General features: G+C 31.9%; 1 protein-coding gene across 1 annotated transcript; it reads left to right on the top strand.

The window, feature by feature from the left end:
- Positions 1-40,235: 40,235 nt before the first annotated feature.
- Positions 40,236-70,882, top strand: LOC121125611 (uncharacterized). Its single transcript, XM_040720797.2, has 3 exons — positions 40,236-40,581; positions 69,789-70,419; positions 70,476-70,882. Exons 1-3 carry the CDS (start codon positions 40,503-40,505, stop codon positions 70,525-70,527), a joined length of 762 nt encoding a protein of 253 aa, XP_040576731.1. The 5' UTR covers positions 40,236-40,502; the 3' UTR covers positions 70,528-70,882.
- The last annotated feature ends 1,207 nt before the right edge of the window (positions 70,883-72,089 follow it).

The raw sequence follows: 72,089 nt of genomic DNA, 5'->3' as shown, positions 1-72,089 counted from the left end.
AACAGCATCTTCTTTTAAGAGAAGCTTCGAGGCTTTCTCATCTGGGATTTTCTTTATTTGTCCACTAGGATTCCTATCCAAAAGCTCATAAGTGAAATCACCGGGGGGCGGAAATGAAGCGAGCATACTTATAATTATTTTTGATCTTCTTGACACGTTGAAACGTGAGGCGGGATTTCTTCCCCGGTTAACCCACAACACAACCAGGTACAACACAGGCGTTTGGTATTCTCAATTAATCACCTTAATGATTAAATAATGTATTTTTCAAAGAATCCAAATGAATGCCCCTTGAATTTAAATAAAACTCACGTTATAGTCAACTTTTGAAGAGAAGTACGAATATTTCCTCTACTCGTACCGCACTGGAAGAGTAGAAGAAAAAAGGAAAAATAGTGACTATTCCAGTTATATCCAGATATTAATATTTGCAACAAAATTCAGGCATTAGAACGCTGCCCGGCTAAAAATGACATAAATTATTATTATTGAACAATAAAATGACAATTAAAATGTTCAATTGCAGTCCTTCAAGCCTCATTTTTTAAATCATATTTTTAGAGTTTAATTTAGATTCAGAAACTATACTTTGAAATGAAATAGCTTTAAATATAAAAAACATTCCAGGGTTCAAAATATAAATTATATAATAAGTTATCTTGAATACAGCTCCTACAATATGTGTCTAATCATAATCATACAAAAATCCATTGAAATGAAGGACCATATATGGAAGCTAATATTTTCAATTGCTTTATACTTTAGCTCAAAACTAAATAATAAATCTTATATAACCCCTTCAAAAGATTTCATTTACAAAAAGTTCGATTTTATATATTTTTTTCTCTTTCTTTCTGTAAAAGAACACGAGTCACAGGGTTCACTCGATATAGTGTTCCACAATATATATCATAAATATATTTTCATATAAGAAATAACAGTATAGTTGTATTAATGAAATATTTCAGGCGTGTGTATATAGCATCCAACGTGTATACAGGGTGCACTGTCTAGAGTATATTTGATATATGAAAATACAAACAATTAGTTACAAAACAAAAACAAATCTGAGCTCTCTAGCTTATGTACAAGTCAAGAAAATGACGCTAAAATGTGATCTGCGAATTTCTATTCACACAGTCCAAGCATTTGAGCGTCCCCTGGACCACCGTCTAAATTGTAGGAAAGTCCAAAAAGATGGAGAGGAAGAAGGAATTTGTCACAAAAGATCAAACTGGAAGAGTCAAACAAAACAGCCGAGGCCGATCTCCTGAAGTCCATGATGGCCTATACAAGAGATCTCTGGGTCTCACAAAAGACTGTTCCCAGAGCTGCCCGTTATCCACACACTAAGGCCCTCAAAGTCACTTTCAGGCAGGACTGGGATGCCATGACAGATGAGAATATCAGCAGCAAGTGTCAGGCCTTCCACCGGCCATAATTGCCTCTGAGGACATTTAATAATAAGAGAGTTTAGACCCACATCCATTTATAGTATTCATTTTGTTTAAAATATTTCGTTAATAAATAAATTATATCTCTTTGAAGTTTACAATTCAAAGCGTTTGACTTTCAAGAATCTCTCGCTATATGTTTAGATTTGAATTAAATATAAAAACTGATACTGTAGTGTCCTTTTCTATTCAATCTAATTGCAATTATTTAAAAGGCTACTAGACAGTTACTTATATTTTTTAAAAGGATATCTAGTAACAAATGCCAAGAAGTATTTTATCTTTGGATATAAATTACAGATGGAGACTATTAACAATATGATGTGTATTAGGTACTTACCTTGGATTTAGTAGTTCATATAGGTCTATAGTGAGAGGATTTTTTTGTAGTTGTGCGATGCATTGTATATTATAATACACATTTTTTAGAGGTAATATTGTGATTTCCTTAATATGGACATGAACTCAAGTATTTATAATGTTTGGGTTTAGCACTGGCTTACTTATTACATACGAAATCATTCCCGATCATATTTATCATGTTTCGATCAATTATTATTTAATTTAATTTTTCATCTTTATTGTTATTTTATTTCAAAATATGGCTCCAAATCCAAACTATACTCTAATAATGTGATTAAAAAAAGACTCTAAATGCCAAAACATCCGCACATGAAAATTTTAAAGATTATTTTTGTGTTCTACGGCTTAAATAACAATAGCTAAATTTTATTGCATAGTTCTACAAACTAGATAATGTTGTCAATTATATAATCCATTATTTCACATTCGTTCAATAAGAAGTCGCTTTTGATCACTTCTCCATGAATCACTTTTATATCTTTCATAGCACGGATGATTCGAAATTGAATACCAGAATAGGAGTTTCTGCTTCAAAATATTAAGAATTTTTCTATATTAATCCTGATTAAAAAAAGATCAGTAAAAAAAAATAAAGAATATTCCAGGAATTTCGTGATGAATTATAATTAAGCTCTAGGATCATTCCTAAATAAGCCGTATTTTTATAAAAATTATAAATATTTAGTAAATTGATATTTATTTAAAAAAAAGATTGGATATGCATCTTTACACAACAAATCATGAAACATCATAAATTGTCAAATTTTGTAGACTCTTCTTCGAAATGGATGTCTAGGGTAGTAAATCCTAAGGATATTTTAGTATTTTATTTTCTTAAGATGTTATCATTCTTGAGAAGTGTAACCCCGAGTGTGTTTTTGCTCATGAGGGATGGAGTGTAATACTGATGATTTGTTGCAGAGTTATAAGTGGAAGTCCTTGTTGGACTCGGAGTATAATTAAGGAACGACATCCCTCTAATTCCCACGTATTTTATAATTTGTGTGTATTTCCTTAATCTCACAGCTTTTCGCAGCTGATTAAATAAAAATTCATGGCAGCTAATCTGCAAACTCCCAATGATAATTCTAATTGTCAGGGTTACCAAATTATTATAATTTTTTTTTAGATAACGAAAATGTTAATGATTTACAACATTATATATGGGGCATATCACAATTGAGAGTCATAGGCATGCACATTATAAACAAAGTGATGTTATCTTGGTGATATATTCCCAAATTCAACACTTGTTAAAAAACAAGCTCATTTTCAAGATCAATCTAAATCAGAGGAAGAAAATAAACACAAATCCCACTCTTGTTCCAAGAATGATATTGGAAGGAATTCTCAACTCTGCTCTCACAGGGACTTACTCTTATAATATCCCTACAGCTCCTCAGTGTTATTCTTCATCATGCATATGTACACACACTTGTGGGTGCACTTTATACTTTATAGATGTTCTCTCCTTAAGAATGAAATCATGATGAAAACAGTTTTTCGGACGCTACAAAACCCTAGTTATATTGTACATAAATATGTATTATCCTCAACGTCTTTCTCTCTTTAACTCTCCCAGTGTTGGATTAGAGGAGGATTTGCTCGCTCTAGGCCTGAGCTCAAAAGCCCACTGTTGAAACTTTATTTCACCAAGGCCAAACAGCCCGTAGCAATAACCTTCCAGGCTGATGTTTATTTCGAATATAAAATGATTCCTTTACAACTAAGTGGCTAAACACAAATATGAATGATAACATTTATATTTGTCTTGCAGAAATGACGAATAATTATAAAGTCATAAAACGCTACAGTGTTTTTCCTTTTTAAATTAAATCAGGGCGTTGCTAGCTTTTTTTTTTTTGGGGGAGGGGGTTCCAAAGCCCCTTCCAAAGTTTTTATTATATTTTAAATCTCTCTTTTAAAGTCTATGTCTGTAGTTATCAGACATAGAATCCATAATGGTCCTACAAATCAGTCTGAAATTTAGCAAGTAGACGTATACAATAACCAAGCATGTTCCTATGTTACTTTTTTGGGCCTCCGAGGTCATTAAGATTCTATTTGTGACCATGTAAAAACTTATTTTCCTTCTCTCTTCCTCTATCTATATTTGTCTCTTTTTTCTTCTACCTTCATTTTTTGTTTATATCCCCCTTATTCAGCCCTGCAACGTGGGAATCCTCTGCAAGTCTATAAATACAAAATAAACCTACTTGTGTAAGTAATTATGTAAGGGTGTTGATAATTTTTGGGGCGAAGCCCCCAAATGATGAAAGCTAGCAACGCCCCTGAATTATAGTAAGATAGATCTGGAGTACTCTTATTATCTCCGGGACTACACAAATTATCAAGAAATTTCATGTAATGATAAATATTTTGGAGAATTATATTAAAATGGATGGATACTCATCATCGTCAAAACGTTTCTTTTCATATCTATATAACTTTTTTGAGAAATGGGAACTGCAAGAATCAATGAAAATGTGATATGTAGAATGTGTTGCAAGGAATATCACATCGAAAATGGAAAAACGTTCACACTTTGGAGACATGACAAGAAAGAACATACGTAATAACTAAAGAGTTATTAAATAATATTTAAAATAAAGTCAACCTATCCTGAAAGATCCATTAAACAATAACAAATGTAATGAGTATTCATTTATTTAGGATTTCCTTTATTATATAGATTATCATATTTTGGCAGAAAGCCTGTGGGCTGGCCGAAACCCAACACCTTGTAGCTCAAAAAATTTTGTATTCGGATCCACCTCTAGTTTGTATTGCAAGTCAATAATGTGTCCAGTTGACTAATCGAGACATAACATTTGGCTATCAGTTCGATGGGATCATTGTAACACTTAATATTTGGATGTTTTTTCCTCAAGAATGAAAGAATAATGAAAGTTTTAAAAAAATACTGATCAGGTTCCCATTTCAAAAAGCTACAATTTTACTATTCAGTTCAGTGGATATAAAATAGTATTTGTAGTTTTTTGGTGAGTGACATTTGTATTAAACTGTATCACTTTCATTTAAATATTTCCTTTTGTTAGAACGGCTTGTCTGCTAAAAATTTGAAAAGGCTTTCAACGTGAAAAATTTATCAATTAAAAAATCACGTAACATTTAATTTCAATAGAGTAAACAGTTTTATTGGTAATTATTTAGATAATTAAAAGATTATCAAATAAATTCGTCATCATTGCAACGCAATTCTAAATTTATTTTACTACAAATCAATAGGGCACATAAAATAATTTAGATATAAATAGCTACGTCCTGATCTCATCTTCTAATAATTTAGAAGCTAAGAAGGTGAAGATTAAGCTTGACAAGAAGAAAAAATTTATTGTTAAATATTTAGATGAGACAAAAAAAGATGCAAAATAAATTGATATAATTAAAAGCAGTTATAAATAAACACGTCAGTCAAAGTAACTAATATTTATAATTAAATAGCATTCATACCTAGTCTGATATAAGTAAAATAAAATTAAAATATGACTATTTTCCCAATTTTATTTCACTAGGATTATTGTCAGTTTCCAAAATGTCTAATCTTTCATAGGGCTGATTTTACCGTGCTTATGGCAAATATATATGCACGGTACCCTTATTGTTTTTTTTGTAAATTATAAAAAAATTGAATCTCTCTTTTAAGCTTTCGTTAGTGAACTGGGATATTAAAGATCCATAGATATAAAATATCAAAAAGGTTCTTATTTCTTTGAATCTACATTTGATTACCCATAATTTTCAGTATTTCAGTATGTTCAGTATGTCTCAGTAAGTTTAAAGTTCGAGATTCTAATTATTTGTAGTTAAAATTCAACACTTCTATATTTTATGGTGTGTGATAATATGAAGATATTTCCTCTCTGTTTGGTTATATTAAAACAAAATTCCAATATTCGAGTTTAATAGGAGTTTTGAAATTAGTATTTTATTTATTTGCTGGATTTTTTATCATATTAATTGCAAAATAATCGCTCTCGTATAATATGAACCAAATAATTTACAAGTTCATATTATCCGACATTGTTTTAAATTGAATAAAATAGCAAATATCTCATTAAATATCCAAATAGATAGCTAGATACTGAAGAGAAAATCATTCAAATAGCTGTTGATCAGAAAGATGAAAAAGAGGAAGAGACGTACGGTACATTCAACTCCCTCACGCGTCACATCAATCATATTAATAATTAATAAAAGGGATCACGTTTATATCCGTGCATCCAACTTCGTCTCGGGAAGGAATATAACAGATCCAGTTTGGCAAGATAATGTCATTTATTCCAATACATATTTGATTGAAGGTTAAATCTCTCTCCGAATTAGAACTATCTAAGTATAGTATGGAGTCTCTCAGAGTTCGAGTCGCTTCACTCCAACACATCACCTTGGGAAATTATCAAAATTTAGTTACAAGCATAAATAAGTGTTATGTGTCCCCTAATAGGTGCTCATACCAACATTAAGCTTAACTGGATTAACGCGACTATTCCCCTTGAAGCATATTCAAGAGTTGAATCTTAAACTCATTTGGATGAATACCTTTTCTTCAGGGAAAGATATGAAGGAGCAGAAGGTTCTCTATCAAATATTATGTTCCACTTTTCCCAATCGTTTATTACCCAAGCAGGTTGATATATTCGAACTAATTAATCAATTAATAACTCAAATTAATTCCTTTATGAACGTTATATTATAATATAAATTGATTAATAAAACAATAAATTAGACAAAATGAAAACAATCTTTAATCATTGAATCGATGAGAAACTGAATTTAGCAATAATGGAGTGGCAATTGAAAATCCCCTTCGAACATGAAGAGGGCCAACCTGAAATAAAGAAATATTCACATTCAGTTATTTGTATTTATTCAAATAATGAATCCTATATATTGAACTAATATACCAATCAGAGAAGCTATTCAAAACTATCCTTTAACATCATAAGATAACAAATATGACACTGAATATCTGACACTCTTATTTTTCAGGGAAGATTATGAAATTCTCCTTGAGCTCTGCGGTTTTGGAAGATGGATCGAATTCAGACACTTCTCCTTCGGATACCACGTCTGGAAATGATATGTTTTGTCAAAAGATGCATACCCACCTATCTCAATCCGTGTTCCATCTAGAAAAGAGTTGATTATATCCTAATAGTTTCTTGATGTCAAACATGATGATAAGTGATACCAATTGATGTCAAAAAAGAAAATGAATAGAATAAGTTAGGCATCGTCAGATACATCGAAGAGGTGTTTAAGTTCATATACTTTATATAGATATCGTGCGTTATATTTGAGATTTTTAATAAATTTGTTAGTAAAAAGTTTTGTATCAAAATATTTTCATGAAAATATCGAATAAATAGGTGATTAAAGATTTAAAAATACTACGAAAAAATGTCTAAAATTCATGAATTCGGACAAGGATCAAATAAAAAATTTAACTTTGGACGTAATTCGAATCATGTTTCTTAATTTCAGACACCATGAAATCAAAAAAATATATGAGATAAATAGGAGTGCAAATGCTATTTGAATATTTATCTCTTGGATGGATAAAATTCAAAATACAGCCTTCCTACTCTTGTACAAAGGGGAATCCTTGATTATTTGTCAATGTTTGAGATGAAGGATCTCATATTAATTTATGAGAACGAATAGAGGGAGGAACACACAGACGGTACATAAATTTAAAGAATAAATTAGAAAAAGAAGAATCATCGCTCTTTTTGCCGTATTAATAATTAATATAATTTTCTATAGGATCATGCCTGTGCATCCAATGCTTTGTCAAAGTTTCAGACAATAGTGGCGAAAAAGGTATCCCTGGGATGCCATATCTTATGAAAAGTGGTCTAGGTAGCGGTGGGACCTAAGCAACAATTTCACGCTGATATAACGTTGTATTAATGTCAGCCTGAACTTGTCTGAACGTCGTGTAAATGTTAATTTTGGTTGTTCCATGGTTAATACATGGATCTGCAGGAAAGTTGTCTAAGCGTTGTATTAACGTTATGTAATAGTTAAAAATAACTTTCAAATAACGTTGAGTGAACGTTATCTCATAGTTGTTTGGTGGTTAAAGACAACTTTCAAATAACGTTGATCTAATGTTATCGTTTAGCTGTTTAATGGTTGTGCTCAATTCCTTAATAACCCTATTGTAATGAAAATGCTTTCTAATTCACAGAATATTACATACCGCAATATTATATTTTATTAAATTAAAAATATTGACATCATATACAAGTACATATAACACATAATAACTTATGTATTCATAAAAGAATAGCATATAAAAAATATAGAAGAATATAATATAAATAAGAAGTAACAAAAAGATCATAAAGTGCCGAGTGTTTAATATGGTGTTTCAAAGCCCAGCGTTGCAAAAAGTTATGCACTTCACTATTCTCAACGGTAGAGTCATTACAGAACTCAATAGTATGTAGTTTCATATCTTCAATAATCTCAGGACAAGCACTTTTACTTAATGGTATTCCAATGGTCATCCTTTTCTCAGGTTCAGTATCTGACGATAACAATAAGGCATCCTCATGGTTAGAGGCCCGAAATCTGATAGGTCCTTGTTGTGTCGGTTCAAGCTGTTCAACATTGGGTAAATTGTTCTCTTGTACAAATTCTTCTATCAATCCATTTCGCACAGATTACATCTCCTGACGAACCCTCTTCCACTTCTTGCTGTAGGCTTGTCTGGCTAACCGCTCCTGACTCATTGCTGAAAAATTTGTAGAAAAAAATTAATTTGTAAATAACAGCGACACAAACCACTCAAACGACAACGGGCTAAATGCTGAAGGGAGTAGGGGGTGGACAAAAAAAAGCAAGCTGAACAACCGTAGGTTATTTCTTGTGGAAAAAAAGCGTCCTCCATTTTACATTTATTTCCAGATATCTCTAGACTTTTATGAATTTTGAATTATGAATGATCCAACTAAAGAATAACTTCAAAGCTACAAATAAATAGTAAGTGCTTTAGGTGGTACAAGTACCCATTGAATTTTTGTGTACCAAATACATTTGTTCGTCTATTTGTAAGTGTGTTTTAATCAAAGAAAATATATACTTAGGTAACAGCATGTTTGCCTGGAATGAGGTTGAACCCGTTTAAGCTATCCTGCACAAACACTAGTATATATTTGTCACAGTAGAGATTAAAATCCAGTAGAATCGTTGATTCTCGTAGTAGAGATTACAATCCTACTCTCTCCTAGGACAAATTACAACTTTACTGAGGGAGATAGTAGCATTGCATATTTTGAAGAGGTTGTGTGTCTTTGGAAAGTATGACACCAGGCCATACCCTCTATGGCGTATCTATTCATTTTAGCAATATTTATTTCAGCGAGGGTCATCTTAGCAACATTCATTTGAACAAGCTTCATTTCAGCGTAGTTCCAATGAGTTATAATACTATCTCGAGCAGCACAAGTTCCAATCGCGCAATTCTGGCAAAAGACATCACTTTTGATCATGAATTCGACTTGGTATTTCATATGAACTTTGGATAATTATAAAGCTTTCATATTTGTCGGAGTCGTAATTTTCTCTCAACTTCACGTGGTATTTTAAGGAACTATTCCATCTTAGGATAATATTTGAAATCCCAAAAATTTGTTCTTTAACAAAAAATAATATATAGCTTGACTGAATGTATTCAGTTCAAAATTAAAGTAGATTTATATTAAAAGTTGTCTAACGTAAATGTTCCAAGTATTACCAAACTAATTATTTGAACTAATGAATTTTTACTTCAGAAATAAATTAACAACTTCAGTTTGGGTTTGTACAAGATCGTTATGTAGTAAGTTTCATTTAAATAATTAATTAATATGATTGATCTATGGATACTAATGTGATTAATTCATAAAATCTATAGTCGAGTGTATTTGTACAATGAGTAAAATGAATTTGAAGTTGTTTAATTCAAATGGTTGAATTTAGAGACAAAATCACGAAATATTATTCCAATCTATAAATTAACAATAATTGATTCTTAGATGAGTGTAGTTTTAATGAAATTGTTTAAGTTTATTCATTATTTTAGGGACTGATAATTTGAATTTAATTACGAGAGTATGATTCGAATAGTTTTTGAGGTTGGATCTATAATATTTAGAAATCCTTGCGCCGAATCTGTAGCTATTTTAAAATTTGTGACTCCAAATCATCGATCAATATACATATTCTCTGTGTTCAAAACCGACTCCAAGATAAAAAAACAAATGTGACTCTTCTGACTCCCGACTCTCTCATCAGCCATAATTCTTACTTCATGCGAATATTTGTACAAAAACAAAAAGAAAACATTTTCCAAAAATATTTAAATAATGGATATAAATGCACAGAAAACGTAAAGCATAAAATTAGAGTAAATATAATCTTCCAGTTTTCCCATCGAATTTTACAAGAAGTTTGATACGGAAATGCACCTCTCCTTGAGGATTCTCTTTGTGACATTTGGACTTTGGGTATTGGGCCCAATTTCATGAGTGAAGGAATCCTGTCCTTAATCTTGCAAAAGATCACAGATAGACTTGATATATTAAATTAGTGACCTATATCACTATGCTGAATACTTCTAATAAAGTTTAAAGAGGACTACATAACAAATAAATACTTGGAGTTATTCCACTCCTAATTTTAAATTTACAAAAGGGGTTCATGAAGACGTTCTGGACCTAGCCAGCAGCAACAACTAAGAGTTTGCTACCGTCCTCATCGATTTCCAAATAGTCTTCGATTGCATACACTACAAATATATTTTTTCGGGATTACGCAAGTACGGCTTTTCTATGGGTTTTATCAATATAGTTGCTACTATTCTCAGAAGTTTATCCTGCAAAATAGACTCCACGTATTATTATGACAAATATGAGATTTGAAGGGATGCCAATAGGGAGACCCTATTTTTCCAACCCTTCTTTTAATAGCAGTCAATGGTCTTAACCCTCTACTCAATGTAAATTATACATCAAAAGCTCATCAACTAATTCTCATATAGGCAGACGATTTGATAGTGTAAATTATAGCCTCGATTTCAAAGGTTGTTATTTGGGCATCGAATATGGAGCACTCTTGACAGAATTCTATTATTGAAAATTTTGTTATTCCGTGCATCTTCTTAGATTTGTCCGTACTCAGACACGTGAAAGATAAACTCCAGTCAACTCAAATTTAATTTTCATTGTAAAAAAAAAAAATATTAATATAACAAAGTATCATTTCTTTACACCTTCGTCGGGTTTGGGAGTTGGTTTGTAGAATATTCAAGCTATCCGGAACACATTAAACTTGATTTAGCTACAGAGGCTGAGTCTAAGCAACGACTCCTGGGCATCAAAATTAAAAAATAGTTTTGGACGATTCAATGGACAAAAATTTAACAAAAGACTGTCTATGGGACTACAAGAAATGTTTAAGACCACTGTTTAGTGTTTGAACTTTTGGAGGAAGGTGACTTGCTCATGGAATTTTTGTATTGTATTAATCTTCCCTTTCTGGGCTTGTGATGAATCGCTGAACCATAATCCCAGATTTTAAACAAAGGAGGTCCTATTTACCAACCTTCTGCTTATTACTGTAGGCCAATTGCATAAAGAGTCGTTGAAGAGGTGTTTGTGACCTTTCTACAAGTTAACATAATTATTAAGATTATAAAATTATGTACTCATTAATTTTTTGTCCTCCAACTCCCTTTTATATTGCTTTGAAGACCGTGTCGTTAAAGCAAGTTTTTAATTATATCAATGGAAGGCTTATAAAGGAAGCTCCATCAAACTTAGTCAAGAGGAGGGTCTAACTTCTGGGATCTTTTGCTAATGATAATTTTGTGGAGGGGTGGAAAAAACTCTTCGGAAACCCCTTCATAAGTCATAAGGACAAATGGTTCCTCTTCTGGATTGTGACCTCTCCATTTTTACCAATAAATCTTTGAAAGAGAAAGAGTTGGAAAATTGCTTCTTCTCTGACTTGGGGGAGTAAACTTCTTTTCATATATTGTAAGAATGTGTGAAAGTAAGTTACGTGATATGCATGTCTGCGAGGCTCTTGGAGGCTTCGTTTCAAACATCGATCTCGAAGACTGATTGGTTGGTGATGTCAACCGAACAAGTCATTTCAAAAGGCCTTTTTATTATCTTCCCAGCACGTTCAAATAAGACCATGATTCCTATATTTATAAATTCTGTAATTTTATAATATTTGTGTTGAAAACATAAATATTAAATAACACTCTACACCATTTTTTTAATAAATTACACAACACATTCAACAAATGAATATGTATTTAAATCCAAAGCATTTCCTTATAATATTTCTTTATATCCAATATTTTATTCTTAGAAAATCACAAGCAAATGTCACATTATCATAAAATATATGAAAGTTTCGACAATCTAATATCCCAATCGATTGAAATTGCTTTCATCCAACTTTATTGATATTATAACATGTGAAACGATTTATAATGCAATGTTGAGATAAATAATAAAGATAATTGACCTTTAAAATAGGTACTTAATAAAAATATACTTTTCCCACTAGTAGAGAGGAGTGACTCAATCTTTGCTAGCGATTTTAACTTTCGTCTCAAGAAAGAAGACTCAGCAGCAGAAGTTAAAGGTAACTAAAAAGGCGTCCGTGGCACTCAGGGGTAAGATGTTGAAAAAGAAGATGATCGACTGAGCAGATTTTCTTAATAACAAGAATCCTACTTTCTCTACAAAGACAAGTAAAAATGAAATTGTGACATCAAGGCTGAGCATGTGCCTCTTTAGAAGCATTGGGGGATGCTAAACATCGAAAATGGATATACAGGGTGTCCACGATAAATTGGAACTACTTTAAACTTCATCCAGATCCATAATGTAGATATTCGGGGTTAAATCATACTAATATAAAAGGTTGCATGAACAATACACTATAACTTCCACCACAATTGTTTTCACAACAAACATTAGTCATCATGGAACAAGCAAGGAGAGACGCCATCCTCGAATTGGCTCGCGCGGGACACAATCCCTCTGCTATCTACAAGCTTCTTAACTACCTCAAGACCACGGTGTACCGGGTCTTCAATGCCTGGGAGGTTGAGGGGAAGGTCTGCCTCAAGGAAGGCCTCCGGAAGTCCATCAAGGCTTAGCCGTGACTTCCTTGTCTAGGTTGGCCAAGAACCGTGGAGTGAACAAGCAGCTGGTATCCAAGGCTGTGAATAAGGACCTCCAGTACAGGTCATACCGAATGGACAAACGACACATTCTCACGGCATCCATGAAGGCCACCAGGCTCACCAACGGTAAGTGTCTCCTCAATGACCTGAAGAGCCATGGAGGAAGAATCATCATTTTCTCCGACGAGAAGAACTGGACTGTCGACAGAAGCTACAACGTCCAGAATGACAGGTGGCTTGTCAAGGAGAGATAAGAGGTCCCTGCGTCTTCACCACAAAGTTCCCGGCCTCCGTGATGACCCTAGGTGTCATCTGCAGCACCGGTGAGTTGATGCCTCCTTTCTTCTTCAATCCCAAGGAAAGGGTTAACGCGATAAGGTACTGCAAAGTCATGGAGAAGTTCGTAATCCCCTGGATGAAGGATACGGCCGCTGGGAGGGAGTTCATATTCCAACAAGACTCCGCGCCCGCACACATCCTCATGAGGACCACTAACCTCTTCAACTCCCACGACATCACTTTCTGGGATCGCAACACCTGGCCTCCAACTCACCCGACCTCAATCCGTGTGATTACTACTGGTAGGGGAAGTTGAAGAGGGAGGTGTGCAAGGTCAGCCACAAGAGCATCGCGGCCCTGAAGGGCTCCATTACGAGGGAGTGGAATGCTGTCGATTCTGCAGAAGTCATCAGGGCATGCAAATCCTTTAGGGGCAGGATGGAGAAGATGGTGGCTGCTGAGGGAGGACATGTTGAATAAATTTATTGTTTAATATCATGTCTAACTTTTTCATATTACCAAATACACTCCAAATTCCATTTTTATCAAGCAATTTTAAGATAGTTCCAATTTATTGTGGACACCCTGTATTTCCGAACTTATCTCTGATCATATGGAATTTGCAACTACGTATGAGATAAGACACAAACAATCAAAGATGGATTCTGCATAGTACAATTCTGAAAGACATACTATGCAAAGAAAACTACATTATGCAATTGTTAACACTAAGATTCGGATTATAATAATAATGAACTATAAGAATGTAACTCAGATGTTAACACTATTATTACCGACAACTATGAAAGGCTCTATTCATGCAGAGACTACTCATGGGGAAATAAATGTAAAAAATGCTTATTGAACAGTGTAGATTTTGTAACTACTGATACTCTGCCTTATTTTCCTAATTCAGTATTGATGACCGAAAAATAGATTATTTATGCAATCGAAAACTGTTGCAAAAGGAACAAATCAACTTTTATACGAGGAATAGGTTTTGAAATTTATCAATATTCGCGGGCAAGTTAGTAGCGTTTTTAAAAAAATTCTTGAAACAACTCTTTTATATGGATTCTTTCCTCAATTTGTGAGTGACGGACATCTCATAAAAATTCCAAAAAAGACCAGGGATATATAAATAAAATGAGACCAATCACCCTACAGAGCACAATTTACAAAATAGTCTCACATGTTGTCGTCGAGAGGATGAAATCGACCCTTCCCAATATTATTAGCAAGTTTCAGAGAGGTTTTATAATAAGGTGTTTAATGGAAGACGTCAACGCTAATTTACCAACAGCGTTCGAAAAAAGTAACGACTGCACCATATTTACAATCGATTTTGAAAAAGCGTTTTCATTCAATATCGAACCAACTCCTTATTAAAACACTAAAAGATAAGGGCTTTGAAAATTTTATGATTCGATTAATCGCCTCAATGATGATGAGATCAAAAACTCAATACAGTATCGGAAAAAACTTAAGAGCTTTCCAGGTCAAAAGGCTATAACCAAGGTGCTCTGATAGTGGTGTTATGGACGAAAAGTCAATCTAGGGATAGACTGTATATACCTAGGCAGTCAATACATCTGTTAAAACCAATAGAAACACAGTTTTGATAATAACATCATTCATGCAACTCAATACAGGGTTATCATCCTTTGGCACAACGTCAGGCCTACTAGTTAATGAAGAGAAGTCGAGCATAATCACAAATAATCCATACATGATACATATATATCGACCAATAATACAAACCAGGACCAGGGTACTTGGTGCATTTATTGGAAAATACATCATGAGATCGAACAAGAACGCAAAACTATCCAAAATATTTCAGCGTAACAGTTTCATAAAGAAATTTAGATTTTATAGGTAGGATTGAATTGATCTAAGTAACTCCTCCGTGATTTCTAAATGCCTACATATCATGCGTCTAACTGAATTTGATGAAAATTTGTCCAAGGAAGTGGACACAATTCTTCTTGGATTCCTTGATCTCAGCACGAAATATAACATCTCGATGAAGAGAATAATGTCTCCGAAGAGATGGGGAGGTCTACGAATTATTATTTTTGAAACATATGAAAAGCCGAGTGGTTTGTGAAATCCTTAAAAAGAAAGGACGTATGAAACCACTGTTTCATAAAGAAAACCCTAAACGAAGACAACTGTCGTCAAAGTATAAGTTCGATTTTACAAAAACAAAGTACAGTTTGATATATAAAAAGAAACTATTATTAATGTGAAATAAATTTTCCATCTGCTTGAACTATCTAATTTCAAAAAAAAAAATTCAATTCCTCATACACGCCATGAAGGTATCCAGCTCCAAGCTTGACGGGTGTGTGATATATATTTTAAGTACAATTAAGTTTAGGTTTTGAATATTTTTAATCATATTTGTGTGTGTGTTTTAGATATTTATATTAAACTATTGTAGCGTTATGTAACGTGTTTCCAGTATTTCAAAATCTTTAAAATTAATTTTGATTATGAAAAAAAATAAAAAATGATCACACGTAATTAAAAATGGCGTCATTTGATAGCTGAAAATATAGACTTTTAAATAAATGCTGTTCGCTTTATTTGATTATCGACATAAAGAAGTAGGAACACCATCAGCAAAAAATCATCGATAGACACAACGCTTATTCGTCCATTTTGCAAAGGCATATCGGGTTTTTTGAGCCTCATAACAATACAAAACTTTGAAAATCAACTAAAAGAGGTGAAAAAGGTCATAATGGAGGTTATCTTGTGAAAAAAAAAGTTGGGATCTCTCGAGAAGGGATGATTTTGGGTATTCTTTCTGTTTCTTCTTGGAGATGCAATATGTAACGACGTGCGCGATGCCACTGTAAATGTAGATGTCTCTCCAAGCCCTAATCTAGATAAGTAGAGATGCTATGTCCAATATAGATAGTATCTTTTTTAAACTAGGATTAATTAAAACTATAAGCTTTTTAAGATCCAAAAAAATCCCTGGATCTTATTTAATATCTTAAGCTTGAGTACTCCAAGTCGGTTCTGGTCTCAGATCAATAATACAAGTTTTATTTTCGGTCCCAGTTCCTACCTTATCTCTCCTTCAGGGTAGATAAATGTTTGGTCATCGGAAAGTCAAGCTTGGAATTATTATTACTCATTAGTATACTTGTATGTTTAAAACGTCAGAGTACTTTTCAAATTTTGCAGGATTTTTTTTTTATCGGAGTACACTCGCTACAAACATATATTTACTATTTCAGCTGTATAATATGTTTAGTTTGTTTGTGAGAGGCATAAAGATTAGAAGTATTTCACATGTTCACCGATTTTTTGCTATTAAAAACATGGATCGAAGAATTTGTAGAAAATTTTATGTAAAAAATGAAATTTAGATCTCAAAACACTTGAAATTTTGACAACAGCATTCGGTGAAACTGTTCTGAGTAAAAAAATGTTTATATTTCGTATAAACTCTGCCAGGAAGATACCAATGACGAACCCCGCCTTGGACGCCCGAGCAACTCAACAGCGGAGGAAAATTTTGAAGCAGTAAAGGAAATTGTTTTTGAAAACCGTCGGATCCTATCAAAGAAGTCACTGAGGATATTGACATATTGGTTGGCTCCTGCCATAAAACTTTTTCAAAAAAGTGCATCGAGGATTGGAATAATCGTTGACACTAGTTTATTCTATCTGCGGGGGATTAGTTCGAAGGGGACAATCTAAAGATTGATGAATAAATAAATATTTTTTCTTACAAGATACAAAGTCCTCTTACTTTTTGAACACACCTTGCATGTTACAACTCATGTATCAATATATATTTTTACAATATTTTCTAAAATAATATAATTATATGTACTATTATTTTAAATTGATAGGGACACACTTCAAAGCGTCACCCTGTAGGCAATAAAAAGACTAAACTCTTTTCTTCATACTTTAATAGGACATTGAAAAGAAATCTGCAGTCAGCACATATGTATAAGAATACAAACATTTTTTGTAATATAATGAGTTCGACAGATGTTAAATATGCGGGAAATAATGCAAAAATAAACTTTATATGTAGGAAGAGACTATTTTACATTGGATGCACTTCATTGGCTTTCACAATAAACCATAAGTGAGGACATATTAAGGTATGGGTTATCCATAAAAACGGTGAAAAAAAGGCTTAATATCATGTTTCTCAGTCCTTATTTTCCATCTCCCTGTTATCATGAGCTTCCTAGGGATAATGTACACTTTACAGTGTTTGTTAGCAAACATTCATAATGCACTCAACCTTTAATAAATTCCAAACAAATTAACGGAGACCAATAATGCATACATTGCTTGGAAGAGCAGTTTTGATACCTTCCTTTTTACATCATACAATTTTTTGTATACAAAGTCCGGTTCGTGATGTCGTCGACGAAACTTAGAATGTTTGATTTTCTCCGCGGTCGGGAATTCCTGTTTGTGAGGTGGTTAAGATTCTGGAAAGTAAACAGATCCACCGTTTTGAGGATCAGTAAGAGGTTTAAAGCTGATGCCAGCTATTAACGGAAACCACAAGTTATAGCGATCCGAGGTGTTCATGAATGCCTTGGGAGATAATACTGATGCAAATCCTCTTTCCTCGATGCGCAGGATTGCAAAAAAATAAGACAATAGTTAAGGGACGATACAGAATGCAGTAAAAGACATTGGGCTCCAGAGCAACGTTAGCCAAAAATGCAAGCTTAAAACAGCAATGGTAAGACAAACCAGATTCACCAAGGCCAAAAACTCATAGACTGCAGGTTGAGCAAATTTTGGCCCTGTACATTTCGGCCTCCTTCATCACTAGATCTGAACCCACTTGACGGTACTGTCCCCCACAGAAATACTGTTGAGCTGAAGGCCTCCTTTGAGGGATTGTGGACGGCCATGTCTGATAAGTATTTCATCAGATTGTGAAATGACTTCCAATCTCTTGTAGAGGCTGCAATGAGGCACAAGACGGATATTTTGAATTTTAAGGAACGAAAATGTGTTTTTTCACTAATTAATTACATATTTCAAGGTGTTATGATTTTTTTCATGTTATCCGCTAGGATGCATTGTAAATGGGGGATATTAGCATTAAAACATCGACAGGACAATAGTATAAATAAACTTTTTTTTAAATTATGAATTGCTTTATGAACAATTCATTTACTATATCCTACTCAAATTTGTCTGAAATTTGTCAACTTCTAATCAATATTATCATTACTCTAGTTCCGTTTGCTTTGGAAACTTAATTTTATCATTAAATAAGTTTTAAACATAAACACGTACGTAAAATTAAAAAAATAATCCTGAGAAAAGTAATCTAACTTTGAGATTCCACACTCAGAGATATTATAAAAAAGACTACATGTACCTCAATGTACTTATTTGAAACATGTTTCATTTTCACATTATTTAGACATTGTTTTGTATTCTTGATTAAATACATGCCAGTGTATTTAAAAAAAAAAAAAATTTCAAGCTCCTCTTCTTAAACATCAATAACACTTTCAACAAAAATTTACATTACAATTGTACAATACAATCAAAAGTGTTTTTGTGGCAAAAAAAGTCAATCATTTTTGTGAGCATTTCTTTGAGATATTGTATAAAAGCTGTTTTTGAGGATTAACAGTAGTCGTATGAAGTAACAATAGTTTTGTCTTGATATAATCAGTTTAAGTATGATTGAATAATTCATGAATGGACTATGATCCTTTTGAAAAATCTTGATCTAAAACGATGTTATCTTTATGAGTAAATCTTTAATCACAAAAGGGACGCATTCCCGGGACTTCATATTATTAAAAAAAAGATATAATTTGCATTATGTTGCGAACTCCATCGTCCTTTTGGAGACTTTCTCAGAAACATTATTCTCAAATTGGCCCTAAGGCATATAATTCAAGAACGATAAACTAGAATATAAATCTGAGTGACATACTTTTAAAACAACCCATTAATTTAATTGTTACATCCCTCAAAAAGTATAAAACTATTGACTAAATTACTTGAAAAACTGTTGAGCCTTTGATTGTAGTCCAATTAGTAGGTTTTATCGCATTGACTTTCTTACATTTTGTATAAATACACATTTTATCCTTACTACATCTTATTCGAGGCCCCAGTCTGTACCCCAATGGACTTTTGGACAATCCCGCGTGGAGGAACGTTGCTATCTCAATCCTCTTATCGTACTATGTACTCATGGTGGCGACTAGGACAATGTTTTTCATAACAATCGACAGCTAGTTATGTTTTCTACATGATTGCTCATAGAAAAATTGTACAAAGATGACTCTTAGCCTCTCAAAATGACTACCTGAGTACTTTATCTAAGAAAAAATATTAATTTTTTTTCTACAAAAATGGCATCCCTTAGATTGACACAAATCAAAAGATGGATACATCCAGTAAATAATTTTAAACCTATCAGAATTCAAGGTAATTATTTTTTCCAACATTGATACGGTTGTTTCCTTTTTCCTCGGAGTCTCTTTAGGTGACAACCTTACCTCATAGACACAATCACCTGAAACAAGTGACTCAACGCAGCTCAGTGGATATCAAAAACTGGAAAAATTATTTTCATGAACTCAATGTACTTAATTCAATTCAAAATGTAATTCTAGTCTTTCCTGCTGCAATAAGGAATATGTAAGAGTCAGTTTCTCCGAATGTAACAGGATTGGTTAGCATATTTTTGTGAAAAAATTCAAAATTGGATTTAAAAAAAAAAAATATGGTATTGTTTTTGCAGAAAAGTAAGCTTGTCTGGAAAAGCCGTGTTGCAACGCGTCTCATGCCCAAACTCCCTTAATCTCCTATGACGATTTTTCAACACAATTTTCTTCACTGCGTTGTGAAAAATTTAATGTTTTGTATCTGCAGATTTTGGATTTTTTTTTCTTTCGAAAAATGTAATATTTGAATTCTTTTGTCAAAGAAATTAATTTTTTTGTGAATAACTCTGAATTTCGGAATTTTTTTTCAAAAAAAAATTATTATTTGAAATTTTTCCCCAAAAACTGTACTTTTAGAATTTTCTTCCAAAAACTTTAATACTATAAATTTTATTTCAAAAAACTGTATTATTTGAAATTTTTTCCCAAAAACTGCAATATTTTAAATTAAATTTTTCAAATTTTTTTCCAAAAAGTTTAATTTTTCAAGTTTTATTCCGAAACGTTTAACTTTTCAAATTTTATTCCAAAAAGTTTAATTTTTCAAAAAAATAAATCCATTAGGATTTGTTTTTAATCAAATAATCAAGCCCCATACAATATAATCCTGCGGACACCCCTTAATTGCCTTAAATATGTTCATGAAATATTGAACTGTTTGTATTTATGAAGAATATAAATTAATTTAGATTTTCTCAATTTCTTAACTTTTGTTCCACATTGTTTTTATGGAGATGTACCAGATTTTTTTTCACAGCCAGCTGACGTAACTTTATTCATAACAAATACAACCATTTTTATTTACTTTAAAGCAAAAAACTTAGTCCATTACACAATATAGATTTTCAATATTGAGAAACAAATATTAAAGGGTCATTGCAATTTTATTACTTTTGAGTTTACAAACAAAGGTACAATTAAGACAAATCAAGATAGAAATAACCAAAAAATAATTGAAATTAAAACAATATTATGGGCAAATGATTCTTTTATTAACTAATGAATTATTGCATTCTTCTAATACCTTTGATATATAATTCCTTAACACAATATCACATCAATAAAGAGCATGTATATCATATATACATATATAACATTTTAATCTACCATTTGAGAGATTATGATATTATCTTTTGATTGAGTCTGTATTGAATGTAATCAGACAATAAGTCACGATGGAGCAGCAAAGAAGGTCAGCAATTATCAAACACGCTGCGTGGGGAGCGACCCTCTTGCTATAATGAAGGAAAAACTGGACCCCCCTACATCTGAAAAATATATATATATATAATCCTAATTACCTAATTCATCCATATATTAAAATACAGGGTGCGTGGACAAAATCTACCGCTTCAAAAAAAAAAAAAACTACAAGCTTATTTTATAATATTTATTGATAAAATAAAATAAAAAATCTTTATTAGGATATAGAGCAGCTATCTATTCAATGTAGACGCCGTCTGCGGCCAAAACCTGCTCAATGCAGCTACAAAACCGAGAACAGGCATTTTGGATCCGCGCTGCTTCTATCTCACTGAATTTCTCCTTGATGCAGGTGATGAGAGACTGCTTGGTGTTATGGAAGGAGCGGTTGGTCATGTTCTCCACGTAGGACCAGACAAAGTAGTCAAACGGGTTCAAATCCGGTGATGAGGGAGGCCAAGAGGAGAAGGGTACGAACGCAAAAGCATTGCTTTTCAGCCATTCTTGCGTCCGTTTAGCTTTGTGGGCCGGAGCCGAGTCCTGCTGCCATATCCACGGACCTGCAGGTAGATGTCCGTGTTCCCCCTCATACCTGTCTCGAAGATGTGGGGTGGTATGACATGTCCCTCACTTGACACGACCCCAAAGACCATGACAGTGGCCGGAAACTTGGTCTTCATGACCCTGGGACGTCTCTGTTGTTCACGGCAATCCAACGATGGTTCTAGGAGTTGTGGATTTGATCCTGAACAAAATTCTTCTCATCAGAGACGAGCCAGAGCATGTTCGGCGACTTTGGGTTCTTCAAGATGTTCAGCAGCCTGTATAAAATATACCAAACTTGAAATTTGGCTATTTTTTTTTACAAAATTTGACAAATTTCCCATGTTCTATGATAATTCTTCATCCGTTAAGACCGGAATAAGTGTACTTCTGTGTTTCTCAAAAGTAAGAACAAAAGGAAGATAAAGGGAATGAAACATAAACATCCATCTCAAGAGATGCTCAAATTCGGAGTTTCATATTCCAAAATGGACGACGGGATGATCATTTCTCTGACCTATCTCTTTTTATATCCGTATATTATGTCATTGTACCATGTTCATAATTTTAAAACACATATGACATCATAAGCCAGTTTTAATCGGTCCGTACCAAATTTTAGATAAGAGGGAATTTTCTGGAACAAGTTATACCGATTTGTTCCTTTGGACAGATGTAGACCATTTTTTTTATATGTGAAACCTGTCTGACGGGACTTTTTATAGGACCAAATAGTTCAGTGCAAGAAAAATGATAGCGGTCTTACACCAGTCTAGGTTTTTCAAACCGAAAGCCAACACCAATACAAGCATAAGCAAAAACAAAATAACAAATTGTACATTCTTTCCCCCAATTACATCAGAATCGGTCATAGGTAAAAAGTAATGTTTTTATCGATATATTCTATTATATAATATATTCTTTTATATTACCTTTATAAAAAACAATAATGAAAATAGTCTTTTATTTTTACAAAAGTCGCATCTAAAAGTGATTTGTTCTTTTATTTTTTACAAAAAAGTAATTTAGCAGTCACATCTATAAGTTAAATGTGATTTCTTCTTTAATTTTAATTTATTTGTCTAATAAACTGGATCGTGAATGGAGATCGCCTGTATACAATTCTATTATCCATTTATTTTGTGACTATGCTCAGCTTTGACCTATCAAACATTCCTTTTGAGTCCATTTATCAGACTGAGGCAGCTGTACAAAGAAGTATATGGAACAGGGATCCTGTCTTTTACTCTATATTAACAGTCGAAATCGTGAAGCAGAATGAATCCAAAATATATTATATTAAGGATATATTAAATTCTAGGGATTTAGGAATGGAAGGAGAAAATGGTTAGCATAATTACTCTAAATGACTTGAACACAATCGTAAACTCCCGGTTTAATAGTAAAAAAAAAACACATCGGTTTTTACAAAATGTGGTAGTTATCCTTTACATCCAGGGCCTTGGTAAGTTAAGATGAGGATTTTGCCTCCATGTGCTCATGTAAGTCAAAAAGTTCGTAAGAAAAGATTTCGTCAAACCAAATTCAGTGTTTTAAACGATGGGAGTAGCTCATAGTGAATGATTCATTTCTAATGCAACCAAATACCTACCAAAGAATAACCTTCTTAGCCGTTAATCTGGCCTTGGCGATCGTTTGAGCTGCTTCACTGTGCTGCGGCCCTTTCATCGAGCTTCTTCCTTATGCAAATGGTTCCAAACGTCTTCAGTCCCTGGCTAATAAAATAAGTGCTCACATGCCGGTCCGACTCGACGATTTCCATTATTTTATGGGCATTTTCGATTATTGCCCTGTCAGAGAGTGCCTCATCTTTGACGTCCATATTACCAGAACGGAGTCGTTGGAACTACCGCTTTGATGTTGGATTCCGTCCCACATTAGGTCTATAAACGACACAAAAAAAGTTAGGTTACTGGTCTGCCCTTTCACATTAATCGTAGTCATACTGAAGAATGTATCCAATTTTCTCTTGTTTTACTTCCATGTTGGAACGCTGTAACACACAAGTGGCATCACCAAACGCAGAACAATAAATGAATTTTTGTATGTGTGTGCTTAACCTTTAAGCAGACTTGAAGCATTTTTGATGGAATGGATGAGAAGTAGCTCACTAAAGACATCTAGTGAAAAACGCTCAGAACTCTTTACGTAACCTAATATATAGCTTGTTGGTATAATTTTGTACTCTTCTTATTGATGGTTTGATTATTTTTAGTTGTAGGGTTGACGAGGAGGTTAAATTTTAAGATAAAATGTTTATTCATGTTAATGTAACGCAGTTCTTTCTAGTCATTTATATTAATTTTTTTTAAATTTTATATATCTTCGTGTATGATAAAAATAAAAAAATGATCTACTCTTTGTTGTTGGATGTCTTAACTATCGAAATATTGATACCAAATTTGATACCGGAACCAGTTTTAGCTGCAAAGAGGTGAAAGGAAATTCAAAATTTCCCCGAACAAAAATTAATTTCACTTCTTTAGAAAATAAAATGCTCTTTCTAATGGTTTTTACGCTTTTATGACGCTCTTATGACTTTTTAAAAAATATAATAATATTTGATTTTATTTATAAATGATCTTTTTTAATAAAAAGTGTGCATACTTTATTAATAGGCCCTTTAAGAAAGCAATTTTTATTTACTTTTCTTTGTTTTAATGGTCTTTTTTTAAGAATTTTTTCTCTTTTTTTCTGTAGAATCTAATAGTCAAGCTCTTTCATGCATATGGGAGGACAGGGTGATATGTTTTGGAATGCCATTTTTGGAGAGTGCGTGGAAAAGGCGGGAGCAAGGCTGATTTAATTACTCAATCAAAACTCTTGTTACTATCAACTGCCTGTTATTTGATTTTGAAGGGATAAAATGCATTACCACTATAAAGATGAGAACTTTTTACATTTAAAATAGTATTAGTGTAGGGACAATACTATTATTATATTTTAACTCATATTAATTTAGTTTATAAATCAATTTATACAAGAATTTACAAGAAAGATAGGCAATAATGCTTACTTCAGAGGGAGAAGCTCACACCAGGTCGACCTATTAAATAATGAACAAAACAAAAATGTGAATCGTGAGCTCTGGGATATAATAATTATCCGCTATAGAAGGCCTACATCCCCTCTAGGCCTTGACTATGTGTGAGACACGAGCTTCGTTCACTCCTTTTGGTGGAAGCCTCAAGAGACAGGACACTCCTGTGAGGAGTAGCTCACACCATCTCCTCCAGACACCACCTAGATAGAGTAGTCAAATGTGTTTGCATCTGGAGAGGAGGGTTTCCACATGTTGAGGTCCCAAAAGTTGGGAAAGTTCTCTCCCTGGAAGGCTTGGGTCTTAACGGCGCGATGACACGGAGCTCTGTCTTGAGTGAAAACAATGTTGTCCCCGAACTTTTATCGGGCTCAATGAGGCACTTTCTTATCCATAAGTCGATGTAAGCATCTGCATTGAACCGCTCATTCCTTTCCACAAAAATGGGAGGACAGATTTTGCCTGTAGCTAAAGTTGAGATATTATCTGGATGTTCAGTTGGGATGTATCGTTTGTTTTGCGTATTCCCTGTTGCATCAACCTCAAAAATTTCTTCTTCAGAAAGAGCAAAACTTTGCCCCCCCAAAAAAATGTTGGCAGTAAAACAATCTTCTTGGCTCTTTACAACTGTCTCCGCTTGCTCTGTTCAGAGATAAGATGTCTTGTTGTCCTCCTCTGTGATATTGCAGCAATTTCATTCTGGATTGAAAATAAAAAATGTGTACCAATATATAAAATTAAACCTGTAATGTTAAAAAATATTTTGTTTTCTTCTATATAAGTAAAAAATGCCCAAATTCTAATAACTAAAATCATATTTAAAAGAAGGGCAAGGGCCCATAGATTTCATTTTGCCCTAGGTATCCCTCACACTTAAAACCTTCCCAGTCTGTGGTATCTCCGAATTGACATCGTGCGGGGTAAGTGCTTTCTCATAGCCAAAAAAATATTTTTGATCCTTAAAAGTTGGATTTGTCCCTTTTTTTATAGTTTTGTGTTAGTTAAAAAGAAAGCTTTGATCTTTAACCTTGCTCAACCCTTATTTTAGCCTACTCAGTAGTTCTCCTTTCTTTGGGCATTCGACAAAGAAGTGAAAATACATTTTGATTTCATTTTTACCTAAAGTGATTTTTTTCCCCTTAAATGTAAGTTTAGAGTTTGTGAAAAGAAACTCAGTTACTGCCAATCTTTCCTGAAAATACATCCTTATCATTGTTATATAAAATAAAAATCGGTAGAAAGGCATATAAAAAGCAAAACAAAAGCTCCAAAGTTGGGGCATAGAAATATTCTTTACAAAATAAATTCCAAACTAATCTTAAATAAAAAACTGTTACATTCTTTATAAAACACAAATATAATGTTTTTTTAAGTATTAACTAAATATTTGGTGTCATTTTCACTTGTATTCTTATAGTGTATAACACATACTGAGTTTTTATTCAAATATATTTTCATTGTTCGTGTCATTTAAACATTGTCCCTTTACAAGCTTTTGCTTGCTGTTTATCTCAAAAATTGATCAATAACTGTTCCAAATGAGGATAAATTATAAACAAGGTAGATTACATAGCCGTGCAGATAAATTTTGACCAAGTTTATGGCCGCCAAGATGTCAGTGATGTCTAGAAGTAACTTTTTTATCTGGAGAGGCTCTTTATGGGTTATTTATAAATTTCACTTCATGAGGATAGAGCACAAAAAAAAGATTTGCGGTGATCAAACTCCATTGCACAGGACACTCTGCCCCTGATATCATCAGACTCCTAATGTACCCAAACAGCAGCGAGGTACAAAATACCGCCAAGTCCAAGAGTAATAGAAAGAGGAACCCCAAGTCCCTTACTGGGATCAAGGGGTCATTCAATGCTGACCCAGGCAAATCCATGTCCATTCTTGCAAAAAAAAAACAAAAAAAAAACACTACAGTACCCTCTCCAGGACCCTCAATGAAAACTTAAGATACAAGAGCTATGTCCTAAGGGTCAGACCCCTTTAACAGATTTAATGTAGCTCACCAAAAAGGCTTGCTTGAAGAAGACTGGAGGACATTTTCGATTATTCTCAGATGAGAAGTTATTCACTAACGACAAAGAATACAAACAGCCAGAAACGCTGATAGATAAGTAAAGAAACTTCTGAAGTCCTTGTGGTGTTTAGGACAAATAAATCAGCTACCTTGATGGTCCTGGACGTCATTAGTAGTAAGGGTCATGTCATGCAATCCTACTTCTTCAAACCCAAGCAGAAGGTGAACAAAAAGGTCTACCTGGACGTGCTCAGGCCCTGGATGGACAAAGTGGCTGGAAACAGAACTTACGCCTTCCAGCACGACTACTCCCCGCCCATACGGCCAAGATTGTGCAGGAATGTCTGAAGGACAATGTGCCTAATTTGTGGGACTTCAAGATCTGATCCTTCAACTCTCCTTATCTTAATCCGTATTGTTATCTCAAGGAAAATTTGGAGGGGGAGGCCTGTACAAACTATCATAACTCAGTCTGGAGGCTATGAAGTCGTCCATCAGGTTCCTGCCGAGCTCCATAGACGCTGTAGAGGTCTCAAAGTCTGTTAAAACTTTCAGGTCCTCTGTGGAGGCTGTCCTTGAATCAGGAGGGGAAAAAAATTATAAAACATATACAAAATTGTATCACTTTCATTTTCGTTTTATAAAGTAATCTCCAGAACCATTCATTATGGATCTTGGTTGCCTTAAGCTTGTTCCCCGTACATTTGTTCTTGCTTTCATGAGTCAACAGTAGGATGTTTATTATTTTGTTGAAATGTCCGGGTCTCCAGGTCAAAATCCGTTCCTTTTGATAAAAAATACAATTGGGAAGGTATGATCAAAATTGAACAATGTATAGAGGTAGTTCAATGACCTCAATGTTTGGAAAATTGGCATTTTTTTCAAATAAGTCTTGAATGCGGTTTACGATACAGCTTTTTATGATTTAATTTTTTTTTAAAACACTTTATTTACTCGGATATAAATATTAGTGTTGTTCTAAGAAAAAAATATTTATAATTTGAATTACAATGCAAAATTTTGAAAAAGAAAACTAATACATCAAGAAAATATTCCCTGTAATTTTTTTGTATTTTCCCATTTTCTTCCTGCCAAAAAAAAATCGTTGTTCTGGTTGTGTCGGTCCTTAATTTAGGATGTAAAAACAGTCCCATTTATTGGTCCTTAATAGGTGTCCCAAATTTAAAGTCAAGTACTTTTGTTTACAATTTAAATCAATTCGTTATAGAACTATTTTCTTACTACAATTATGAAATATAGTTGAAGAATATTTGGTAACAAATAATACTACACAATACTTTTTAGTTTCCTTTCAAGTGAATTACCACTGATGGTAATTTGAAGAAAGATAGAAAGGAGATATATTACTGAAATATATTTAATAAAGGAAAAGGTAAGTAGGATTATAGTTTATTCAAGAAAAATAGGGTAAATATCAATGTGAAAAGATAGACACTCTGAAAAAGCAACGCTATCTAGTAAGTTATATCTTAATGGCTTATTTGTTGCCAAATTGACTGGAAATAAATTGGCTTCTTCAAGAATGGCTATATGATTTTTCCAATATATCATCATTTTGAATAAAATAGGATTATCTGTGAATCATCTAATGTTATTATAAATGAAATATCAAGTTTTTGGGGGAAAACATGCGAGTAAGATACCTCTTCTCTAGAGGTACTATTCTTTAAAAGCTTCCAAAAAAGGTGGCAAATGATGGACACAACTAATTATGAGCCTGGAATTGTGAATAGTGAAATAACATGTCACACTGTAGATAAACGACAAGAAATTAACAATTTTGACAACAAACACCTTCAACGGATTCTTTAAAGAGATGACTGTGCATAATTATTGGAATTCTCAATTATTTCTAGGTAGTACTACAAACCATGGAATTAAATTTATATCACTTGTTAAAATTCCACAATCTTTAGTTATTTAGAGTATTGTATAAATATAAAAATTTGTTTTTATAATAGTAGTTTAAATTAACTGCTAAATAGGAACGAAGATTCCAAAAAATTTGCAACTTTATCATGTAAATATAAATGTGAAATCATGGATCTTCATTCTTACAGCTTCAAATGCTCAATTTAATTATTTTATTTTGATGAAATACATGTGTGCACGTCTAAAACTGAACACTTTGATATTTTTAAAAATAGTTAAATAATTCTGTAATTTTTAAAGTGGTCCAAGAATTAATTTTTTTAACATGAAAGATGAGAGTCTTAGACACATGTCTATTCAATATGGCCGCCCATGTTCTCCACAACCAACTCCAGCCTAGACCGGAACTTGCTGCATGAGATGGCGATGAAGCTCTGGTCGAAGTTGTCTGAGGTATTCTTGAGGGCAGATGTCAGTTGGTCCTTGGACTTGTATTGACCTCCTGACAGAATCCCCTTTAAACGACCAAACACTGCGAAGTCAAGCAGCGAACAATCAGGCGAGTGAGGCGACCAAGAATTCCGATCGAAGAAGGTTGAAGTCTCAATCGGAAGGAAGTCTGGGTAAAGTTGCTAGTGTGGCAGCTGGCACTGTCCTGCTGCCACCACCACCTGTCCTCGTAAGTAGCCCTAGCCCAAAAGAACACATTGTCCTTCAAGTATTGGCAGTATGTCTCGGAGTTAAGCCTCTCGTGGTCCTCTAAGAGGATGAGATCACATTTCTTCACTTTCACGGCACTTTTTCACGGCAGCAACCATTTCGTCCGACCTTCGAAGCCTTGACTAAGATCTTGTGGTCACCTCAGGAGTCCCTTTGGCTACCGCGATGTAAACGGTGGTGCGGCTGCAGTTCATAACCTTGGCAATTTCAGTGGGAGTTTTTCCCCGCGCAGAAAGTTCCAAAATTGCGACTCGACGTCTGTCCATATTATCGACTGTTGGTTCCCTGTTGCTATTAAGATTTTGCTGGAGAACTAGTCAAGACCCTTGCCTCAAAGTATAAACCGGTTTCAACTCAATAAAATCACGAATATGTGCATGGCGTAAAATTTAAAGGAGTGTTCAGTTTTAGACGCACACACCTGTATCTATATAATTATTCTCAAATCAATACTTTAATTTCAAAAAGTCTCTTTCAAAAACTTTTCAAACATTTTGGGCATTTATCTGAGGTGTTTATTAGTTTCATTGCAATTTGATAGTCATTGCTGTTAGGCATCCAAAAAAAAATATCATTCATAGGAAATTTTTTGCCATAAAAATTTTGTTACAAAAAAATCAATCAGATGCTGAAACTTGCAGAAGAGTTTTTAAAACTCGATCCAAAATTATGGCCAAGTAACTATAATTATACGAGAACCCTTGAAATAATTGATGCTCATACAGTTATCAATAACCAAGCAAAGTGAGGATTGACACTCATAAAATACAGTGGATCGTTAACAGCTAACGAATCTTATCTTCAAGTCTTATTACAAGTTGTTGAAGAGCATCAAAAAAATGTAAACGTACTTTAAAAAAAAAAAAAAAGTCTTTAGGCTACCTTAGTATTACATACATATTATTCAGAAAAAAAGATAACTATTTATAGTTATGTACATATATTTTAAAATAAAGTTTCATAGAGTAGAAATGATTATTTTTATGATATAAATTATCGTATGTTAAAAAAGTTATAAATAAATAAAAAATGTATCGCACAAAACAAAAGAAAAAAATATTGATGATAGTTGAGTATAAATCTCTTTCTATAAATTATCAATTTTTAAAGCTGTTGAGCTACCACTAAACATAGTTCAATTTGACATACAATTTACCAATGGTATTTTTTAACCAAAAAGAACTAACTTCGGATCTACAATTTAAAAAATTAACAAAATGAAAATAATATATGAAATTTTTTTTTAGTTTTGTATTGAAAATGAGAAAATATAAAAATATTTTATATGTATTCGTTTTCTCTTCAACTAATTTGCATTGTAGTTTAGATTATTAATAAACTTTTCTTGGAAAAACATTAATATTTCTTAAAGTAAATTAAAGAATTTTTTTTAAATCACATCATAAAAAGCTTTATTGTGAATTGTTTTCACGATAATCGAGAAATAAGTCAATTTATATGAAAAAATTGGTAATTTCTAAAACTTTGAAGTCGTTGAGTTACCTCTAACATTTGTTTAATTTTGCTCAAACGTTGCCAATTATAATTTTTTTCAAAAAGAACGTATTTTGATCCGAATTCCCGGACATTTCAACAAAATAAGAAACACCCTAGTCGACAGGCTAGAACAGCAGAATCACTACTGACCAAATAAATATAGGACAACATCCTTTGGTTCATCTAATTCTCCATCCATATGCAGTTGTTAGTGCATCCAAGTGATCAACTCTTCCTTTACCCTTATTTTACTTAATAATGCCTTCTGATTCTGACGCTTCCTTTCAACTCTATTCAACCATTGGATTAGAAAATAAAATTTATTTGATACTGTATTTATAAACTTTGTTCACGGTTATATATTTTCTATGAAAAGAAATTCTTACAATTAACTATACTAACCTTACTGACGAGAGGTTAATTTTTTAACCATATAATTTTAAATCAAATTAAAATGTAAAAAATAAATGGTAATGAATAAAAATTGATTCTGAGCAACGTCAAAGTTCACGAAAAAAAAAAAAAATCTTATTCAAATTTAATATTACTTAACGAAATATACCTTCTTTTTCTTTTCTAGAAGCAATAATTAAAAATTAAATAACCATCTCAATTCGAGCGTGACTTTTGGGTATTGAGAAGCTCAGTAGATATTTATAATTTTTTTTTTTAAATAATATGTAAGTAAAGAACTCAGGACTACCGATAAACAAAAATTAATTGATAAATGTTGCATTTAGATTTAAAAACCTATAATTATTTGTCGTTGTAAATTAATAACCTATCCCCTGAAATGGATGAATCCTGGGACTTTGTAACCCATGATGTGTACATAGGTCATACCACAGAAAAATAAGTCTTTTAAATATTTTTTCAGCCAATTTCAATAAAATTTGGTATGTCTTATAACCTAATTTTGGGAAACTCAAAAATAAAGTTCGGATCTCTTACCCCATCCACCTTTTTGTTCTGACCTCATTTTAATATTGAATTTGATCAAAATCGTATTGAAGCCCCGTACTTTTTGGATTGTAATTTGTAAACCAGACATCTAATAGATGCTTGTCGTACATCATTTGATGTCTATCGAGAAATGGCAACAAAATATGTATCTTTCTCCAAGGTTTCAGACTTCCTGGCAGCACAGACGGTGGTCATGGTGACGCCCAACTGCTTGGAGTGCTCGAATTGAAATTTGTCGATCACTTTCAAGTGTCATTTTCTCGACTTATAGGTGAGCTGAGGAGCTCAGATGTATTTTGTTTTGTAACTAATTGCTGATGCTTTAATATATCGAAATATGAATTAATTTCAATCACTTAAGCTTCATTAATTGAATCAGTTAGTCTATTAGTATTTTGGTTCATAATGGGATTTCAAATCATGGAAATCGTGGAGTCTGACCGTCCTGTAACCACTGTTTTGAATACAAAAGAGATAAACATTCATGGAGAACAAAAAATCCATTAAAAATAATGAATTCCAAATTATTACATCTAATATTTTTACATAACTGCTTCGGTGTAAGATCGGGACAAAAATTATCATCATACCCCATTGATAAGACGAATGCTCAGGATCCCTGTATGGATGAAAGATTTTCGTAACTTGAGCTATGTCAATTGGGTCACATGAGCTGGATGCTCGGGATTGTGATGTGTCTGTCATTATTCAATATATGAAAATTGAAATTAAATTTTGTTACATATTTATGAAATAATTTTTACTCGTTGTTGTACACTAAATTTTCAATTTGAACTCGTTTGAATGTTCACTATTAACTGTTCAACGTTGAGATTTTTAATGACTAGTCCCTATTGCTTAATCAATTTCAGAGAAATAAAACGAAATCATAGTAATATCACAAATTTCCAGCATCTTTTAATGGAAATGTCGTCAAACTACGAGTCACGGGCTACATTTTGATGGCCTCCAGCCCTTCTGACCTCTGAGAGATTTTGGATTGTTGAAAGGATCTTGTACAGAACGAGGGACTGTAATTGATCTACTACATCTCATAACATATACCATATTTCGGCACAGAGTTCAGATGGACATGAAATTATTCTCATTAATCCTTGTAATTTCGAATAAATATATTCTCATGGCCTTCCTTTTCAACGTGTTTTTTATTTATAGAACTGGCGCCAAGTCCGTACAATATACAAATTATTCAAATATGGAAACGTGTAAAATACTCCAACCTCTCAAATAAAGTCATGAATAGACTTACAATTTGTGAGCAATAGCTCAATCGCTCATTTAGCCGCGTTTTGTAGGGAAAATCCAGCTGCAAAAACCCTAATTCATTAGGATCTCTTTTTGGAGGTAAAATTATATATATATGATGCAATCAGAGTTATGATCAGATATGTGAGGGAGACATAATTTGACTACAGGAATTGGAGGAAGGAGAAATTTGTCACACAATTGCAAAATTTTGGAGTTCCATTTATGCAAAAGATTGGACGTATATTCAGTGGTGGTGGTGATGATAAGATACCTCCATCTAACAAGACTTTTGAAGATCTTGCCAACTTCCAATTTGTTCCAACTACTAATAATAATCGAAGGTAAAAATTAGCGGAAGAAAACCTTTTAAATCTTGAATTGTCGATAAAATATTGCAAAATTTATGAAAAAAAAACACTAATGGCTTTAAACTATCACCATAAATTTTTTTTTTTTTTTTTTACAAATACAAATGGCTCAACTTTGATATTTAAGTGCTCATTTTTAACTAAAAATCACTCAAAAATCCTAAGTTTAGTCATGAATATTCATTTATGTGAGAAAAAATATATATCCAGAGAAATGGAAGTACTTCAAGGGAAAAGTTAATAAACAATTGTATTATAGAAGATATTGAAAAAATAGGGATAGGAGATAATGTATTCTAAATAGTGTTGGATTGATTTTTTTATTGGTCCGATCGTTTTTTCCATTCAACAGTCTTAAGGAAAGATACATCAGCTATTTAGTCCTAGCTATCATTTATTTTCTTCACTCCTAGCTGGAATTGAAGAATATATAAATACTTAATATAATAAATTATAGCTAGAAATGATAATTAAGTATCATTTCTAACTTTCATTAATTATTGACCTATACGATTGATAATTTTAATACAATTTATAATTATTTATTATATTCTTTGATAATCATTATATAAATACGACACTGTGGTTATGTTGTTCGAAAGTAATGCTTCGAAACGCACCGTGTAGCACTTTTTTTTTAAATAGAGGAAGTCTGTTTTCATCAATCATATTGATGAGGATTAATCATTGCATAAAATTAGAGTGAAAAATTTGTTTGATTATTTATTAGTTTAACCAGATGAATGACGAACAATGATTGATAATAGTAGTACACATTAAAAGTTGAAACGTATGATGACATTGTGGCCATAGTGTCATTATTCATTGAAGGCGTTTGATTAAAAGTACTCAAATGTTTTTAAAGAGTACACGTTTGAAAAAATTTCAAACTTTTATGTAATATAAACCCAAGACTGCATCTTGGGTTTAATCAAATAAAAAAGGAAAATATACTTGGTCATAAAAAAATATATTAATTATTCTTTATTAGATTACTAGCGATAGTTGCCGGTACTGTTTGGAGTTATTTGGTATCGTCACGGGCGTCCACAGGGCGTGGCAGGAGTGTCTGTAGCCCCCTAAAAAATATCAAAATTTCGAAAAAAAATAATTTACTGTGAATGGATTTAAAAAAAAAAGTAATTTAAAAATTAAATTTTTGTGGATAGATTTTTGGAAAATTTTCACAAAATATTTCATTTTTTGAAAATAATTTTGGACTTTTTTAATTATTTTCCAAAAGTTTAATATTTGAAATTTTTTTGCAAAAATTTAATTTTTCGACTTCTTTTCTAGAAATTTTAATTTTTTGTGAACAACTTTGGACTTTTGCTTTTTTTTTCCCAAAAATTTAATTTTTTGTGAACAGCTGTGGATCTTTGAAATTTTTTTCAAAAATGTTTAGTTTCTAGATTTTAATTGAAAAAAAATCCAAAAACCATGCTCCACACATAAAAAAGATATATATTCCTGTGGACGCCCCTGGTCGTCGAACATAAAAGTTTTGCTTCTAATAATATAAAAGATAACTCCCCCATCAAGTCCTTGTTCTTACTCTTCGTTTTTCATGATCACACTCACACGTAGGTAGCTACTCACTCAATACTTCGACGTTCTTTCCTCAAAAATAAAAAAATAATAGTTACAGCTTGATTAAAAAAAGAAATTGAAATGAGTAGATGAGCCAGGATGTTATACCCTTTCTTTTAGCTTAGCATCATCTAATAATATCAAAGTAATTTGTTTAAATATAACATAAAGTACTTCCTTTCCCCCTCCCTTTTAATATGAATTGAATTAGTGCTGTATCAGTCCTTTTTTAGGACTGAAGTCCCGGCCAGTTCACTCTCGGTCCGTTCCAGTTCAGTCCTGCATATAAGTCCTAAATAATAATAAAGTTCAATCCTTGATGACGCACCTCAACTTTATTTCTTCTTCCTTAAATAAGTTCTTGTACTAACAGTACGACGGACCGACAGTCGGTCCCAAAGACTGGTAGGACCATTTTAAAGACTGGATTGAGCTAATAAATAAGGATTGACAGAACAATAAGTTGAACTAAAGGCCTTCAAGATTCAATTCATTGTATACACTGCTCCCTCTGTAGAGTACTCTCTTTTTTTCTTCCTACTGTATTATGATATATGTACATAAGGAAGCACTTTACAAAGTGCAACAACCTGTGTCTATTTTTCATACATTCATATATACATAGAAATAAACTTTGTTTTATTAATATAGATTAGATGCACAAAAACCCAAGATTCTATATTTTCTCTAAATCAAAACCCAATTGCCCAAGATGATACTTTAAATCCAAGATCTGGTGGGAAACCCCAAGCACTAGCAGCTCTGCCTTATGATTCCATCACTATTGGACCATTCACTTACATGCACAGAAGCGTCTGCAGACAATTTTCTATCTTTCTTTATTTCTTAATGCTCAATTTGTTATCTCAAAAATTTGGGAGGTTACGTTATTGTCGTCTGGGCCACTTTTTAGTAACGTAATCGGGGTGAAAGTATCGGTTTCAATATTATTTTAATATAGCAGCGTTTGAAAGGTATCATATCCCTAGAACTATAATGGTACTGAATAAATAGGGATGGGTAAAATGTAGAGAAATTAGCAGTTTTAAGATTAAAAGAAGGAAAATAGGTGGATGCTATCGTTCTTTTCTGCTCAATCTTTAATAGATCATCCTGTAGTTACCATACCTCTCTCACTTTCTAAATGTTGAACACCCCCCTCCCCTTTTTATGTTATTTTATTTAAAATGTACAATACATGTTAAAATATAATTTTACAATATTTTCCCTGCACTGATAATTCTCTAAATATTGACTATAGCAATAATTCATTTTCTCCTTACAAAATCATATAACAGTCAGCTGATGTTTACAAGTGACAATTATATAGTATATTAATATCACTCACACCTTCCCCTTGCGCTCTACAAAATGCCCATTCCTACTGAAATACCTATACACTATAGTGACTGCAGCTAATAGTCAAGCGTTGATATTCTAAATTTGTAGTTTTTAATTATATATATTAGGACTGGTACGGTACGCCCCCTTTTTGGTTTGATATATTTTGACCCTAAGTCCGGTACGTATATAGACTATAATAACATATTAAATATTTTGATATTATATAATTATGGTTATTTTTTATTATTATTAAAGGAATTAGATTGTGAGTTAGATTTTAATCTATAAGCATCTTTTTATGTAAGAAAATATTTATGTATTTCCTTAATCAAAAAAAGAGAAAATAACTCACAATATGATAAAATACTTCCCAGTTGATGAAAAGGCAGTGGTATTGTGGAGGGATCATTTAAATAAATTTCCCAATGTTTCCAAAATAGCCTTTCGATACCACGTAACAACAGGTACATCTATATCAACAGCTGGCGATATTGTGACTGCCAATCGGTCTTGTTTATGAGCAAAAAGTGTAGACAGAACAATTTATATATTCATGTGTAATTGTACTCAAAAAACACAAGGCACATAATTTATTAACTATCCTTTAAATACTTCAATTTGATCAAATGACCAGATAATGTGTGATAGTTTTCTAAAACATTTTAGATGAAAATTTGTCATTTTCCATTCACTATAAATATAAATATTCCATTCATGTCAAACCTCTCCAGCACTTCGTGGGATCTTAAGATAAGTCTGCCCAGACCACTAGGTAACCAAGAGTTGTTGGTTCTGGTACATAAAGAATAAATAACATTCAGTGATTAAGTATTCCCTTTTAAAGTGAAATCCATGGCTAGACGATGACATTAGACGCCAATCTCCAATCGTTATTGCAAATTTGTCATATTCTCTGAAAAATGCAGTGTTCATGTGCACTAAGTCAACCCCTTTTGGGCAATCTCACAACAGATGTTTTGAAGTCTCTATACTGGACTTACAGAATTTGCAGTCTCTATCCGTACCTTTGACTCTCGATTTATTCGTAAAAAGAGTTGAAGTAGCTATCTTGTAGCGAAACCCCTTTTCTTTTGAGTCTATGAAAGTTATGCCAAATATTTTGTTTTTTCTAGTTTTTGGGAACATCTTCAAACGGTTTAAAAAATAATGGACGGAAGTGTTTACGCATTAAATCAGCCGGAGAACTCACAATTTGGCTTTCTATGGCTTTCTTGCAGATACTTGAAAGAGGTAAGGCTTTTAATGCCAAGTAGCACGGGATTGGGGGCTATAAAAAATTATAAAATACAGCTTAATCATTTTTTTAATAAGTAAGGAGGTCTTTGGCGTGAGAACTGTGGTCTTGCTTAACAATTGATTTCCATGGATTGATCATTTGTTTCCAGTAAACGCTAACAATACCTAATGACATAGAATTCTGCAGGACCCATAAAAAGTATTTTGTTGATTCCTTTTAAAATTGTCTTTCAAGCATTTTCCTAAGAAATCCGAACAACTTCTGAGTTGCCATGTCAAGTTTAAAGATTACAACATATTTTTTTTGTATATTTTTAGAACTACGCCCCACGATGAAATTGTAGTACACTGGCGGCTCTTTGAAAGATAAGCTCCCTCTGAAACCCATATAAAAATTTCCCAGTATGATCTGTATTTTGTCTTTAATCTTCTCTGAACGAGGAGTATACCTATGTAAGTGGACTATTCCGGGTATTGCGACCGCATTCCAAATTTTACCCTATCAAAGAATTCTGAGAGAAACTTTGCAAAGTTTGATGAGACAAGAATATAATCTAGTCGACTTCCCATTAGTTCACCCAATTTATTTTTTCTTATAATACGTCATATGCAGATTACTTCTTTTATCAAAAAGACCTGAGTCTTCATGGTGAAACTTGGAAATAACTCCCTCTAGGTCGTGTTTATTTTTAAAATTTTGTGAACCGCTATAATTAAACGTGTCCCTTCCAATATGTCGAGTGACATTTAGATCTTCTAAAATTAAGACGTTTTGCTCTTTTATTACAGAGACTTTATTTGAAAAAGGTTATTCTAAAAGGTCAATTTCTTAACCTTTGCTATCTGACTATCGAGTGACATGTTTTCTTTTTCTAATTTTATTCGGTTCAGACCTTGGTCTGTCGACTACCTCAGTTTAGACCGATGGATAGTCGGTCCAGTTCATTCAGCCCAGACCGATCGAATACTAATAGTTATTAACTAAGTCCTTTCAGCTATTGCATAAAAGACATATTTGGACAGCTCTAAGGACTGAATATGTTTCTTAGGTCGGACGAATAGGACTGCAATCTTTTTAGACCAATTGAACACTAGACATAATAAAATTCAAAGTACCAGTTTTTGTGACAATTAAATTTTGAAAAGTACCAGTATTCCAAACAAGACTCGTTGCAACTGGTTCAGTCCCTCCTATTTTTATACTAGCGACAGTATCCAAAATTGCCCAGAGTAATTGTATAGCGGCTAATATATCAATTTTTCTATAATAATATAGAAGATCATTCCCGAAGAAATATTCAGGGTTTTTCATGAACACACTGCCACGTAACTACTCAATACATTAAAACTTACATCAATTCATATGACGTGTTCCCTCCTTAAGAATATTAATGATATTTTGCAGAAACAAAAATATTATGTTGGGATGACTGATGAGTACTTTCGTCTAAAGGAAATCATTTTAATTTTACCAGTCTCTTTATTTTATTCAAATCTTAATATATAACATGGACATACATAAGCGACAAATAAAAAAACGGAAACAGAGCTCTTGTTATACACACACCCCTGCAGTATTTCATTAATCCAACAATTACATTATCAATTCTGATATTTAAAAAATTTATATGATTTTCATCAGGGAGTACTACACAGATACAGTGCACCCTGTATGAACGTTGGATGATATATCAAGTGGTGTAAATCACGTGATTTTTAGCTGGCCCGTGTTTTTGGAATTGGTAATCTGAAGAATGAATTTTCTTTTCCTTTGCAGTTGTGGTTATTATTTAATTCCTGACATGTGAACATCCAGTCCTAATTGGATTCAATTATATTCCAAACCTGGTTAAACATTCGTGTGTTCTCATAAAAGACGAAGGTTACTTTGAGGATTTGTTGCGGAATTATTATTCTAAGTCTTTGTTGGACTCAGAGTAGAATTGGGGATCGACATTGGAGTAATTCTAGCAAAAGGTCCTTGTTTATATCCTTTTTTCCTTCCTTTCTTCTACCAGCTGATTGTAGCCGATCTCCTCCCAGGGAAGTCCGCAGAAGGTGGGCTAGAGGGGATGCATACCCCACTCCCACCCAAATTAAAGAATTTTTGCCTCTTATTTGATATTTGTTTGCCATTTGGACAAATTATGCAGCAAATCAAAAAAATATATATTTTTTTTGTCAATAGCTGTAGGATTTTAAATTTTAAATTTAACTTTTTGTGAATAACTATGGACTTTAAAAAAAAAATCAAAAAAGTTTAATTTATGATTAAAAAAAAAAAATCAAGCCTAATAAGACTGCAATGTTATATGTTGTATCAAAATATGTTTTTATGTTTATGTTTATATGATTTTATCATATGTTGTGTACCCGTGACTCATTTTCCTATATTCAAACATGCATACAGACAAGCTTGGCTTCATTAATAAAGAATCAGAATTACGAAAAAGGAAGAAAAAAACCCCGGTAGAACGTCGAATTCATTCATTTCTTTTTTTATAATGAAAATGTGTACATCAAAAAACCAACATCGGCTTTCTCTTACTTAATAATAATACTTATCTACCAAAGAGACAACAATAAAGAAGCGTGAAGAGCATCGGACAAGCTGCGCCTTACGTGAAAATTTCAAAGGGGTTTCTTTAGGCAAACTACCAAAGGAGTAGGGGTTGGGAGAGAGAAAATTAAAAAAAATCGTTCACTTTATAAAGAAATTCTGTTTCTCCAGGATTCTCATTTATGTTTTGTCAGCAATGAAATACTCTCACACACAAATACTTTTTCTGGGGATCGTCATTTCTATTAAGACTGGATATTCACAACAGATCAAAGGTAAGTAATTCTAAGATTTGATTCGGTTTTATTTTTCTAGAGAAAATAATTAATAATTTTATAAGACAACTCGTCATCGATAAAGAAACAAAACTACGGGCCCTTTAGTTTCAAAAGTATCCTTATGTGAAATAATTTTTCTTTTAAAAATATTCCATTCCGAAATTAATTATGGATTCGATATTGTAGGCTCAGGGATATTTTATGTAGGTTTTTGAGACTCATGGCCAAACATATGCAATAATAGATTCAACAATACATTGAAGTAAATTCATTTGAAAAATTAGAAATCCAAATTTTGTTACAAAGTGAGCAAAGTTTCGTTAAAAACAATACGTGCTTTGAAACAAATATACACCGTTTAAATTTTTTAATATGAAAAAATTTAGACTTTTTTATTTTGCTTATATTTAACTAATCAAATCCAAGACTGATAAGTATAAGTTATACTCAATGCGCTCATGTTACACGTCCCTCAGGTCATTTTGACGCGTACACTTAAAACTAAAAAAATGTTTTATAGAAGTACGAGTATTTTGTAAACTAAATTTTTCCTTTGTCATATGTGTATGGTGTTTTTTTGGGGTGAGGAAAGAGAGGAATTTGAATACTTTTTATAAAATTAAGTAACTAATTTCTAATCTTTTAAACGTACTATTAAATTAGTTTTGTTGAAAAAAAGAACATCTGCCCTTTCATTTCCTCATAATTTTTTAGATAGTCCTTAAAGAATTGTTTTTTGTTTTTTTTAAATAATATTTTACTATTTTTTTTAAATAATGTTTTATTTTTATGTTTAAATGACTTTTTTTTTAAAGGCAAAGCATTTTAGTAGATTGTGTTTATAGTTCATTAAATGCCGTTTTTACCGAATAATGTTAAATTGTCACTCTTAAAATGCCATTTTTATATATAAGCAGTGGCGTCGCTAACCTCTTTTTTTTTTTTGGGAGGGAGGGGGGGGGCCTTGAGCACCCCTTAAAGTTTCTGAAGGCCTCCCCCTAAAAGAATCATATTTATATACAGGATTGATCTTATGTAGTGGTACATATTTTAATGTTTCAAGAGTAACATTTATACAAGAGGTTTTGTGAGTACATTTATATAACCAAATCATCTGAAAATAGTCCTTTGCACAACTTTTATTCAATATGTGACACATAAGCCCGTACTAAAATAAGATGAACAATAGTTTAAGACTTTTGAACAATAATATCTATTTAATTGTTCAAGTATTATATAATATTGAAATTAATTATATAACTAATCACTCCTATTCAGTGATAAGGTCATCAACGTCCCTAACTTTGTGATTTACCATGTGATTAGTGTTCTATCTTCAATCAATAAGAAGTCATTCATGGTTAATTTCCCTATCAGGCATATAAACCATTTTTTCAATTTATATCTGTTTGCGTATTGCAATTAGAGCATTCTGCCAAATATTATAATTTAAAAATATTTTTGAAACCATTTCTCACTCTCAAATACACATTTTCTAAATATCATTTTTGCAAAAAATATATATATTTTTTTTTTTTTTAATGACGGATTTTCCAATTAAGAACAGTATATAAATTCAAAATATTTTCTTCTCTATGAGCGACAGAATATCCATTTAAATAAATTACAAAAATCCATAGTTATTCACCAAAAATTACAAACATTAAATTATTTAAAAATCCACAAAAATAATCCCACAAATAATTTCAAATATGAATTTTTTGCTCTGATGCTTAATTTGTCGAATAAACATTTTTAAGAAAATAAAAATGTAAACAAAATTTGAAATAATACTTTGTTTAGGGAATATATTTTTTTATTTTAAGATAATACATAAATAATCAAAATTTTCCAACTAACATTCAATTTTTCCGACTATAATTATCCATAAGCAGTGACCTTCTCCTCCCGCCCTCACCCTTTCCCGTGTCACTGATTTTTAATTTGAATTCCTTTAAATACTACTTGAATTCATTCGATGTGAAACAACTCCAAGGGTTATAACAGTCAAACCCGTACACTGTTTTAAAACTCTTAATTTGAAGAGGGGAAGGGTGGAATACGTCTATTATGACTAATGTATTATAATTTTTGTAAAAAAAAATTATATCTAAATGTAGTCTTTCTCAAAATGTAAATAGTCCAGAAGGAAAAATGCTAAAATGAGAGTTGGATCTGAGTTGTAACTTACATTTAGGCCATGAAAGTTTTGATACTTTGCTAATCACCTAAATGCAAATAGACAAATAATAGTGATCCTGATACCATTCTGGTAAATATTATCAATGACGATTCTTTAATATTTTAAATAACAACTTTAAAAAACATTTTGCTAAACATATATTTCTAATAATTAAAATTATTAAAATAAATCGCCTTCGTTTGTTTAATATAAATAATATGAACATTAAATAAAGGAAGGCGATTCAACTGCCCGGCTAGCTTTTTCCATCGCAAATTTTCTCAAGGCGAATAATCCCACGTTCAACTTCCCAAAGGCAAGCTTTAAATAACAATTTTTTCACGGTCCGCATGTGTTCAGAATACTTTGTTCATGTTTACCATGTGTTTAATTTATTTTTTATCAGTTTTCGAGAATTTTATATCATGAGTTATTTTGTTACAATTTTTATAAAATTATACGACTCAAGTTACATGTTCACATGATCGTTTTTTATATCTTGACGAATATATATAATAACTTTTTTTTTCATAACATAGAAAAGTAACCGATAGTTAAATTCAAATAACAAATACTAGTACAAAAGAATCGAATCTATTCTAAAAATAGATAACTCAAAACAGCACAAGTTTAAATATTAAGGGAATTAGCTAATTGTCAAAAGTTTGATTCCTCCATTTTTAATACCATTAATAAAACATTGTTAAACTTTTTTAAAACAATTTTTTTACCATTGAGAAATGACGCATTTTATTTTGTGTCTTTATTAATCACATTAGAAATTATGACTCATCCTTATTTCAAAATGGCTTGTGATATTTATATCATAGTCTATTAATTATTTTTATAATAATTTAAAACTTTGTGGTTCATGAATAAACGTGTACATTTCAAATGAATATTTTAATATACATATTAATATATTAGTTACTTCTACCTCTGTAAATTGTACATACTAATAGCATAGAATAATAATTTATTTCATGTGTCAACATGAAAACAATCCTGGACAAAAATTAAGAAATGTAGAAAATCCCTATTTACTTTTTTTACTTCGTCTATGCAATTGCAGGGTGTACGAAAATTAGGATAATCCAGAAAAACGTAATACTGGGTGGTCTATTGAAATCTGAACACTAACTAATTCAATAATTAATAAAGGTGGAGGGATTGAAATAAATTCATATTTTGATATATTAAAGTATTACAATTAGTTACAATATAAAACAAATCTGAGCCCTTTAGCTTACGTGAAGTTGAAAAAATGACACTTGAACACTATTCACACACTCCAAGCAGTTGGGGGTATCCAAGACCACCATCTACGCCATTAGCAAGTTCTAAATGTTGGTTGACAAAAAACAAAACTGGAACCAGAGGAGTTTAAAAAAACAGGCCAATCCCCTCAAGTCCAAGAGGACCAATGCAAAAGATTCGGAGTTTCCCACCGGACTGTCCAGAGAGCTATCAAAAGGGGGGTTGGATAGAGCCTTGTGAGGGTGTAAATGTCAATTTTGACACAAGCAATGAAAAAAATATCTTTTACGTAGCAAGAATGTTTTGAATTAATCCTTTGAACACATTTTTAGACAATTTTAGCCCACTTACAGCCGTAATGCCAACCCCCTCGACTACACCATTTCGGTGAATGTCGAAGGGAAGGCCTGCAGCGTCCTTCAACCAAACACCGAGTCCCTTAAGCCCACTCTTAGCCAGCACTGGGACGTAATGACAGAGGATTACATCCACAGCGGGTAACATACCTTCCTTCACCACCTGGAAGCCATCCTTGCCGTAAAGTGCTGCTAATTTAATGATTAAGAGAGGTCAGACAAAAATCTAATTATAGTATTAAATTTTTCAAAATTATATTCTTAATTAATAAATTATATCTTGTTGAAGTTTAAAATTCAAAGTGCTCAGATTTTTATGGACCACTCGTTAGCAAGTTTATTTTTGAAATTACGAAATTTAAACTTTGTACATATATTTTTAAATTAAACTATCCGTAACATAAAAATTTCATTCTAAATGGCCACCCTCAGCCATCACAGTTGCCGTCCGAAACTACAAAATTCCTTGACGGCTGCACAGACAACTTCATGAGCGATTTTATTCCATGCCTTAATCAGCAAAGTTTTCAGGCTGTATAATTATTCTTACATATCTTTGCCTTAATTATGGACTACAAAGATCCATAGGATAAAAAAAATAGGGTAGTTTTGGGGCCATTCTTCCTTGGAGTTTGTGTTTATTTCCTTCCTTAACGGCAGCTAGTAGCTGATCTATTAAAACGTCATGATAGCTAAGCTGTTCTCCTCCCAATCGTACTTCAAATTGACATGAATCCTATAATAAAAATACATCATGTTTAAATAAAAACAAAAAAAACATTAACGATCCCGATTAACACATTTCTATCGCCAAAAAATGAATTAAAAGTCAGCCTATATTCACATTAATTTAAACTCGTTGAGAGCCAACTCCACTATTTTTGGTGAAGGGCAGGCACCAATGAAACGTGCTGCAGAGAACAGATTCTAGAGCCTGCATATCACCTTGGACGCCAAACAGTGTCCCTCGTTGGTTCCTTCGAAGCCGTACAAAATCTTATCTGGATTTGGGTTTCTCCCTATATTTTCTCTTACACTCTTCCCAATGTTCTCTGTGATACCAATCAGAGTCCCACAGACCCTTAAAATGTGAGAGGTTGTCATTACTTGATTGCAATCCACACAGAGTGCCTAAGCATCATTAAAATGTCTCCCAGTAAAGAAGACACCACGACGACATCCGATATTTCAGATAAATTTGCTTTGTTTTGAGGACTGGATCCCGGATTGTCTTGAGAGATTGATCTATTTTCCATCTTCAATACTGTCCTAGCAAACTTGTTTTAGAAGTCGTATTTCGCCAAGTTAATCCTCATCTTCCTTTTGGGGATGTTATATGGACTCCCTTGCTTTGTAATGGGTTGAGTGTGAATGTTTGTCATTGTTTAAAACTTACATTTGATTTATTAGACGTATATAGGATTTTGCAGCCCTTGAAATGTTTTAATCAAAGCAATTAGTTCACAAAAATAGACAATAGTTCGTCAAAGAATACAAATGTAATCCACACTCAATTTGGATAAAAATAATTCTGGTTTACTTTGGTGTTGACAGACCAGAAATACTCAATTTATCTTTTTACATCCTTTAAATATACAAACCAATATTTCAAAGACATATTTGGGTCAATTATTGGATTGTTGACTATAATTTAGAACTTCCATATAATTTATGAGCCTTAATTTAGCCACGATATGGCTTCTTTCAAGCATAAACTTGTAACTCCGCATATTGTATATGTAATGAGTTAACATTAAAACAATTTTGAACAAAACTCAAGAAAATAAAAATTCCGAAATTATTTTTGTACATCATATCAAGGGGATCCACAGAGAGTGGGCCCGAGAGGCTTTAGCCCCCCCCAACTTAAGGAATTGTTAATTTTTATTAAAAAATTCAATATTTGAAATTTAATCTAATTTTTCATTTTTCTTTTCCAAAAAATTGAACTTTCCAAATTTTTTGGACAAAAATTTGATTTTCAGGAATGAGGTACGATACCTAGGAATGTTTAAAATAGTTTAAAATTTTAATATGATTTCAGTGACTTAATTTGACCGCAATATTGCCCCTTTCAAAAAAAAAAAAATTGCAATTCCGAAATAAACAATAATTCCTTAGAAAGTACAAAAAAATTCAGGTTCCATTAAAAAAATCATTCTGGCTTTCTTTTGCGTTGACGGGGATCATGTTGGGGATTATTTTTGGTGTAACGTCACTATTTTGATGTTTCCATTTTGAGGGTCCAAACAACCATATTTTAGCAATAAAACTATTTGTCCATTAATATTAACGAAAAATAGTGAGCTATTGGATGTCAAATAGGAGGAAACCTTACTCTATATTAAATTTTATAGATCTATTACCTAGTTTTATTATATATAAGAACTTAAAATATATTAAAAATATCTTATTAAGAATAAGATATTTTTCACTAATTATCCTACCTTTCTCGTCACTAGTTGATACAAAAAAAAAAAATAATGATTGAATAAATCTAGCAATTTCATAGGGCTTCTCAGTGCATGTTACTTTGATTTAATTCAAATATCCCAGTTTATCTTCTGCATCAAGAAGTATTCAGTGAATGTATTATATGATGGAATTTTATCAAGGTTTTTTGGAAATTAGTTCATTTGATGTAATAGAAATATTAACATTGATCTCTTAATCCTTTGTTAGAAAAATAGGATTTTCTACATTTTCTTGATGAAATTGCTTTAAATATGTTTCAAATACATTTTAGTACTGTATGCTTTTAAACAATTTTAAGTGTAAATACAACCTTTTGTTATTGCAAAAATGTATTTTCTTGGAACTATTGGCAAATTTTTCATTTTTAATCAAGCTTTTGTTAATTTGAACAATTTGTTCACTTTTAAGTTGTTCTTTTAATTTTTATATTTCTCTTTTTTCAATTTAAAGTACACCATTGCTACAAATATAATATCAGCTGTTATCCCATATATCAAACTCAATCTTATCAAAGGTAGTGAATACATTATTAGTAGCAAAAATTCATTATAAGTTATAAATAATTCATAACAGTTTTTATCAAAATGAAATTATAACATTTTAATTATAAAAATCACAAATAATATCCTTTCGGTTCCCATATCTGATGTTGTTATAATTAATTAGCGTAATCTTGAGTCTATGTGAACGGTTTACCTAGAAATAAAATTCGCTGAATATTTGGGTTAACGTTTAATTCAAATTCATTAATTATTAAAAATTGATGTTCACTAATGAAGGTTAAAAATTGTGTCTTCTATAATGTTTATGCAATTTATGAGGTATGAGTAGAATTTCAAAATTATGGATATCAACCAAAACCGAAAATAAACAAAATTAGTCACATATAATTCATAAGCCCTTATAAAATAAGTGAAAAAAATGTATTAAAAATATCTTATTACGAATAAGATATTTTTCACTAATTATCCTCCCTTTCTCGTCACTAGTTGATACAAAAAAAAAATTAATGATTGTATAAATCTAGCAATTTCATAGGGCTTCTCAGTGCATGTTACTTTGATTTAATTCAAATATCACAGTTTATCTTCTGCATCAAGAAGTATTCAGTGAATGTATTGTATGATGGAATTTTATCAAGGTTTTTTGGAAATTAGTTCATTTGATGTAATAGAAATATTAACATTGATCTCTTAATCCTTTGTTAGAAAAATAGGAGTTTCTGCATTTTCTTGATGACAGTAATTGATTTAGTAAAATAAATGGTACTATGGGAACATATTGAGGCTATATTTGGTTAGTAGCATCTATTTCAAGAACAATTTTCATCTAAATTGGTCAATACAATTATTTGTGATGGGAGATACCCTGTGAAAAAGTTTACTAAAATAATATACAATCTATAATAAACCCAGTGGTATTTTTTTTATTTGATGTTAATACGTATAAAGTAGGCGATGCCTTTATAAAGAAAGCATTTATTTTGTCATTGTCCGTCCTGTTGAAATACTTAGAAAATTCCCCCTTGTAGAGCTTGCTTTCGAAAAGTTTTTTTAAAGCAAAATAATATATAAATATATTATTTACAAATCAATAGTCAATATATTTTTGCCTACGTATTTTACTACTAACATAAAAACAAGCTAGATTAATTTTTAGCAAATTGGAGTCTAGATTACATTTGTATTCTTCAATGAATTATCGTCAATAACTAGTGATGGGACGATTCTTAAAAAAATAAATCCCGAAACGATCCTAGTAAAAATTTCCGATGCAGATTCTTTTATATTTGAAATAATAGTTAAACAATACTATTTTACTGTCAGGTGCACTCACACGATTACTTTTTAGTGGGGGTGGGGGCTTGGTTTTTCGAATTTTTTTTTCAGAAAAAATAAAACATAGTTATTCACAGAAAATTAAATTTAATTAAATCTAAATATTTTGAAAAGTAAAAGAGATGGTACTACGGGAACATATCGAGGCTATATTTGGTTAGTAGCATCTATTTCAAGAACACACACAAACTTTCATCTAAATTGGTCAATACAATTTATTTGTAATGGACGAGACCTTGTGGAAGAACATCATCTAATTTTTTTTTGTTTAGAACACAGCTCAGTTACATCAAGAATATCCTCTGGTATCCAAATATCACAGTTTATGACGTCTACAGCCGCTGGAAGGAAGGAAGGGCATATTAGATAAAAATCCACAAGTCCCGGAATGAAAAAAATATGCACTCCCATAGTCCTCGTAAGCCTGAAACGGTCAACAGGATTATATTTTGTAGGAGATTGGTTTTAAATTTTTGATTGAATTTCAATCATTCATATTTATTCACCATAGATTATATTTTTTGAAAAAAAAAAATTAAATTTTTTGCAAATACATTTCAAATTTATTATAAAGTTATTATTGTAAGCCATTGTTAGACTGTTGTTGGACTCAGAGTAGAATTGAGGATAAAGATCAGAGTAATCCTTGTCAATGTCTTCTTTTACTTTCTTCTCATCATCTTTTCCTATCACAGCTGATCTAATAAACCAGATAGTATTAATTTTTGGTATAATTTATTTTTAAACATGCCCAAAATACACATGATTTGCATCCATAGGAGTGTAAGTAGATGTAAAAAAAAAAATTCCAAAAACCAGGACCCTCCCCTTCCCCCAAAAAAAAAAAAAAAAGAAGTATATATATATGTAATCCTTCGGACGCCCCTGGATACCAACATCAAAATATACATAATATGAAGTAAATAAAGCATATTTTTTTACTATTTAATTTAGCAATACTTATAAATAAATTTTGTGGGCTGGACTTCACCTGTGGCCACTTATTGAAATGTACTGTTCTATACCCAGAGCACAAGTATAGCTTCTTTTTTTTTCCAGTTTTTATCCAATATCTCATTGAAAAATTGACAAGATTATTGATTTATTGTAGATTGACATTGTATAAATATCATCCATGCATGTACACGATTTAAAATGTCATCCATGCATGATTATATTGTAAAATTTTCCTTCAGGCCCTTTTCTGCTCCCCCATGGCCTTCTTCCTATGCGTAGGAGTGCTGCTATCTCCATCCTCTTCTCGTACTGTTTGATAATGGTGGGTACTTGGACAATGTTTTTCTTAGCAATAGACAGCTAATTATGTATTCTACATTCGAAAATTGTAAGAAAATGACTCTTAACCTTTCAAAATTTGGATAATAGAGATGAGTAAATAATAAAGACTGCCGGTATTGTTATATATGGAAAAACATAACAATAAATAATTTGTAAATTCAGTAATATATCTAATGGCCTTTTACATGTAGAAATGGAGAAGAAAAGAATAAATTTAAACTCTATAATTGTTACAAATTGGGAAGGTTAAAGTATCATACATGGATATTATTTCCAATAACCCATTCTTGTAGGTTACACATAGATAATTTGTTAAACAAAGGGGGAAACCATTCATTTCCACTAATGTCTATTGCTACCTTTTTTCTGTAAAGCAAGCTTTTATTCGATTTTAATTGGATATATATTTTTTTTTTTTTTTTGCCATGTATTTCTTTAAAAAAAGCATTTGAATAAAAAAAAATTATTGATGAGGTTTTATATATAACTATACGACAAAAAGCCTTTGAAATCATCAAAATCTAATCTTAAACGCATTAGGCTTTCTAATTTCGTTTTCTTTCCAGGGTTTCATAAACAACTTAATAATCAAAAAAAGAATATGTACAAATTATTTATACATTTTTACGAAATTCAATATTACTTTTAGACCAACTTCCTTTTACCTATGAGAGATCCATTTCTTATTAGTATATGAGTTAATTAATGATTTTTTTACAAACTGAATAACTCAAATATGAAAGCATATGAAACCTTTCCGAAATCCTTCACATATCTCCTCATTGTCCAATCAATCACTGACATTGAAACCCTTACCATGCTGCCTCATCGATGAGGCCATACTTCTGGTGATCGCAGAGTCCACTTCCTCCATCATCCCGATTTTCTGGCGTCTACCGCTGAAGCAGACCTCTCAAAGGTATGACCTAAAGCCATTATATTTTTATCTTGTAAACACCCCCTCCAAAAACACCCTACGACCTTCATGATCTCCTCAACACTACTGCCTCCGTGGTGACAACTTTTGATTTTGAAAACTGTTGTTGCTATTGTTTAATTCTGGAAAACAGAACATCTAAGTATATAGTAATAACTGGTACGTTTGCACATCAAAGACAAAGAGTAAGAATCTATATCATTGGTAGATACGGAGAGAGAATTGTTTTTTCTTCATTCTTCTACGGCTGCTTTCATGGCCACGTCATGAAAGCTAAGCTCTTCTTCTTCCAAACATTCTTCAATGCACGTGGATTTTCGTTTTTTTAAATTTTTATTTACCAGCAAGTGTTACATTATATGCAACAATGGCCATACACCTCAGATATGACCTCATGACCTGTTTTATTTACAGTCCTTTTTTTTTTTTTGCTTGCGAATATGTCATTACTGTATCAGCAAAGCATCTCAACAATACTTTTACCTTACCTTCTCCTTCTTTTGCAAAAAAGAAAGTTTCTGATATTTCAAAAAATGGTTGAATGGTGACAAGGAGAAATTTATGATATCTTTCTTTGGCAATATTTACTTCGGCACATAAAAGAAAGACTAAAAGTCTTAAATGAGATTAGATTTACTTGAGTTTCAGCAAAAGTTAACTTGCTTTGTTAAATTATTTGACGTTGACTGTTTATTCACAAATTATTTGATTTCGGTTCGACAAAACTTGAAACTTTACGGTATTCCATTATTTTCGTATAATTCGACATCTCAAATTGAAACAAAAAACGTAGCAAAAGTTGTTTTTGGTTTACTTAATTTCACTCACTTGATAAATTACATCATAATTTAAGAAGACGCTATCTTTGGAGCTCAAAGTTTATATTTATACCTCATAAAATGATCTATTTCCAGTAAATACAGAGGAAATTTTATTAAATAGTCTTGAGAATAATAAGATACTTAACACCTGCATGGATTACTACTTGATGCAAATGATAAACACTGATATTTGAATTATATCCAAGTAAAGCCGGATTACCACATTTATCGTGCGTGTACACCTCTAAGTATATAAATAGTATATATATATATATATAAATTATATTTTTGTATGAACTACTTTTCTTCCGATATCATTTACAGGGTGGACAAGGTAAATTCTGAATAACTTTAACGGCTAATTATGACACTTTTATAAGAGATAGAAAGATAACTTTTTATAAACTTGAAAGCCACATTAAATTTAAAATGAATATTCATAATGAAAGATCACGATCTGTACGCGGCACTGGAATGCCTTGTATATATTTGCTACCTCATGCGGATCCATGCCCTTCATTGTATTGGCGATGGAGGCCTGCAAGGCTTCAACTGAGGCATAATAATTCTTGCAGGTGATCCTTTCTACCCTGCCCCACATGTAAAAATTACGGGGGTTTAGGTCTAGGCTATTGGCTGACCAATAAAATGGAGGTCCAAGATCTGGCACATTTTGTACTCTTGAACAATGTTAGGCTTATGGGCAGTAATGAGGTTTTCTGGAAAATATATGGCTTCCCATCAGTGACTTCATTCCTTCATGGGATAACCATGTCCTTGAAAACGTCCTTGTATACCTCCTTGGTCACCTTCTGGTAATTTTAGAAGAAGTGGGGGGACTCATTCTTCCATGCTGATGACCGCCAGGACCTTAACTGAAGCTGGATTCTTTGTTTTTATAACTGGTTGGACCTCATAAGGGTCCACACAGATCCATCTATCGTTTTTACGATTCTGCTTGGCGTCAATGGTGAAGATTTTGTCGTCCCAAAAGAAATTCAAGTAACCAGCTTTGCCCTTCATTTGGTGTATAAGAATCTTGCCTTCGCTCATTCTGTCTCCCTTATTCTGCTCTGTTAGTAGATGATTTGAGGCTCTGCCCCTAAACAAGAAATGCATGTCAATCATGAGGGCATTATTGAGTATCCCTTTTTCACGTTGCAGTCCTTGGCCAGCTTAGCAATTGGTGTGTCTGGATCAGTGTCAATTGATCGTTTCAAGCCAGCTATGAATTTTTTAGTTTGGATTTTATAAGATCTTGCTGAATGAGCTGCTCTCTTAGTCTTTCCTTTCTCATCAAAGGCCTTAATTACATCATAAACTGTTGATTTTGGATATTTGAAGAACGAAATTATTTCCTGTGGGGAGTGTTTTAATGTGTTATATGTTTTTTTATATGTAATATGTTGCAACACAAATACAGGCTCTGTTGAACCTATTTTAACTTCCAGGATTGGGGTTATCAATAGAGTAAGACAGACCACTACATTGTATGCAATCATTTCAAATCCCCACGTCTCACTCTTAAAAAAATTACTTATTACTTAAAAATTACTTAAGTGTTTCAGAATATACCGCTCAACCAAACTCCTACCGATACGAATTTGCCTAGTCTATTTTTTTAATTTATTTGTAACCAAAAATGAGCTCATATAATTAATTTTAAACAAATAAATAATTATGTATAGTTATCGGTGGATTTGGCATTATTGAGCCGATTCCGATAATTTAAAAAAGTCAAATTCTTGCCGATCCCTAGTTTGATATTAACATACTATTATATTAAGTATTTTAGCTAGAATCATAAATTATAATCTGGATAAAAATAGAAAAAGTTGATGAATACATAAATTAATTTGCAAATAAAACTAAATTCATAATAAATTACGAGATTTTGTCATTACATACTTTGATAACATTATTCTTTTTTTCTTCTTTGCTCCATCTTGATTTAATTTCAAAATTCAAGATCAACTGTTTTGCAATTACAGCAAACCCCACTTAGTAAAAACAAATCTTTTCGGCCCTTGAGATCCGAGTAAAGTGAGGTCTACTATATTTACTGATCCGAAAAAACCAAAACATTTAATAGATTGTAATTTTCGAGAAAAAATCATGAGAAACTAAATATTGAGCAATGAAAATAAATCAAAGGGATTAGGTTCAACTTGTATTATAAAAAGTCTTTTACAGTAAAGTACACCCGGGTTTGGTTTTTTTAGAATATTGGGGTTTTGGAAGACAAAATAAATTCAACAAACGCTTATGCATATCAAATGTTTGTATGCACACCTGTAGATTATTGAACCAATTCAATAATGATACAAAGGCTGAACATAAAAACTCTACATTTTAATACACAGCCAACAAATTGCTGCCCAATTAGTCCATGAAAGTAACTTACTTATACAGGTGTTGTATTTTCCGATTTTTATAAACGAAAGGTCATCGGGGATAGTTGTTGATTATAATATTATGAAAAAAGAATTGGTACAAACAGTCCGGACATAACGGGGTAAGAAGAAGCTTTTGCAAACTTTTTGAATCCAAGTTGAAACTTGTACACAACAAATATATTATTAAAAAAAATATATGGAGAAAGAATCATCTTTTCAAAAGAGATGATCTCAAAATCTTTGAGGACGAACTTTACGACACTAAAAACTTCCGAATTCATTATTTATACACTTTTTTATAAAAAGGGCCTAAAAAATTAAAGTACAAAATACTTTTTGAAGGAATATAAAAACATATATCATCTAACAAAAGTGTGTCTTTATTTATTCATTCTTTATTTCTTAAGGCGATATCACTTCTCATAGAGCCACCAGAAGAAACAGACAAGAGTTAGTAAATCTTCTTTTTTTTCTCAAAATTTATTCTACTAACAAAAAAATGAGCATTTATTTATTTGTGAAATTATATTTTTGAACTTCATCTTCTTGTAAAGGGAATTAAGAGAATTAAATATAACTTTATTAAAACAGAATGAAACGTTTTACATTTCTTTTGAACAATACTAGATTAACTTTTGTATCTTATTATACCTATTCATACTATAAATATAATTGACTGAATACTTTTTTATTGTACATGATATATGGTATTATACTTACTGACTTAAAGGCAAATAACTCTATATTAATAAATAATTACCCCTCATGAGAAAGTTTAGTAATTTTGTCTTGAAACAACAAAAAAAATGAATTACTAAATACAATAAAAGTTTTCAATGAATGTATATAAATAATTAGAGAAGCCATTATAAGAAAAAAAAAGAAAATAGCAGTCCGTTGACTGTTTGGCCCCAAATTACTCTACATATTTGTATTTTGGGAGGTAAAAGTGGGAATAGTTGTGTTCAAAAAATGACTTATCGAGTCCTGAGTCAGTGTAATGTTTCCAAGGCGAATCGTGAGTCCATTTGAAAAGAAAACCTAAGAATCGAATAATATTAGCTATAGTTGATAGCTTTCATCATTGGGTGGGGTGGGGGGTAGCCCAAAACAATCAACACCTATATAATTAAATAGGTTTATTTTATTTATATATGTACAGTGGTGGGCAGAAGTTTCTGGACAATTTGAAGACAAAATTTATAACGCATGAAATTTAAATTAAACAATTAGCTCTTGTATCATTCAATATGATCACCATCAGCATAGATCACCAACTGTAAACAGGGCATAAAGATTGAGCAGGAGCCCTTTATTACATCTGTTTGTTTACCTTCTTGCTCAGATATGATCGCAACTAGAAATCCCACAAGTTAAAGTCAGGCCTCATGGAAGGCCACTCATCAGCTGGGATAACGAATTGGAAGTGGATGTCGGGGTAAATTTATGACAATTTTGCAACATTTATTCTTGAATCCACATTAACCTTGTATCTGGAGGGCATGTGGCTTACAGCCATGTCATCAAAACATTCTTAAGAAAGACTAAGCACACACAGGAGGTCAACTTGAGATCGTTGTAAAAAATGTGAGGCGGCAAAACATTCCCATCATTTGTGATCAAGCCAAACGCCATTATCTTGTACGGGAACTTGGTCTTTGTCACAGAACAAACGTTATATCTATTCTCTGCTAGCATGTGTTCATTCTTTGGGTTGTAGGCAGCGTCCAAGATGAAGCTTGACTAATCACCGTCCTCCTACTGATACCCCTCCTCCGAGCATGAGCAGCCATTGAGATGACAGGATTTGTTTTGATATACCTCTTGAGCCCAGCCCTGATGTAGCCAGTCCACTTTTTGCCTTTGTGTGTACCACATGAGGAATGGGAAAGCCCCTTACCCGCATTCACTCGCTTGCAGATGTTTTAGATATTGATCTTGGCATATTATGTGACTTTTATGATTGCCTTAGCATCGTTGCGGGCCTCAAACAATTCTATAATGACTTTATGCGTGTCCTCTTGCTGCTTCATGGTGAACCTGAAGAGATTAACTATAAAAGCAAAAGTTGCTGTCTATAGACAGTACTCTCAATTGAAGTTTGAGCTTAACAAGATAAACACAATAGATTGCCAAAAAAAAAGCAATCAGAAATATGTTCAGATACTTCTTCCCACATCTTTATTTCTAATCCCCTTTATTCAGCCATGCAAAGCGGGCACACTCTTTTTATTTTTGACTGAATAAAGGGGATTAGAAATAAAGAAGGAAATTAAGATTTTATTTTGGTCAGAAACTGCCTTGTCATGATCTTGGAAGCCCAAAAATATCATAGAAAAAGGATGGGTTATTTTATATGTCCACTTGCTAAATTTCAAACAGATATTTTCTACCATTTTGGATTTGATTTGTAATAACACCAAAAAAAGAATTATAAATATATGTAAGATGAGTTGAGTCTTGTTCTATTCAGTCCAGTTCCAATAGTATGTCCTTAAAAAAACTTACTTAAGCTGGTCATTTTCTAAAAATTACTCGAACTCGCACGAAACATTTTTTTTAGAAAATTTGACTTTATTTAAATATTCGAAAAACTCCATTCGAATAATGATTTGTTAATGCAACTACTATTATTAAAAGAGAGTTGACATATGAAGCAGGAAAAACAACCCCATTGCATATTATGTGGAAATTATCAAAAATTCGAACTCTATCGTACTCGAAAATTGATATATTTTTCTTTCACAAAATTGGTTTGAGGCATAACTAAAACCCTGAACTTTAAAATGTTTACCCAAATCCAAATAAATTTGAAACCAGCAATCTGCTAAGGATGTAACAGGCCCGAAATGATGTGTCTTAATATGTATATATGAATGAGAAACTGTTTTTAGAGAGTTAAAAAATCTAGAGGAGGGGATTGTAGTAAGACTATCAAGATTCTGAAATTGGAGATAAAAATATAAAAACCCCTACTATAATACTATTCAATGATTGCCCCCATAAAATGTACCTCTTGCTCAGCTGTTGATATGACTTCTCTTGGTCCTTGTTATTGATCTGAAAGTTGATGATTTGCTGAGGTAATACATATTCTTTCAATAAGTTAGACAAATGTAGTACCATAGTTGATAAAAAAGGAATACTTGACGTAACTACCAATGAATTTTGGGCCTTTTTTGTAGAAATCCTTTTGAGAATTGTTTCCTAACTGGAGGAAGGGCAATTGTATTTCCTGCTTTCAGTTTTCAATTAAAAACTCAAAATGGCTTATTGGTAACGCGCTCGGAGAAATTATTATCTTGAACTCTATGTACGTTGGTTCATTGAAAAAAAAAGATACTCTATCTATATGGACTTCACACAATAATCTTAGGTTAGATGGAGTAATTGTTTACAATATAATGTTTACATATACTTAATCAGTACAACTCCATCCAAACAATTAAAGAAACATTAACAAAAAGTTGTTTTTCTTTAAAAGAAGAGAAGAAAAGGAAAGTTGTGGACAACAATCTCAGGAGAAATTATTCTAGTGAACCCAATATGCAAAGATTGATACTCGGTCACTCCTTAAGAAGGAAAAATACATCATGCATAGGGTTGAGGGTATGGTTGTGTGCAAGGAGAAGGCAGGAGTGATACATATGTTATTAATTTTGAAGAGTCACCATATTATATTTTATTTTAGAGGTAATCATATTACATTTTCCACCTTTAATAATGTGAATCTTCTCTACTTCAAATAACACTAGAGGATAAATAATAAAAAAGGAGCTGTTTTTAGTCATTTTTATAATAATATTTAACAAATGTTAGTGGCAAACTATAGATTCTTTATTTGAGGGAAACGTTATCACAACAATGATTTGGCAAATAATGGACAAAAAAAAACACACGTAACAACCATTTTTTTCCTTGCTAATATGAGACTGTTATTTATCATTACTTTTTGCTCAGCTATAATAGTGTATATGAACTTCCTTGACGCCAATTTGTAGTCAGATGGAGTTATTATAATACTATAATCTTACAAGATCTTTACTAGGAAAGGTTTAGTGATGCAATATAGATTTTCCTGCGTGTCGTGCAAATTAAATCAAGTTACCTACAATTAATTATTTAAGGAATTTTGTGCAAATACCGTGCAACATGATCGATCACTTTGTAATTTGCCTTTTTTAAATAATTTAAATCGCTTATTATATGCAATATATCTTCAAGAAGAACTTTCTGCTATTGGTCAATTTAAGGACTACTTTATAGAGTAGAATAATTATGAAATGAAAAGTTGAATTGAATTATAACAATTATAAAATTAATGTTTTAACTATTTAAAATATCGTTAGCTATAAAAAATCGTCTTTATCTTTGGCATATTTGAAAAATAAAGAAATTGAAGAGTGATATGGTAGCCCTGACAATTTATTAAATGATTAGTAGAAGATTAACATAGCTCCCATGACATTTCATTAGATCATCTACAATCATCTGTGATAAGGGAGGAAGATGAGAAGGAAATAAAGAAGGATATTGTCAATTATAGCTCCCCATCAATGCCTCAAAGTTACGTTTCGTCTTTTTTGAGCACACACGACTGTTCAATCAGGTGTTCAATATAATTGAATGTAGCAAAGAAGGAAGTTCACTACTTAGGAGTTTAATAATAATGCCAAAAGTTTGGAAAAGCAAATTCATTCTTCAGATTACCAATTCCAAAAAAGCGGGCACGCTAAAAAATACATAAGTTTTACATTACTCCATATAAACTATAAAGGCTAAACATGATTATTTTTTAACTCATGAATGACGGAGAGTCACGTTGAGGAATTATAATTGTAAGTCCTTGTTGGACTCGGAGTAATTCCTCTCTATATCATTGCTAGATATGGAGTTGAGTTTGTATATATTTCATCTTTCTCAAAGCTTCTTGCAGTAAAATTAATTCTACCCCATGAAAGCTAAGCTACTGTCCTCCAAAGTATTTTTCTAATCGTCATAGTGACTATGTTTATTTTGGGCTTTTTTTTTTACACGCCAAAAATACACACAATACAGGGTACACTATTTGCCGGCAGCCATACTTTCTCTTTCGAACTCGAAATTAAAGACCATGGAAAATTGAAATTTAATTATTGCAGTTCATTTTAATCATTAAGAACAAAAAAATTTCATTAAGTGAAGCAACGAGAATAATATATTCTTGTAGTAGAAGGAGAGATCTCGAATTATTGGAAATATTCGGACTACAAGCACTTTGGTATATTTTGAAACTAAATGAAATATCTCATTATGAGTTTACACACTACGACTCTTGTACGTAATTATACTATAATGATTTGTGGTAGATTGAAAAAAAGTTTTATGGAACGACATAGCTCAATGGACAACGCGCTCGAGAGAAATTATTTATTTTAACTTATTTTCGTAGTGAAGGATATTAGATCCTAGATTAAGTATATGTACTTCAAAGACACTAACTAGGTCAGATGGAGTAAATCTAATGTTTACTTATACTTAATTAATACAACTCAATCTGATAAATTAAAGGAACATTAAAAATAACAAAAAACCGTAGTGCCTTACATTAAGATATATGATCTCCTTTGCCACATCCTGGAGTCAACTCCAATTCCCTTTCTGAATACTCCATAAGAGGCCCAATAACAACCTTCTCCACATAATGAGACATTCATGATCCACCAAGTAGCTGACTGTCCAAATATCTTGAAAAAGTCGAGACCCCTCACTTCCTACTCCAATAAATATTATTTGCTTCAATTCTAATCGCTTCGAAGTTTTTTTTTGTATTATTAATATGCTGCGATGATTGAATTTCAACTTTCCACAGACGCAACCTCCAATTTCGACATAAAAAAATAAATTATGACGTACGGACAAAGTTTAGGGTCTCCACAAACTATTTTTTTGGTTGATCATTTTTTTATTAATTAAATTTATTGTTTCTTATTCCATAATTTTTTCAATTACTTCTTAAAGCATTAAGTATTAACAAACAGATCATACGATTAAATTGGGCAAATGAAATAGAATGTACAATGTTAAAATTACACTTAAAAGAATGAAGTATTCTATATTTATTAAAAATCTCATAAAAGATTACTAAGGGATTTATTAGTTTGAAATAGATAGGGAATAATCCCCTTTATATAATACAAATATAAAATTAAACAAAGTTTAAAAATGCTTTGAGTTTATCTATGGCAGGACGATTTCTTCAGACCTACAGGAATCGGAGTCTTCCTTGATCTGGAAGTATGCATTATCTTATGAAAATTGTTAACATATCAAGCTTACCTTGAAAACAAAGTGTATTTTGGTAATTTGCAAGATAGTACTGTTCTTATTGATTATTTTTTTATTTCTTTCCATTACAAAATTGGAATAAAATGAATTGGAATCATAGTTCCACAGCATTGTAAAATGAATCATCATCAAATATATTGTTCGGCAATTTTTCTTTTCGGCAAAGTGGTTATTCGACTAAGTGTCTGTCAGCAAAATGGTATTCAACAAATTGGTCTTCAACCTTTACAGAAACCGCTTCTTTAACCACAAAGTAAAGGGGTTTGCGTGAATTATTTTCGGCTTGATTTCTTCGTCTTCCATGTTAACCCTCCGATTGTGAAGGATTTTTTTTTGACGTAGTTAATGAACTTGGGTTAAACGTTAACCCAAATATTAAGCGAATTTTATTTTTCGATATACAGTTGAAAACTTCTTAAAATTACTCTAATTAATCATAACAACATTAGATTTTGGAATAAACAAGGTATAATTTTTGATTATTATTGTTAAAATATTATAAAAACTGCTATAAAAATTGTTAATTACTTTTAACAAACTTTTGGTACTAAAAATCTACTTATTAACTTTGATGATATTGAGTTTTATATTTATATGGGATAGCAGCTTATATTTTTAACAATGCGTAACTTTAAATTGAAAAAAGGGAAATGGATTAAACAAAAGAATGACTTAAAAGAAAAAAAAATTAATCAAATTTACCAAACTTCAATTAAAAATTGTGAAATTTACAAATTGTTCCAAAGAAAATACATTTTTCCAACAATAAAATGTGTATTTATTCTGAAAGATGTTTCAGGAGTATATTAATGCTGTTTCCAGAATTGAAATCTACTTTAAACAGATTTAAAGCCATTTTATCAAATTTTCCTGTTCAACGACGCCAAATAACTCCGGGAATTGCCAGTCACTACTGTTATAATCTACTAATTTTTTAATTCCTCAAGACATTAATTACATAATTGTTTTCATTCTTATCTCTTTTTCATCTCATAATTATTCTAATAAGTGAAAAAAAGTCACCCTTAGCAGGCACAAAAAAGAATTCATGTTCCATGTTAAGATTTTTTTTTTTTTTTGGTTCATATTTTACTATACTTTTGCAATATGCACATAAAATATTAATACATAATATGTAAATGTTTTATCATAAATTATGAAAGCATCGTCCTAGATATTTACAAAGGAGTGAGACATGCAATTAAAAGTTTTCTCAAATAGTTACATACTTACAAAGGTTGGTAATAAGTTTGTGAGTGTTTAGATTTATGTGCAAAAAGTGGTTTTTGAAGTGTTCTCATACACATTGTATATGTTGGTTTAAATAAACATTCTTATTAATATCGGTAAAATGCTCCAAATAAATATATTATCAAATGGTTGGACGATCAAGTTTAAACGAAAGAATTGTCTTCAAAATATGAAATGAAACTTATTAAAAAGTGATAATATTATACATTTTTTACTTGAATTTGCTAGAAAATTGCAATTGTATCTTGTGTAAACATGTAAAGGAATTTAAAAGATGGATTCTCACATTAACGATCGTCAGTTAAAAATTGACGCCACGGAGTTTTATATCCATATGAAAAAAATATCTTATATAGAAGGTGTTCAGGGTGTGTTGAAATTCCGCAGACGTGACTTTACAGACTCATCGCTCAGTTTCGAGTTAAGATACTTGATTGAAATTTTTTTAAACATATGTTTTGAAAATATATTTTAAATACATACACGTTGAAATTTTGTGTCTAGTTTGATAAAAAAAAATTACAATACCCTTGCTGAAAGCAACCCTTCAACGTCAACTAGGAGGCTCTCGAGGGAGCTGAGTTAAATATTGATGATATGATGGCTACTTTCTACGATGTGTGGATCTCCATAAAGGACAATTTCAACAAGATGGCCTACTCTGCCTTCAAAAAAAGATGTGAGCATGTGCATATTTCCTGCGGGTTCCATTTTTGAAAAATAAAATATTAAATGAATATTAAACACGTAAATGATAAATATTAAACAAGCTGTATACATTTTTAAAAGGACCACTACAATAGTTTTGACTGCTAGAGGTGGAACTGCACATTAACTCCACACTAATGAAACAAAAGTAGATAAGACCAATGTTAAATAAAAGCATCAATAACTATCTTCACATAAATCATCGAAATTAGACATAAAATGTTAATTGTATACCTAATAAGGGAGACAATATATTCAAAGTAAGTAAGATATAAATAATGTCACAAAATGGGTCAAAAAAAAGATAAATTTTTGTTTTCGTAATCAATGAAAATTTTCATATTAATAAATAATAAATATTTGGATAAAGAAAAGTGCATATATAATACGTTCGCTATACTGGTCATGACCGGAGTACTGACTACAATACTGATAACAATATTGACCTGCTGACGACATCACCCCTCAAATTTATGTAGTGATCTCACACCCCCTAAAAATATTTCCTTGATAAAAAAATTGTAAGAATAATAATTTGACTTTTTTATAAAAAATTCGCTTAACTTCTGAGCCAGACATCATCCTCAACAAAAATTATGTTAACATCCCTAGAAGTATAGATGAGATTTTTGTAAAAGCACAAAGAAAAGAAGGAGTGAGAGATATGGTGTTACTGAATGAAGACCCATGTTATTATCTGCTGTCTATTAAACGATTTTGGAAGGGATAAATTGAATTACTGCTATAAATAGAAGAACCTTTTAGATTTAAAATATCATTAGTGCAGCGAAAATATATTAATTACATTGAAATACAGATATATTTTAGTTTATTAAATATTTTTAAATCAATTTACAACAAAGATTGGCCAGAATTCTTTTTTTTCGAGGGAAATGTTAATTAACGACTTATTAATTAATGGACAAAAAAGAAGAAAGAGCACACGCAACAACACATTCTCCTTTTCTAAGCGGTAAACTTAGTTATTTCTTTACACAAATTCCTTCTTTATCTATAAGTAATCATGTAAATCGTATGTATTTTTAAGTTGGTCCACTTTTTTGGCATTAATAATCTGAAAAATGATTTCCGCTCAATTATTTTAAAACCCTGATTGAACATTCTTATATATTCATGAAGGACGAAGAGTAGCCCTGAGGATTTGATATTGTAAGTCCTTGTTGGACTTGTAGTAGAATTAAGGATTAACATCAGAGTAATTTTTGTCTTTGTCGTTGTTCATTTGTCCTCTTAAGACAGCAGATTGTTGCTGATCTAATAAAACATGATGAAGGCACTATTCTCCTCCGAAACATTCTTCAAATTATCAGGTTTATCATTTTGATTTTCCATTTCCTTTTTTTATCATCCCCAAAATATACACAATTTTCAAAACTAAATATGTGTGAACTAGTGTAAGTTTTAAAATGTATTTAATCTTTTCAGCAAGATTAAACAGTTATCACATCATAACAATGATGAAATTATCCGATTTAATTGCCTTATAGACTTTTAAAAGTACCTATCAACTCATACCCCTCTCAGTTTTTTGAAATGATATATTTTTTTGCTGAATTGCCTCTGAGACTATGGAAATCTTGTGAGATTAAAACCATATCTATGATTTATATGTACATTTTTTTCGAACATGCCTAAATACACCTGATTTACATCACTACCTATAAGTGCATGTCATGTTCCTTAACGACATTTCTGTTCCATATTTTTTGTCTAAAAAGTATAAAAGAATACTGATATCCATAATTATATCAGTACAAAAATATTGGTAGTTAGACAACAATATACAAGTTGTCCTGAATTAAAGGGTCATCACCTTTAATACCATTAAATGAATCTCTGTGGAGATTTTGTTACCCATATCACTTTTGGGAGAAAGCCTTATGGCCACATATTTTACCTGATCTGAATCCTCTTGACTCTCCAATGCAGTGTATGATCGAGGAAAAGTACAGTTCAGTTGTCATGCTCAGCAAAGACAGCTATTGAGGCCGTCTGTGTAAAAATTTATATATATATCATTTTAATACAAGCCATAATCTGTAAAACATTTTAATTTTTTTATGGTACTCTAATACTCATGTTCACCCTGTATAAAAGTTCCAAAGATAAAAATAATACATATTGATTGATGTAGATATATCTCAATGAATTAATTACATTAGCTTTGTTAAGAAAACGCAGTCATGGAAGATAAAAGTTGTCGTCCGATCACAGTCTAATAACCTTATAGGACATTTATAAATTATTAATATTGCCTTAAATATATTATACATCCAGTAATAATATGCTGTAGAAAATATACTATTGATTGTCTTTAATGACTAATGATTTTAAAAATAGTATCTAATATGTGGATATTATTAGTATAAGTTTTCCCGCACGTCATACTTTCTCTTTCTATCTCAAAATTGGAGACAGCAACAGCAGATAGCTGAAAGTCCGTTATTGCAACATTTTATTACAAAGGAAATATCCATGCAAAGTAAGGGAAAGCGACGTGTAACCAAGCAAAGATTATATTATTGGAGTCGCAAGACAGGGATCTCAATTTTTTTTTTTTTTTTTTTTTTGAAATATTTGAACAATTAGCACATTGGATGATCATGAAAGGAGATGGAAGCTCTCATTATGTTGAGGAGGTTGTGACTTTGTCTCTTAATAAGTATCGGGAGGGAGAGACAGTGAGATGAGGCTGGAGGAGATCATTTTGTAAAGTAAGGCGGTCTCTTCTTATATCTGTCATGAATCAGTGCAGTATAATTATTTTCAGGAATACCTTGTCTGGGAGTTGTAGTGAGCAAATTCGTCTATTTCAAGCGCTTCTAGAATTTTCACTCTAGAACATCCATGAACTCCTCGCATAATGTTGGTGCAGTGCCTCACAAAATGATCTCTTCCATCCTCATCCCTGTCTTCAGATCGGACTCCCCCCCATTCAACATAAAGGATAAAATCAACCACAAGACCTCCGATCTACTTTTATTATCATCCAAAGTGCTAAAAGCCGGCCGAGATCCCTCTCCTCCCTCCTACTCCAATAATATAATCTTCGGCTCACCTTACTAAGGAAGTCATTTCCTTAGTATTAAATTAAAAGTTTGCATTATTAAATTTCTCTTTTCCGCTGTTGATGTTCCCAATTTCGAGATAGAAAGGGAAAATATGAAGTGCGGGCAAACTTATACAATTTTCTCAATGTAAGTAAAATCACTTGAGTTTTGTATAATGGGTATAAACTACATATACTACAGTAATTGATCGACTATTGAGTTATAAAGGTTACATAAATGCAGTGGCTACTCAAAGTACGAATATTTTTAATCAAACTCTGTCATTTTAGCTACGAGGCAATTTTATTTTATTAGGTTTTTCCTTCCTTTTTAATATGGAATAAATTAAGCTACAAATTTTTGTCAGTGCACCAGGCCACAAGTTTAAAAAGTGTAAGATGCTTTGGCCACAGAATGTCCTCATATTTGGACCCTGGATTTTTAGCCTGCAGTCATAGTCATACCAGACCTGAACCCATACGATTATTATCTTTGTGGAAGAGTCGAGCATGAGGTCTGCCCCAGGTATCATTCGTCTGCAGAGACCCAATGGCAAAGGTGGATCTGTCGCTCAGACCTTGCTAAAGCTTCCGGCGTTTGTGCCTGAGGTTATCCTTTCATTATAAATAATTGAATTTCATTAAAAACAGATTTAAAATAATTAAAAAAATATATGGTTCTACTCAATCTAGTTAGTTTGTTATAAGTTACCAAACCAAACCCTTTTACCAAATTTATATGGGCCATCCTGTTAGGTGGAATAACTGCGATGTCGATCCTAAATTCTACTCCGAGTCCAACGCAGACTTACAATTATAACTCCTGAGCAAACCCTCATTGTTGATTTTTGTTATCCATGAGGACATGCAGTAGTTATTACTTTATACATAGATGTTCTGTCATCAAGAGTTAAAAATAATAATTACAGCTTAACTAAATAAAAAACACTCTTGAAATTATCAAATAGAAAGAGTTTGTTTTATAGTACATATTTTATACACCTCTGGTAATAATATATTGTAAGATTAACAGCACAAATTTTTTATTTAAAGGTATGTGCAGAAGGATTTCACATTCTTAATGTTAACTTTTCCAAGTATTATAGGGTGAGGACTCAAAAATTAGAAAATTTTAAGAGCCATTTTCACTTCTCCATTTATTTATTATTTGCCGTTTTTATGCCAAACTTTTGAAGGCAAAGATGGTGATTCAAATATTTTCTACACTTTTTATTACAATATGTGCCCCTCCATTAAGAATGATGGCTTCAATACGCAGACGAACAGAACCACAACTGGCTTTGATGAAGTCAGAGGACAAGTTGTTCCACTCCTCTGTGATCACTGCCTTCAGGGTATCAACATTCGGTGAGAAGTATTGTTCGTATTAACCTCCAAGACGCTCCAAGCAGCCAAGTACCGGGGATTCACGTACTTGAGGACAAAGTCCTGAAGTCTACCGGCCAGACGGCAGCATTGCTCTCCCTAAAGAAAGGTTGCACCTTCTTGGACGTGTGTCCCTGGGCGCTGTCTTAGATAAATATATAGTTGTCCCCGAGGAACATGCTCTTCAACTATGATACCGGAAGACCTTGTAGTAGACGTCCATGGTGGCTTTTGTGTTTTCCTCGAAGAAGTAGGGAACCATGTTTCTACTCTCCGACCCCACGACACCGAAAACTATGAACTGAGCTGTATGTTTGTTCCTGAAGGTTCCCTTGAACTCAACTCTTGAGTCATTTCAAAATATCTCTTTGGAATCAACTTGTGGGCGAAGGAGATCTCACATCCTTTGCCGTTTTTCTTGTTGCTCAAACATTTTTGATCACACAAAAACAAAACAAACATCAAATTGTATCTTTTTGTAAGTTTTTTCTAATGGGATCAAGTACAAAATTGTCAAACTTATAGAACTGAGGCTAGATGCCCACAGGGAGGATTCTAATTGTGAGTCATCACCCTGTACAAATGGCATTTCTGTTTGTATGTAAATAATAAAGAACCATGACGTCTATGTCATCGATTTGAAGTATATATGTGAAGATTATATATACATTAATGCTTAAATATAAAACTAAGTAATGTATACCTGTACTTTTTTCCTTATAAATGTAATTTTGTACTTATATCTACTTAAAGCCAGAAACTATTTTCCTTTGTTCCCGAACAAAATAAAGTTTTTCTTTATACAACGTCTTTTATATTAATTAAATATAATTATATTATTTGTACCTTCCATGTCGAACCAAAAACATAGATTTGTCCACTGCTGACAACAAAAAAAAAGATCCCCTAAACATACAGAGTGGTGCAGATAAATTCTGACCAGCTAATGTTTTCTAGACATAGTTTAAATGTATACATCTGTAGAAGCAGCATAAAGAGATCCTGGAAACACTTTTTGTGAGAACTTATTCTGTTAAATTAACGTTTTGCACAAGACACCGTTCTTTAAATTATATTAATGATATTTTTCGAATAATGAATTGGGAAGCCCCGATATTTAGGATTATATTTGAGCAATAACAATAAATTATTAAGGTATTTTCCTTCAGGACTCTTGATTTTCTATTCGATAGGTTGGGATAGAAAGAGGAAAGATAAATTAGTAAATTTTATAGTGAGTCATGAAAAAATACGTTAACAAAAACTTTTCCATTTTTATTATATTATTATTTCACGAGAATAAAAATATATTTCAGGCTTTAGTGTAGTTTTTATGCATGAAAATTATTATAGTTATTTCTTCAAGAAAACAAGATAATGAAGTTTTATCATATTTCCCTTTAAATTTCCAGGATCTTTTTATACTGTCTCTACACAAATACAAGAAATACAGATCAACTGACAAAAAGAGTATACTTTGACATCATAATATTCAACTGCTGCTGATCGTCTAATAAAAAGTTATCCAGCCAATTTATTTCTTTTGGCTAATGTTAAAATTATAATTCAATTTGATTACAAAAGATAAAATAATGAATATGATGTAAATCGTATGTATTTTTAAGCTGACTCTTTTTTTATTTTAATTGCTGTTCTCATATTTATTTAAGCCCTGAGTAGTTAACTTCCTTTTCTCCTACATTCAATTATATTCAAAACCTGATTGAACTTGTGTGTGTGCTCGTAAAAGATTTGTGCTGGAGTTATAATACTAAGTCCTTGTTAGACTCGGAGTTCTGTTTCTTTTATTTTTACATGGCCAAAAGGTCATGATGCTTTATCCAGCAATGTTACTGTCAGTACTTTCATTTTATTTTTTAATATGATGCAATGACCTTTAGGAATACATGCTCCTACTTTAAAATGAGTCCTTCATATACAAATAAACAAACAGACTACATTTACTATATTCAAATAAAAAATATACATTTCGGACCAATATAATTTTTCACTTAGGACTATAATTTTTTTTGTCAATTCCCTAATAGGGATTTCTACTAGTATTTTGCCAGTCCTTATTTGTTCGGTTCAGCCCAGTCTTAGGGCCGTTCCTTAAAACTATCGGACCTTAGAACTGTCAGTACTAAACTAATTAAAAAAAGGAGAAATAAAGTTGAATGACAATGTCCAAACTTTATAAGTTTGAGAACTCATATGTAAGACTAAACTTTTCTGGAACGAGACAGAAACTCTACAGGAATGTAGTCTTGCAACACTCGGTAGATAAAATATATGACAATGACAACACTACCTAAGAATATAAATGAAACAATTATAAAGAAAAAATAACTTTTCTTTAAAGAGATTCTGGACAATTATAACTATAAATTAAAGGGAAAAGTTTTATTTTATAAAAGATTTTTATCTCTCAAGATATAAATATATTTTTTAAATTATGAAAAGTAACCATTCACTATAACAAAAAGTATTTATTAAAGCAAAGATCGGCGACAGTTTTAAATTTATTAAAAACAAACTATTGAAACTAACAACTAAAATTTGTGTACCTATAAACTGTCAAGCTCTATGAATGATTTATGTATCTATATCTATATTATAAGATACATTACCTACATAACTATTGCCGAAAGTAAAAAGTTTACTTTGAAGGCCTCTATTCACAACTTTTTTAATTCAATATCATTTATTGGATTTTGTATAAAATCAATAAGAATTTTTCCTAAAACTTCTTTATTTAATTTAAGTTTTTTAATTTTTTTTTTTTTTGCTCTCAAAATTATGTATAACTTTTTGTTGCAAAAAAACATAGTCTTATACATAAATAAAAAATTACATATAATAATTCTAAAAATCCTTCCATTTATTAATTTACTTTTACAGACAGCGAGGATAAGGGTGGAGATTTGTCTGGATTTAAAACCTTCAATGATCAATTATTTGATCATCCTCTACAAGAGAACCCCATGCCTCCTCTCCACCCGCTTAGAAGCCATACCCCCTTGGATGATGAAGAAGGATACATAAGACAGAGTCGAGCTGGATATTTATTTCGTACACGGAAGGATCCTAATAAAAAAGATAGGATGTACCTCTTCCGAACAAAGAAGGACCCATATCTACAAGATGATCCACAAGACATCACCAGCAGATTAATGGAGGATGAGGATGACGTACCTAATGAAGTCGAGGAGGGCACACAGCAACTCAACCCCAGGGAAAGACGAGATGGTTCCAACTTTTATTTTCGAACACGGAAAGGGGATGGGAATCGATCCCCACGAGGAGGCTACTATTTCCGAACAAGGAAGTCAGATTGGATGGAGGACACATCACCTATTTCTATGAGAGGTTATTTCCTAAGAACGAGAAAGGATCCTGGATCGTCGGCTGCGGCATACTGGTTTCGAAATCGAAGAGGGGATGAGAACAATGAAGAAGATCATGGGCCTATAGCAATGGAACCTCCTGAAAAAAGGGGTTACTTTTTCCGAACAAGAAAGCTCCGAGATTGGTTCGTATAATAACATCTTAATCGTTTGATGCTAATTCTTTTTTATTTATCTGCAGGGATAATTTTGAACGAAATCTAAGAGGTCGATCCTACTTTTTGCGGACTTAATCCGGTATTCTATTTTCCGGTCTTCATGGAAAAACTGGCTTTCTCTTCTGTTCTACAGATGAGAGATTATATAAATAAATATATATTTTATTCATATTAATATTAATTCAATTTGCTTTAACATCAATGTTGTCTTAGTCATAATTCGAAAATTTACGAATATTTCCTTTTCAATCATTATGAAAAAAAAATCAATCCCCGTGGCTTGTGAAAAATATTTCCCTCTTTGATTTTATACAAAAGAACATCTCCTTTTTATTCTTATTATTTAGTAATAAAGGCTTGTATATACTTTCAAGTATACACAAGCAGAATAATATTCATAGAACTATAATATAACCAATTGATAAATAAATCAGATGTCTCTATTTATTGTTGAAAAACAAAAACATTCACATTTCTTTCAACTCCTATGGTTCTCAGCCTTCAAAGGATATCCACCTTTCACAACTTGTCAAAAAAGCAAGAAAAGAAACTAATCTATATACAAGCAAGGTCTGTCTATGAAGCACTCCTTTTTAACACAGAACGTGTGTAGCTAAATCTATGTGAGTCGTATTAAAAAAGAAAATGGCAGTACATGTAAGAAATATGAATATGACTTTAAATTATGTTTAGAAACACGCGTGTGTGCCTAAAGCTGGGTGCGTCATACAAAAAAGAAGAAGAAAAGGGGTGTACATCAACGTTCTAATCTAACTAGTACTTAGGTAGATATAATCATATTACTAAAACCTTTACCTCAATTGGGACCCCTTGAATAAGTACACTACATTTTGGTAAGCTGTACTTCCCTTTCTTATCCATAAACTAAGAGAACTCCTACTTTACATAAATAAGAAATAGTCTAACAGCAACCTCAGGTGATAGGTAAATCAATTCTTTTAACTGACTTCGTTATTTAATTATCATTCATAAAAAAGAGCGACTATTTTTTTATGTCCTGACGATATCTATAAAGAAAAGAAACTGAAAATAAACGTGGTATTTTGATATTTTGAAGAATGTTTGAGAGGAGAGGAGTTTAGCTGTCATTACGTTTTATTAGATCAGCTGCATGCAACCATGAAAGGAAGAAAATAAACAAAGACATATAGGCTGGAAATACTTTGATGTTTATTCTCAACTCTACTCAACAAGGATTTACCCTGACCATTCCTGAGCAAACCCTTATGGTTACTCCAGTCTTTCATAGCACATGCCTAGTTATAACTTTATACTTTTATGTTCTCTTCGCAAGAATTAACTAATAACACTTTCCAAGAACAAAGATGGTACAAACATAATATTTGCTCAATTTAATAGAATTGGATCCCCTGATTCCAATTATGGCCTTATTCTTTCTCTCAGAGCCTCGTGGCCTTCAGAAAAAAAATATATATTTTACTTTTGGTTATTTTTAAGGTTCAAAGCTGTTTTAAGCCTTTGGTGTTGAAGATAAGGATAAATTATCTGAATATAAATTAAAGCCAAATGTTAAAAAAAGTCATACTTATAACTCGAGTTATCTTAGTTTAGAGTGGAAAATAAGTGCTTCTTATTCAGAGGCTCATAGCTTCAAG

This window comes from Lepeophtheirus salmonis, chromosome 10 (genome assembly GCF_016086655.4).
Source record: "Lepeophtheirus salmonis chromosome 10, UVic_Lsal_1.4, whole genome shotgun sequence".
Classification (NCBI taxonomy): domain Eukaryota; kingdom Metazoa; phylum Arthropoda; class Copepoda; order Siphonostomatoida; family Caligidae; genus Lepeophtheirus; species Lepeophtheirus salmonis.
Note: the sequence above shows the minus strand (reverse complement) of the source record. Positions and strands in the feature narration are given on the sequence as shown.

What these genes read in the sequence shown, in the direction of transcription:
- LOC121125611 (XM_040720797.2), top strand. Translation starts at nt 40,503, where the DNA reads ATGAAATACTCTCACACACAAATACTTTTTCTGGGGATCGTCATTTCT. An exon ending in ATATTCACAACAGATCAAAG is followed by an intron (nt 40,582 to 69,788) that starts GTAAGTAATTCT and finishes TTACTTTTACAG; the next exon opens with ACAGCGAGGATAAGGGTGGA. An exon ending in ACAAGAAAGCTCCGAGATTG is followed by an intron (nt 70,420 to 70,475) that starts GTTCGTATAATA and finishes ATTTATCTGCAG; the next exon opens with GGATAATTTTGAACGAAATC.